Genomic DNA, 72,089 nt, shown 5'->3' on the forward strand with positions numbered 1-72,089 from the left:
GAAAAAATGTTAATGACAACATTCGGGGTTAATTACCCTTGTCAAAACATAAAGGGCTAAAGGGGTGTTTCGGATTCTACTAAAAGGAGACGTCATTTTGAAATTTCGATCATGTCAATGTGACCAAGGTTCAGTGCAGGTCACGAAAATAACATCAATTTTATAAAAAGATAACTTTTACAACGTCTCATTTTCAAGGATTTTTTAAAGGAAGTGTAAAAACACCCTATTACAATACCCAAAACACAAGAGACACTAAGAGAAACTCAAACTAACTAAGAGAAAGGCTTAGAAGTCAAGATTACCTCAAAGAAGCTATGAAAGAAAGGATTGAGGGATTTTTTCTCCACCGAATCCTTGAGGTGGATTCTGAGGATTCCGCTTTGATTAAAATGTTCCTCTTGGTGTGATGGTTCGACAGCAAGCGACAGTGGCTCATGGTGGCCATCGGTGGTCGTGGGTGGTGGAGAAGAGGGTGTTAGGGTTTAGGTGGGCGTTTAGAGAGGAGGAGAGTGAAAAAATCATGTTTTTCACACTGAAGAACGTATTTATAATATGCAGATCTCACTTAGTGAGCTCTTCTCGCTATGAGGGAGTCCACTTTTGGCGCTAAGCGCGACAATTCTCGCTCAGCACAATTCCCTCTCGGGCTGGAATTGTGTTTAGCGCGCTTCTTGCGCTAAGCGAGAGGTCCAAATTTGTTATTTTAAAACTCCCAACGGTTAGACTGTGGGGACATGTGTTATTAACCTACCATTAAAATTTGAAGACGATCTAATGGTTAACGAATCCAGGATCGTAATTTTACTGGAATAGGTTTATGTAAAATTTGAAATCTCATAATTTCAACTTAGGTCAATAAAACTCCACATGACTCAACATCCATATTAAGCAAATCACACATGACTAATTTACATCATACCTCAACTCATTCAAGTCAATCATATAATCAAATAACATGATAAATACCATTAAATATCAATTTATAATTGGTAATATTTCAGGGTGTTACAAAGCCATAGTAGCTAACCCTCCACTTAAATCTGAATATTTATCCACAAAAACACCCCCCAAAAAAGAAAAAAAATGTATTAAAGGCTGAAAAATGGAAACATTATATTAAGCTCTTAAGATTATAACAAAAAAAAAAAAGCAACAACAACAATAGGAACTTACGACTATACTAGGAAGAGGTTTGGATTCTCATATGAGAGTGATTTTTCCTTTGTTTGGAAGCAAATGGAGGAGTAAAGATGGAAAGCAAATTAAAGTATAAAACACATTAAGGAAGCCAAAAAAAATTACCTACAATAACGGTCGATATAGTAGAGGCCATCGGTGGAGAATCCAGAGCACTTATCCAGCTTGAGTGCTTGAAGTATGTGTCCACGCGAACGAGCTACAACTTCAAGATCTGAATCCCTTACAATCATATGTCGAAAGTGAAGTGACTTCAAGCAATTGAAGTATTGAGAGATATCTATGACCAAAGTTGTGACGAAACCTCCCCAATCCTTGAACATCGCCTCCCGTGGCTTTCCCTTCAGCTTTAGTGACTTGAGGTGCAGGAACCGCCGTCTTAACCTGTCCAACATGGTGGTGTAACACGGTGCGATTGTCATATGCTTACATGTGAGCGAGTTGAGCTTGTACAACCAGTGGCACACCTACAACACGACATCGCGGTCCTTGGAGTCGTGTATGTATGGCATCACGCAATCCAGCACCACATATGATAACCTCATCGCCATCCGCTTTGTGTCCTGATCCTCCATAACTGCAAAAAGACATGTGAAAAGCAACGCCGCCAACTCGGTTTCGAAATAACAAAAGAGGAAGATTTGGAGCATGTTGAACGAAGATATAAGGAATTTTCAGTAGAAGGAATTTCGCACTGAAGATAAGCCAATCGGTGGGGAACAAACCGTCAAACTAGCCATCAGTGGCGGAAAGGCCGGAGTCGGCGGAAGCGAAGTTTAGGAGGCCGAGGATTTGGGAAGAGGGAGAGAAATTGGGAAGCCTAGCACAAGAAAGTGAGAGGGAGAGTGAAGAACAAGAGTAACAGAGAAATTTAAAAATTAAAAATGCATTCACTTTTAAGACAGTTTTTACAAAACCAAAAACCATCTTAAAATGTCAGCCTTTTAGGATGGTTTCTGTAAAACCGTTTTCATTAAAAAATCTTATATTTACAAAATTGTCACCGCCTTATATATTAAGATGGTTCTTCAAGAACCATCATCATTTTGTCATCGTAGAAAATCATTTTTCTAGTAGTGTGCACCTTAACACTCGTTGTGTCACATTCTATTTAATTTGGTTGGAGTCACTTCTCCATTTTTTATATGCGCTAAATTCCTGTGTTAATATGAATTTTTTTCAAAATTAGGTTTCTTACATTGTATTTGAATTAGGTTTCTTTTAAATTATATTTTTTTTTTCAGAATTAGGTTTGATCTACGTTTTTGCTTGATTTGAACAACTTGCATATTTGTATTATGCTTTCACGTGCTTAGTGTTAAGATAGAAAATATATTCATTTTTTTATTATTTGAAGGACTGAAAAATATTTCTATGTTTGTTACAAAATAAATAAATAAAAGTTGAACATAAAACATTTTTAAAAAATAACTTTCATATTCCTATGTTTTTGTTCTCAAGGAAGAAACTATATACGTTGATTCCTACGAAATGAGAATAATTATTTAAATATAAAGACATAACTTAATTATCTTTAAAAATATATTAAGAAATAGTTTTTTAGCTTATAATTTATCATAAAAAAAATTGGCTTAAATATGTTTTTCATCCCTCAAATTAAAAGTTATTGTTTTTAGTCCTCCAAATACACAAAATATTTTTATAATCCTTCTCTTTATATGCCATTAACATGCAGCAAACAAGCAATATTAAATTTTTAATTTGTGGCGATTTTGGATCTCTAGAATTTGATTTTTAATTTAAATTTTAAAGCATGATTTATGAGAGTTAAAAAATGTCACAAATCGTAAAAAAATATATAATAAAATGCAAGTATAGATTCATCATTCTTCGTGAATCACCCGCATAAATTAGTAAATTTAAAACTAATTCTCAAAGATGATATGCATTGAAGTCATAACAAATCTAAATAAATTTTATATTATAAAAACATTACATTCTGTATTTTTTGGTCAATTATAGTTTAACTTGACTTCTCATATTATTGTAATTTTTTTTTTGTCTTGCTAACCAGTGTCTTATCCTTAGAGTATTGATTAAGAAACCAAAAGGAAAAAATATTTATGTTAAAGATCATAGAAGAACGCAAAAAAAGTTGCGAAATATTCTAAGGACACTGGTTATCATTTGTCATTTTCTTTTTCTGCACCATACATAACAAGAAACGTTACATCATGTTGAAAGGCAAGAGGCGTGAATCTCCTGCATACCCTTTATTATAGGAATGTATACCCAATCTCATTTAAGCAGCATGCTGGCCACATCCCACCTCCATTTGATTCGCTGTTATTGTTGTCATCGTATGCAATTTCATGATATCCATTTTGTCTATGAAGAGGGCTTCTTTCTATGTTTGCAGACATTACAAGCACCATTGCCACAAAATGGTGTCATTTTGTAGGGCCCACGGGCCACGACGATGCTATTGTAAACGGGATTCTAGCTAGAAGAGCGGCTATAAAACCCTAGACGAATCACACCAAAATGAGAGGGATTCAAAGGCTGTGTAAGTGTGAGACTGTACATTTGAAAAAGACTTAAAGGAATTAATTGATACTATCTATACCAACAAGATGCATCTACTTATTAATAGACTTAAAGGAAAAGGGTGGCGGGGATTGGGCTCGAAGAGTGAGTTTTGAGATTTTTTTTTTTTTTGTGTTCATATTCCTTATTAGGAAAGGCTAGAGCAAGAAAGGAAGGAACTATGAAAAGAAAACCACCCCAATCTCATCTATGTGTTTAGATTTTTTTAACCTTTTTACAAGTCGTGGCAGTTAAAGGACTAAAAAAATACCGATAAAGAAAACCTTTTCGTCACAAATCATGAACTCTTTATTCCCTATTTGGTTGTATTATTATATTAATGACTTGTGCAAAAAAGGACTAAAAAATATATTTATCAAATTCTAGGGACTAAAAGAACAATTTTAAATTTGGAGGACTAAAATAATAAAGACCTAATTTGAGGGACTGAAAACATATTTAAGCTTAAAAAAAAATATTGTGAATAGTATTTTTAAGATATTTTTTATTAGAATTAATCATGTTATTTGTATTTTTTTTTAATAAATTTATCATTAAAAAATAAATATATCAAATATATTGTTTATGATGTAATTTATTGAATACTTCCTTATCAACTATATATCTCACGATTATTAACAATTAAAAAAAGAGAAAAATTACAAAAATAGTCTAGTTCTATAATGATTATGTAGTGATATTTATCCATCGCACTTTGAAGTGAATTGCGGTGAAAATAAGAGAGACATAGAGAGAAAAAAAAATAGAGACGTGAGAATTGATGACAAAAATGATAGGTGAAGTAATGAAGAAATAAAAGACAAATAGAAATAAAAATGAGGTGGAATTAAAATGGAAAAAATATATGTAAGATAACTATTATCGTTAATCATTGAAGACATGAGCCAAGTTTTATAACCCATAATTATAATAATATTGTGAGATATTCAACATTCATATAATCAATATGAAGAAAAAAATGCATGATCAAACATTTCATTTTCATTTTTTGTTTATGATTTTTTAAAATAAAAATAATAAATTAAATTATATATACCCATAATAAATAAATATACTTTTTTGTATAATTACCAATCTTTGCTTGTTCAAAATGAAAGTTATGGCACTTTAATTATATATCATAGTTAAATTCAATTAATTTTACATAAAAATTAGAAAAAGCAATACTAAACAATGAGAAATGTTACGAATACAATTCAGACACACTCTTTTTTTAACACAAACTTTCTCTTAATTTTATAATTTTTAATAAATTTTAACCAATTAGAGAGTGTCATTAAAAAATGTGTTAGTGAATATGTTCTTAGTCTTAGCACTCCTCTTAAACAATTTTATTTTTTTACAATATATTATATCTTTAGACTTATAAATTATTAAAAGTAAAGAAAATATATTATAGAATAATTCTCATAAACATGAGATTTAGTTCTAATAAATAATTGCGCTGAACAATTGAATGGCGAAATAAGTCTCCACCCTAGAGACCCTTTATCATTTTTTTATTATTTCTAATTATATTTTTTTATTAATATTCTTACTCAAAAAAACTACAGTATTATGTTACTATTTAATGTCAAAATTAATATTTAAATATTAAAATTCTATAATAAATAACACGAATATGAACAATTTAATTCTTTATTAAATATTAAGTTTGTTAAAATTTATTAGATTCAATCGAATGATTATTATAAAACTCAAGTTTCAATCAATGACCTATATTTATTCAAGTCTCCTCCACTATCATCTCATGCGTGTTATTCAAGTCGACCTCAGTGAGTTGCATAGTTTGGGTGTTGAAGTTTGCTATGTTTGATTTTTTGTTTGGGGTATTCTAAACTCACTTTAGAAAGTAAATTCAAAAAATACACCGCGTGCTGAATGTATTTTTGGAAATAAACTCGATTTCTTAACATGTTTAATTATCCTCAAAAGTAGATATATAAATTGAAATTTTATCTAAAAACTCAGTTTGCAAACTGAAGTTTGTTAATATAAAAAATAAAAAAATTTAAATTTACTTACTTTAATTCAAACATGCACTAATTATTTTTTAATTAAAAAAAACTATAAATTTACATATTTTAATCCAAACATACACAAAGTAATTTTTACAAATTAAGCTTGCAAACTTGAAATTTACACAAATTTAAGTTATGCAAACTTTTATCTAATACATGCATGCATCAAGGTTGGTGACTTCAACTAACAACAATTAACAAAAATAATAATAGTTTGTGTCTCTTAATTAAATAGTTTAAAATTTAAATATGTATTAATCCTTAAATATAAAATAAATTATATTAAAGAATATCTATTATCTTATGTGCGTTTTCAGTTGGGAGATTTCGTGGATTGGCTGCATGTTGGTAGGACAATGGCACGAGGGCATAATCAAGCACAAGGACCTCTGCTCTGCTCCAACATACTTGCTAGATTTTGATTTTGAGCTTCCTTGCACGCAATTTGGTGTCGTTGTGTGGCTCAAGGACATGACTGGGCCCATATTAATTTATTTATTTTTGTTTCAGGATTCTATTTTTGCAACCTTCTTCTTTCCGTACTCTGTCCATTTTTGTAATTTTATTTTTCTTTTTAAAGATACCATCCAAATTAAATGCATTCCAACTTGCGCCACTGTCACTTGCAATTTCAATGATTTTGTGCTATGAGGGAGAGTTACGTGCAATCTGAAATATACAATGCCAATCACCAATAGGTCCGACATGAAGAGCAAGTAACTGACACCATGTTCAATGTCCAAAAATCTTACACTTACGTGACTTCCCTTTTTTGGTTTCGTGCTTATACATTTCAGACATTTAATTTTTTGAGTGCATTAAATATATTTCAGAAATTAAAATTTCAATTTTTATCTAAAGTTTTACAAGGATGGGGAAGCTGACAAGCAAATAAGTGTGAGAGAAATGAGACAAACAAATACGATTGGCAACAGTTGAAGGACGGAGTGCGAGAAGGAAATAGTAAGGGAGGAAAGAGAGTATCTCAAAAAGATTTTTTTAAAAAATAAAAATAAGGGAATACGAGAGGAAAGGGTATATATAGAATCATATTTTTTTATTTTATTTTGGTTACGTGTGAATTGGTGTATCAGACCACTCACCCTCTTTCACACCAAAAAAAAGAAAAACATATCAGCCCTCATCCATACCATAGGTGACATATCGTAGACCACTCTCACTTACCTAAACGTGGGCAATTATACTCGGGACACCTCCAAATTTTCTAATATCCCCTTTTTTGTCCTTCTTCTAAGCAAAAACCAAACTTTTTCTCTCCCACCACCTCCTCATTGAACCTTCACCGAGCCACCATCACCTTTGTACCCGTGCAACCAAACACAACAACATCATTAACACATTGTGCCATCACCTCCTTACCCCATCATGTATGTGTGACCACCATCACTCACCTTTCTTCCCTAGCTCCCTGTCACGTTGCCACCTCCTTCCCCCAGATCCACACACGCGCCACCCAACCATGACACCATCCTTAATGGACACCACTTTCTGCTTCAACAGTGCCACCACCTTGGAAAATTATCATTGTGACTTGATCGCAGCTTTCACTACCTAAATCAAGAGGATACACACAAGTTCTGCTTGCAGTGAACAGGAAGGTGGAGAGAAGAAAAGAGTGAAAAGGATTGAGACTTTACAAATTTTGGGAATACCCCAAGCAAATATGGGGTGCGTTGAGTAATTGCACCAAATGCATTTTTGTATGGTTATACCTTGTCTTTAGTATAGACATTGGGCTCAAATAACCCATGTAGCCTTTTCTTTTCTGCTTTCTTTAGGTTTTGCTTTGGGCACTAGCCTAACTACTGATACAACCAACAAATAAGGTGAAATGGCAAAAATGTCCTTCATCTATTTTTTAAAAGCATTTTCCTTTTTCTCTTTTCCCCTACTACAGTACTCATGCCTCTCTTCTCCCTCTGTTTGCGTCTGTTCTCCGTTACACCATCGCCTCCATCGTTCGTGTTGTCATCGCACCACAAGTGGCCGCCACCATAGTCGCCTTGTCATTGTCCATCACTGCCATAAATGCCCTTGCTCTTCTTTGTCGGATTTTATGTGCATTCACGGTGGAGGATTGGGGATCCATATAAGGCATACAAATTGGCAATCTGTATACCTTATAAGGATTGACAATCCGTATAAAGCATACAAATGGTAATCATGAATGAAATTGTCTCAAAAGATGTTGCTTAGCGCCCGTGCAGCACCATCAACAATGTTTACAATGGAATCATGAATGCATGGATGAAATTGATCCAACATTGGCATGCTCCTTCTTTGAATTGGTTGCTTAGATGATTATGCACTACGTTTGACTGAAGAATTACTATTATGCACAGAATGTAATGCATCAACATACTCTCAGTAAGACGGATCACGCTTTATTGATCTTTGTTATTTGGTCATCGGTTTCTTCTGAGCACTTTTTGTTTGTACCTTTTTTAGAGTAGCACACATAGAGTTTAGATCAGGGTAAGCAATTTCTCGAAGTTTACTCTTGAAAGTAACTTTGCCACAAACATCAAGCTCTTCAAATCACTTGGATATAGTTTCCATCTCTTAGGTTATGCTCACTTGGGGCTCAGACAACCCTTGGTCTGAAAAACTTAGCATCTGCCAAAAGATATGGATTGTCTCAAGTGGTATGGTACCTAGAACATATTTAGATAGCTCACATGCACACGAAAGATCGCGAGTAGTTCTTATTACACATCCACAACAAGAAGGGCTTTTGCCAGCATAATGTACACGCTCAAACTCAGCAGCAATACGATTTAAAACATACCTTGATATCATGCCAAGTAGTCTCTTGTATAAGGTAACTTCAAAAAACATGTGCAACCACATGTGTACTTGTCTCAAAAGATGCCTTAATTTCAGTGTGTTGTAGCATGATCATGTTGTTCATGACTTCTCAAACACTACATAGGTCTCTAATGCTATTTTATAGTAGTCTCTTTAAGGCTCAATGAGCAGACTCAATCATGCATATGAAATACACAACCAAGTAAAGAAACACAATTTTTTTAATACATTTAACTGTAAACCATGACAACAACAAAAATTTAGAATCTTTGTACCTGTTAGTTGTTGTGTTTCCCAAGTGCATCACCTTATTCGTCCAGGCTTTAACAAATCTTTCTTTGTGAGAAATCAGTCATGTTTGGTTGACATAGTCAACAAATATTGACCATGGTAAGCAAGCAATTTCAAACTTCTTAAGGCACTCATCAAACTATTGCTTAGAAGGACAATTCACCAAACTCCCCTAGGCTTCCATGACATAATCCCATGCATTTTTTTTACCAACCAGGGTTTTACACTTTGCCTTCACGTTCTTATCAATGTGAAACCGACAAAACAAATTGGTAGCCTCAGGGACTATAGTTTTCACTGCATTCATCAATGCTAGATCTTTATCGGTAACAATAACTCCAGGGAGTGCATCACGTGTGAGGAAAAGACCTCAAAACCGTGGTAGAACCCAAACAACATTATTTAGACGTTCTCCCTCCAAATAGGCAAAAGCAGCAGAGAATGTCCTCTATGTTGGGGTCAAATCAACAATATCAAGTAGCGGCAGTTTGTACCTATTTTTTTTGTAGGCATTGTCTATCAAAAATACCAAATTATAGGAATTGCTTAATTTGATTGCATTAGGATGACTCCAAAATATGTCATGTACAACATCTTCATCCTTTAATCTATGCTAATGAATATACTGATCCCATTCAAGAAGCTTCATTAGTTGTTGAATTTTAGTATTACTGCCTCTTATGGAAAAACGGCAAGCATTTCTTGCATTTTATATTTGCTTGATTGTTGTATAACTATTGACATTGTGCTCCTTCTACATTAGAAGAATATTTCTTAGTTTCACCATTGACTTTGTCATATCAGCGACAATGATCTCCTTATCCTTAGTCAGTCGACCAACATATGGATGTCCTACTAAAGTCTTCACCAATTCATGATTGTGACTCCTACAAATTAAATTCACCATCCATCATTCGTCTCCCACAATTGGTTTTGCACACAACTTAAAGGGACACCCACATTTTCTACCACTAGCACATGTTCTTACCAAATCCTTCTTCTTGGACCTATACAAACCACTCTTTTTTACAACCAATTAAAATAAATGAGGTCTTTCCTCTAATACCATTATTTGTGCCTGACCTGAAAATCACCGCCACAAATCTAATTTCATAAGCAATAGATCGAGCCCAATGCAGAACATCATCACGGGTTTAGTCTTCAACGAACATTCATTTAATTACTTTAATAACAATAAATCATATTAATACCTGAAAAGTATTGAACGCATCAGAACAATCAACATGTTCTTCATTCACACCACCTTCGTTTTCATTTTGGTCATTCATATAAACTTCTTTAGACATTACACTATTATACATCCACTAATCTTCGTCTATCTTAACAAAACATTCAAAAATTTCAATGACAAAGAAAAAACCCCTAACCACACCATAATTATACTATCATATATTTTTCACATTTTTTACTATATTTATTAATATAATACATTAAATTGAATTAAAAACAAAAAAAAATTATGTATAAATTTTTTAACCCTAAATATCACTTTCTTACTATACAAACTATAACTATCAAATGAATATTCTAACTATATCTATTTAAAAGTTTTTTAATTATCAATTCTATTTTTTTCTAATTAAACAATTAAATAAATTTTAAAAAATAACATATAAATCAAAAACAAAATTACGGATTGGTAATCCATATGAAGCATTCATATGATTCATACGGATTAGTAATTTATAAGAAGCATACGGATTGACAATCCATAAGCTTCATACGGATTACTAATCCGTATGAATCATATGGATTACTAATATGTATGAATCATACGAATTCTCAATCCGTAAGTTATATTAAATTTAAGGATTATCAATCCGTAAATTTAATTTCACTTACGGATTACCAAATCGTAAGTATTACGGAACAACAAAAAAAACAAATGACCAACTTACCTCCACCGTTAATGACCAAACCAGTCACCGCCACAACCACCACTTACCACCATAAACAATGTAGTTCGATCAAAGAGGACACAAGAACGAACGACAAACTCTCACGGATAACCTCTCATGAAATGAATGACGGTGAAGGAAAAATAAAAACAAGCTCGGACGAAAAAGAAGAAGGAAATCACTACTTATAACACAGGGGTATAATGGACATTTTAAAATTTTGCTGGGTGTACTAGCATATATGCTGGTGCCCGAAGCAAAAGCCGCTTTATTTTTCTTTATTGGGCCAATAAAATGAATATAGTTAATTAATGATATAAAAGTGAAAGTAGGATGACGTTGGATGTTAATATTTGGAGAGTTGTGCAGGCCATTCTAGCTCAATCCGTTTTGAATAGGATTAGTTTTGGTAGAAGATAGGTGTGATTTCTAAAACAAAAAGGGTAAAATTGGGTGTAAATAAATAAATATATTTTCTTTTTTTTACTATAAACCTCTTATGCCTTTTCTTATTCGGTATTGTTAACCTTATTTATACCTTATTTTTATTTGATTTAATTACAATTTTAGACCTATCAACCATAGTTTTAATCATAATTATAATGTTGTTCACTATAATATTAGGGTGGTTTAATGATAGATAAAAAAGAGATATAGGTTGTAAGTCGAGAAAATACAAAAGCTACGAGTAGACTATAGTTTTATTTCATTTAACTATTTTATTTTATTTCTTTTCATTTTCTATTAAATATTCAAACAATGTCCTTTTTTGTCAAATAATAACAAGGAATCCAATTAAGTAAACACTTTACAGCACATAACGAAAGATTTAAAAACATAATTAATCCATTTCTACTATTATTAATAACAAATAAAAATATTAAGTTTCCACCTTATAAACTTTTTTCTATTTTGTCTATAACAGATAAAGGCATATAACACGATCGAAACTTTTGAATATGTAGAACTTATACGGTAGACGCATAGTTTGATAAGGAGATAGAATTACATTGCCAGCACCATTTTCAAAACATGTATTAATGGTAAATCTTAAGGGATTTCGAGATTAATAATTATAGGAAATTATTATGATTTTGAAATATATGATTCTCATAAATAATACATAATAGTGCGTACTTTTCTCCACAGTGAGACTTTTTTTCCGATGCACTTTGATTCATTGGAAGATGAGAGAAACAAGATTTCACTTTCTTAACTATTCTTTTTGTCTCTTTATGTTCGTAATGACTAGGGGTTAGAGAGAATATTTTTTGTTGAGAAGAGGACTTTGTTTCAGGTTAATGGGTATTCACCCCTTTATAACCACTACTCTAGTCAAGTAGCAGTTATCTCTAGAAACTTCTCCTATTTAACCCAATTACAATTTAGTCCTTAATTATTAATTATTTATTTATTAGTCCCCACATAAGTCACATATCTCTCACATGATACATTAATTCTAACATTCTCCCACTTGACTCATGTGGCATTACCAAACATTATGGACTAAATAAATAAATAGATTAAACTAACATAATGCACATTAAAATAACTAAATCGTTCTATACATTGGATACATCATAATTTCGTGATTAATAGTAGGAATCAATTCGAGTCATGGCGGTTGTACATCATTTAATCGACATAGTCTCTTCCATGTACTACAAATTAGTCTTCTCCTTAAAATGACCATTAGTTAGGATTACATAATTGGTCCAACGTAATATCTTTATTCAAGACAAAACCTGTTAACATTACTCTAATACAAATATGCATACAAACCTAGAGAATAGGTAATCAGAAACATATCATAAATGAGCTCAAAGTGTCAGTAAAATGCATAAGGTAAATTACACTTAATGATCATCAATAACAATAAGGTTCATACTTATAACATGTTCCATAAATGTCTTGGGCAGTCATCTCTTGGTCAAAGGGTCAAGTGCTAATATGTTTTATTGACACTCTTTGTTTTTGAACTTCTTCCTTCACGACAAAGTAATTCAATTTCATATGTTTAATACCCTTAGAGTACTTGTCGTTCTTAGAGAAAAACACTACTGTAGAGTTATAATAATACATTTTTAGCGGCCTAGCAATATTGTCGACAATTCCTAGCCCTAAAATAAAGTTCCGCAACCAATTAGCCTAAATTGTAGCCTCAAAACATGCTACAAATTTCTACTTCCATGGTAGATGCAACAACAATTGATGCACACGAAATTGCTTCCATTTGTTCTCGTTTCTGATCATTTTTAGGACATTGTGCGAGACTAAATTTGTCTCTTTTCTAAATTGGAACAGGTGATGCTGAGCACTTTTTCATCCTGAATCTCTCTAGTACTTTATTCATATATGTTTTTTGAGATAAGCCTAACAATCCTTGTGATTTATTTCAGAATATTTCTATCCCTATCACATAGCTTGCCTCAACCATATCTTTCATTTCAAAGTTGTTAGAGAGAAACTTCTTAGTCTCATGAAGAAGACCAAGATCATTAGTTGCAAGCAAAATATCATCAACATACAAAATTAGAAAATAACCTTACTCCCACTGACCTTCAGTTATATACACCAATCAATAGTATTTTTCTTTAATCCAAAGGAAACAATGGTATCATTAAACTTCAAATACCATTGGCGGGAAGCTTGCTTAGGACTGTATATTGATTTCTTTAATTTGCACACTAGTATTCCTTTCCTTTAACTAAGAACACCATTGGTTGGTCCATATAAACATTCTCCTCTAAATCTATGTTAAGAAAGGTAGTTTTCACATCCATATGATGTATCCCCAAGTCATAATGAGCTAGTAATGTCATGATAATCCTGAAAGAATCCTTTCATGAGACCGGTGAAAATGTCTCTTTATAATCAATGTCGTCTTTTCTGAGTAAATCTCTTAACAACAAGTCTAGCCTTGTAATGTTCAAGGTTGCCATGAGAGTTAAGTTTAGTCTTGAAGATCCACTTACAACCAACTCTCTTACAACCCTTTGGCAATTCTATGAGGTCCCAAACACCATTATGTTCCATGGAATTTATCTCTTCTTTCATGACATCTAACCACTTCTCAAAATTATCACAGCTTACAGCTTGTAAAAACGAGACTGGATCATAATCATTAATGCTTAAGTTTGTTCTTGTTTCATGTAGGTATACCACATAGTCATTGTTAACTCCTTGGCAAGTGTACCAAATTGTCATAAGTAGTAAAGTTTACTCGGAAGTCCGAGTGTCAAATCCATAGGGACTTTGTTTGTACTTGAGTTGACGTATACCCAATTTGTAAGCAAGAGATAACAAATTATACTAAAAGATAGAAAATAATGAATTAAAGAGTAAAAGACAAGAAGAGTAGAAAAGTTTGAATGCAAAGATGACTTCAAAATTTAAATATGTTGGGGCCTAGCATGCTTAACTACCCTTGATGCAATGTTAATGTGTTTCTCTATTTAATATTATTCCAATTTCCACCCACATCTACTAAGATACTCAACCCTGATCCCTCATGTTGAAGAGCCTAATTTATCTATTCTCTCTCCCAAATCCCTTTGCAGAGATAAAACAGTAAATTGAATGAAATTTAGAGATGTATGCATAGGCTAAACAAGACCACTCTATCCCTAACAATGATTTGTTTAGATGCCCTTTCCTGGTTCTTTAGAAATTAAACACTTTCCAATGCTTAATCCCTAAAAAGATGCATGAATGATCAAACCATAGAAATGAAAATAAAGCACAAGAAGGAAATAATAAAAATTGACATTGCATTCAATAGATAGTAAGGAAAGATTACATTACAAGGGCTTTGGCTGCTAGGATCCCAACAATGGGGGTTTGGCCTCTCATAGTCATGAGAGGTTTTACACTTTAGGGGCTGATGTAGATGGAAGAAGAAGAAGGATGGATAAAGGAAGAGGGAAGAATGGCTAAAGAGAGAGGGTTTCCCCTATGAGAGATGCTCAAGCTTTGGGTGTATTCAATAGAGAGCTCCGAGTCTTGATGCCTTTCTCATTTGCTTCCTACTCCTTTTATAGGCCTAAGGTAGCTTAAAATTCATGCGACCTCACACTAAGCATGACCTTTTGGGCTTAGCGAGGTGAGCATGCACTGAGCGCGGTAGTGCCTGGGCTTGGCGAGGTGATTACGCGCTTAGCGCAGGATTTCATGCTAAGTGCACCTTTAGGCTTCCTCGCCGGCCTTCGTCGCGTTAAGCTTGAGCTTGACCGCTAAGCGGGGAGGTGCGCTTAGCCTAGCTTGTGTGCTAAGCAAGCAGTCCCCATCTTCAACTTTTTCTTCAAGGTTTTTTCTTCAAGTTTTTGCATCAATTTTTCTCCAAAGCACTTGTAATTTTCTTCTTTTGAATCATGTTGGTAAAAAGTTAACATGATATTAAATTCCTCATTATTTCATTAAAAACAACAATAAAGTAAAGGAATTCTACTCATTCTTAGTCAAAATTAACTATCAATTAAACCTAATTTTCACAGTTATCAGTCATTCAAAATAGCTGGCCTCCTTTCTCTTTGAGACCTCTTTAATGCCACTCCTTATGGTTCTTCCACAATAGGTTCATTATGTATCATGGGTTCATTATTGTGTTGCTCTTCTTCATTGTTGTTTGGAGCAAAAACTAAATGAGAAATTACCTTACTGCTAGAGGCACAAGCTAACGGGACTTGGATTCTAACTTCTTTAATTTCTACATCTCGCGGAACTGTACTCCCACTGATTTCACCATTTTCAATGAACATTGCATTTCTAGTTTCGACAATTCTCATACTATGATTAGGATAATAAAACATATACCCCTTTGATTTTTTTGGATAACCAATGAAACATCCACTGATTAGTCTTGCATCCAATTTTCCTTCTTGTGGATTATAAATCCTTATTTTTGCCTAGCAACCCCAAACATGCAGGTGCCTTATATTGGGTGTCCTATTCATCCATAGTTCAAAAGGTGTCTTTGGAACTGCCTTACTAGGAATTCTATTCAACAAATATATGATAGTTTTCAAGGCGTACATCCACAAAGATACGGGTAAAGTTGAATTGCTTAACATGCTCCTAACCATATCCATTAAAGTTCTATTACGCCTTTCTGATACACCATTTTGTTATGGTGTACTAGACATGATGTATTGTGCACAAATGCCACATTTCTGAAGGAGTTTAGAAAATGAGCTTGGGTTTTGTCCAGTTTCATTGTATCTTCCGTAATACTCACCACCTCTATAAGACTTAACAACTTTCACCTTTCTGTCTAATTGTCTTTCTACCTCATTCAAGTAAATTTCTAAGGCATCCACTGCCTGAGATTTCTCATGCAGTAAGTAGACATAACCATAGCGTGAATAGTCATTAATGAAGGTGATAAAGTATCTTTCCTATCCGAAAGAATTAACATAAAAAACCCACAAATATTTAGATCCGTAAAATCTAGATCAGGAAGAATTTCATTCTTGATTAATCTTTTCATCCTTTCTCTAGAAATGTGACCTAAACGTTTATGCCACAAGAAAACAGATCGTTCATTCACTAAGCTACATTTAGTGCCAACATTATGATGCAGAGTTAAAATGGTTTCGACATACAAATCATCTAATTTAAATTTATATAAACCATCACAAAGAACACCAGTACCAATGAGATGATTATGCTTAAATAAACAAAAACATCCATTACCAAAATTAAAAGAGTATCCAGTAACATCAAGTTTAGATCATGTAACTAAATTCATAGATAAACTAGGTACATAAAGAGTTTCCAGTAAATCTAAATGATGTCCAATGTCAAGTTTTAACGATAAGTCCCGACTGCTTCCATTGGAGCTTTCACTCTATTTTCCATGAAGACAAACTTCTCATTTGGGCTTATGGTTTGGATTGTAAGGAATCTCTACATAGTATTAGAAACATGAGACGTACATCCAGAATCAATCCACCATGTATTATGAGGAAATTCAATTAAGTTTGATTCAAAACATACATGAGCATTAAGCTCACTTTTCTTTCCGAACCAAGACTTGCACTTTGGGCAATCCTTTTGGAAGTGGCCAGATTTCCCACAGAAATGGCAATTATTGCCCTTGGATACCTTCTTCTGGATTTGCAAAGAGCTGTCATTGATCTTTAATGGATTTTTGCTTTTATCATGTTTCTTCACAAATTTCCTTCCAGCTCCTTGATTCCCTTGGTGACTTACATAATGGACTGAGTGACTTCTTTGATTCTTAAGCCTCGTTTTTTCTTGAACTATCATATTGTGCAATTCATGCACATTCCATTTATCTTTCATGGTATTATAGCTCATTTGGAATGGGTCATACTAAGACGATAATGAGTTCAAAATAAACTAAACAAGGAAGTTCTCATTCACAGCCATTATGAAGGTCTTAAGTCTTGTTATAATGTTTGTCATTTCAATGACATGCTTATACATAGTACGTGAACCATCAAACAAACTTCATGGTGGTCAGTATACTCATTAATGTTCCTGCAAGAGACTTATCAGCTGTTTGAGAGCGCTCTCCCACTAACCCCATAAACTCTTTAGCTCTATCGATCTTAGGGAGAGTTGTCTTAGTACCATCTACAACAATCATTCTCATGAACATTAAGTTGAATCTGTTAGATCTTTCGCGAGCTTTATAATGAGTTTTCTCTTTATTGCTACTAGCATCAGTAATAGTAACAGACTTCTTTTCCAATATAACAAGATCAAGATCCAATACACTGAGGTGAAATTGGACTTGCTAATTCAATCAGAGAAGTTAAGCCCATTAAAAATTGACACAGATTGGGAGAGCTTAATTTTATTATGCAATACATGAGAATTCAGTGAATTGGGAACATGTATTGCATAATAAAATTCACATAAGTGTTTTGAGTCATAAAACACATGTCATACGTATAATTCATTCAAATAACAATCAGTTTATATTGATGTTATCCTTTAGGTGATACACCAACACACAACATACAAACATGATGCTAGTAAAATTCTTAACATTATTTGACAATTAAATATGTACCAATTACCTTTGAGTATATAAATAAAATCAATGATACACACAAATCACCTACAATTACATTCATTAATTATAAGAATAATTAATCATCCTTTGGACGATCCATAAATGTCTTATAATAATAATAAATTGTAATGTACCCATAAAGCAATAATCATATAATTTAGCATCCATTATTTTATGGTAATTGAAATAATTATTAATTTAAAATTAAATAACTTTATATGACTACTTTGATGACTAACAAATTCATCATACACTTAATTCTAACTAGAGTGTGTGTGTGTGTGTGTGCGTGTGTGTGTGTGTGCGTGTGTGTGTGTGTGCGTGTGTGTGTGTGTGTGTGTGTGTGTGTGTGTGTGTGTGTGTGTGTGTGTGTGTGTGTGTGTGTGTGTGTGTGTGTGTGTGTGTGTGTGTGTGAAAAGACACAAATTTGAAACCTATACTTTGATTTCACATGTAAATCTTAAGGGTTTTTGAGATTAACAGGAAATCAATAAGATCTTAAAATATATAATTTTTACAAATAATAGATAAACATTGCATACATTTCTTCAAAGTGAGACTTATCTTCTGTGCACTTTAATTCATTGGAAAAGGAGTGAAATAAAATTTCATTTTCTTGATTTTTTTTTTGTCTCTTTATGTTCGTGATGACTATGACATTAGAGATAACACTTTTTGTCAGGAATGTGAATGTATGTATACATGATTTTGATGATGTCAAAGAAGAATCTAACAAGACTGCTTCAAATGATAAGCATTTGCTTTAAGAATAATTCAAGATTGCTTCAACAAACAAAGCCTTGTTTCAAGATTCACTAAAGACCAAGCCTTGCCTTAAAACAAAGTGCTTTCAAGACATGCAAGGCTCTGGTAATCGATTAGCAGGAAGTGTAATCGATTACCAGAAGACAGGGTTAAGAAATAGCTGTTGAAAAAGGTTTTGAATTTAAATTTTCAACATGTAATCGATTACCATATGTTTGTAATCGATTACCAGCAACGGAACTTTGGAAATTCAAATTCAAAAGTCATAACCCTTCAAATTATAACTGTGTAATCGATTACACAAACATTATAATCGATTACCAGTGGAAAGTTTTTAGAAAATTTGTCAACAGTCACATCTTTTCATTAGATTTGTGAATGGCCATCAAAGGCCTATAAATAGGTGACTTAGGCATGAATTTTATGGAGAGAGTTTTGCTTGGCAAAAATGTCTTATCCTCTCAAAAGACAATGAGAGAGATTCCAAAAGAACTTCATTGTCAAATGCTCTCTCAAAAGAAATCATTGGCCAAACACTTGCAAAATCTATAAGGATTTTTACATGATCTTCATTGTAATATTCTTCTCTTGAAGAGAATTAGGCCTTTTAGATGTTAGTAATTTAGAAAAATAAGGATTGATTGATTAATTTACTTTTATGATTGATTGTTTATAGATTATTTTGATTGATCTTGTTTAAATTCTTGTTATTATGATAGAATTTATAATTTCCTTTGTATTTAATAGTTGAATGATTGAATTAAGTGCATTAGTAGTTAGAACTAATCATATTGGATGTGTTTTAGCATAAACATAGATACTCTCTTAAGAAACTAGCCTAGGATAGGCTTTGGTAATCGATTATCATCCAGTGTAATCGATTACACATGAACAGGCAACCTGTAATCGATTACAACATCCTGTAATCGATTACCAGAAGGCTTATTGCTCCTGTAATCGATTACCAATCCCTGTAATCGATTACAACTCGTTCTCGTCTATAAATACTCACGAAATCAGCATTGTTGCGCAGCCACAGCCTCCCCTCACGTCTCCTCCATACCTAAATCTTCCAAGCTTCGTATTTTACTCAAATCTTCACCAAATCGCGTCCCGTAAAGCCCAATCTTCCTCTTTTTCACTCCTCTTTCACTTCCACCAATTGAAATCCACTCAAACTTCATCAAAATGGCAGAACCATCGAAGAAGAGAAAGGGAACATCCTCCACCACCGTTGCTGCTGCCCATCGCCGCCACGGACCATCCGAAGCACCCACAGCACCTATTCATCCCTCTTTGTCATCTCCAAGATCATCCACACTGTTTTCATCCGATGATCAGTGTCTATGGTACCTTTCTCAGTTTTCTTCTAGAATCATCTTAGACCCTAAGTACCTAGACGTAGAATTCTTTAATGATGAAACATTTGATTGCTATCAAGTGTTTCAAAATTATGGCCTTGTTGATTTCATGTCATTAAAATTGCCATATTATCCTGAACTTGTAAAGGTCTTCTACTGCAATGTAAAAATTCAGGATGACATTATTATTTCTGAGGTGCATGGTATTCCTATGGTCATTGATCAATCACTGTTCTTTTCTTTAACTAATTTACCCAGTCAAGGTGCACCTTTTGAGGGCACCATTGTTGATGACTGGAAATTTGATTATTCGAGTCATGATGCTCGTCGTATGGTCTGCAATGATCAAGCTGAAATGACCGGTAGATTGCTGGCCGGGTCATTAACATTTGATAATCACATCATGCACTATATAATTGTTAGAATTTTGCTTCCTCGGTCTTCAAATTTAGCACAAGCCTCTGAGGAGGATTTGATTCTTATGTGGGCTTTTCTTACCGGTCGTCAGATCGACTGGGCCCATTTGGTTCGGTACCGAATGCATAAGGCATTACGGGCCAATGCACCTCTCCCTTATCCACATTTGATTACTCTGTTTCTGCGTCATTTTCAAATTCCGCTTGATGATGAACCATTTGTTCAAGTCAAGCGTTCCTTTGCAATTGGTGCTGGTGCCGTGACTTCCTTTGGGTATCGTAAAGATCGAAATGGTCAATGGCTGAAGAAGGATGCACTCCCTCCTCAAGATGAGCATACTCCTTCACCTCCTCCTCAGCGCGATGATTCAGCACTCATGAATGAAGTCCTCTCCGAATTACGGGGTCTTCGTTTTTATGTTGGTGACCGTTTCGACTCATTAGATACACGCTTTGCCGGCATGGACATTCGCCTCACACAGCTCGAAGAGGATGTAGGATACATTCGTCAGAGTTTCGATCTTCCACCACCACCTCCACCTTCTTAGAATTTAGTTTCTAATTATATGTCTCTTATAAGCCGTGTATTTTGGCTGTTTAGTTTCTTAGAGTTTAAATTATTATGTTAAGTACTCTATTTATCTTGTAGAATTTGAATTTCCAACTTTTATGCTTTGATACTCTGTGGTTTGGTTTTAAATTATTTGGATTATGGTTTGGTTATTTCTCATTTGTGAGTTTAGTTGCTTATGCCTTACACTTTGATGTTCATCTGTTTCTATTCCATTATTATCTCTGGTTTACTTCTTAAGAACTTTGGCTTTTTGATGTTGCCAAAGGGGGAGAAAAATGGGGTGTAGAAAAGCTTAACAAACTTTGAAATCAAGTGATCTCAAGTGATCATAAATTCCAAAACATAGGGGGAGTAAACGTAAATTTTATATATATACAAATGTTTGTTGCTTGCTCTTGAATCTTGATTTCAGGACTTGTATTGTCATCATCAAAAAGGGGGAGATTGTAGATGCAAATGCCTTTGGTGTTTTGATGATGATCATGATGATATGATGCAATTGATGCAAATGGGCTTTTCAATTTTAAATTCAAGACAATACTTCAAGAATACAAGTCACAACATCAAGAAGATCACTAGTATATTAGGAAGGGAATTCCTAATTGAATTAGCAAAAGGTTTGGCCAAGTAATTTAAATTAAAAAGTGTTTTTCAAAGGATTTACTCTCTGGTAATCGATTACCAGAGGATGTAATCGATTACCAGTGGCCAAATATGCTTTACAACAGCTACTAAAAATTTGAATTCAAATTTTAGACTATGTAATCGATTACACAATTTTGGTAATCGATTACCAGCAGTTAATAAACGTTTTAAATTCAAAATTTTAAAAGCTGTAATCGATTACACAAATCCTGTAATCGATTACCAGACAAGACTTTCAGAAAAATAAGTCTAAGAGTCACAACTTCTCAAAAGGTTTTTTCATGACCACCAATGGTCTATATATATGTGATTTACAACACGAATTTTCGAAGAGTTTTTCAGAACAACAAGTGGAGAATACTTCCTTGGGGAGAGGTTTTGTTAAAATATTAGCGAGTTGATTCTTAGTATCAACAAACTCTATTACACAATCTCCCTATAGGACATGATCTCTAAGAAAATGGTGTCTAATCTCTATATGTTTAGTTCTAGAGTGTTGAACTGGGTTTTTGGATAGATTTATGGCACTAGTATTATCACACCTAATAGGTATGCGATCAAGAAGGATGCCATAGTCAGATAATTGTTGCTTCATCCATAAAATCTGTGCACAACAACTTCCAGCAGAGATATACTCCGCTTCAGCAGTGGATAAAGCAACACTGTTTTGTTTCTTACTATGCCATGAGACAAGAGCCGATCCAATGAATTGACGAGTTCCACTTGTGCTCTTTCTATCAGTTTTAGATCCGGCAAAATCAGAATCAGAATATCCTATTAAGTTACATGTTGAATTCTTAGGATACCATAATCCTAAATTGATTGTACCTAATAGATATCTCATGATTCTCTTTACTGCACTCAAATATGATTGTTTGGGGTTGGATTGAAACCTAGCACACATGCATACACTAAACATAATATTAGGTCTACTAGCAGATAAATAGAGAAGAGATCCGATCATACCTCGATATTGTTTTATGTCTATAGACTGACCAGATTCATCTTTATCTAAGTAACAGCTAATGCTCATTGGTGTAGACATGTGTTTTGCACTTTCCATCCCAAATCTTTTGATCAATTCCCTGCAGTACTTGGATTGATTGATGAATATACCTTCTTGAGTTTGCTTGATTTGTAATCCCAGAAAGTACTTTAGTTCTCCCATCATTGACATTTCAAATTCACTTTGCATATCAAGGGAAAACTCCTTGCACAATGAATCATTAGTGGATCCAAAAATTATATCATCAACATATATTTGAACCAACAAAATATCATTGTGCTTTCTCTTTATGAATAATGTGGTATCCACTTTACCTCTAGAGAATTCTTTTTCTAGAAGAAAATTGCTTAAGCGTTCATACCACGCCCTAGGGGCTTGTTTCAAACCATAAAGAGCCTTTTGTAATTTATAAACATGATTTGGTTTATCCGGAATTTCAAAACCAGGGGGTTGTTCAACATATACCTCTTCTTGAATTAAGCCATTTAGAAAAGCACTCTTAACATCCATTTGATAAAGTTTAAAATCCATTATGGATGCATATGCTAAGAGAGAATTCTTCTTCCATTCTTCTTATTCAATGAGATTGGTTAAGAGACTGTGAGTCTCTTGTTGTAAAGCATATGAACACAAGGGATAGGTTGTCCCTGTGTGGTTCAGACTTTGTAAAGGATTTTACAAAGATAATGGAAATCTCAAGTGGGTTGCTTGAGTACTGGACGTAGGCACGGGTTGTGGTCGAACCAGTATAAAACTGTGTTTGCATTCTCTCTTCCCTTATCTTATTTATTTTGTTGCAATCAATTGTGTCTAGCATGTTTAAAGAACCTTGTTAAATTGATTGTTGTTGCTTCTTCTACATTCTAAGCCTATCCCTCTTAAGATTATTGAGGCCACAAGGTTTAACAAGGAAGAGAATCTTGTTTTACATTAGTGGGTATTCACTCCTCTATCTATTCTAATCAAGTAACAAATAACAATTATCTCTAGATATTTTCATTATTTAATCTAATTATAATTTAATTCTTAATTTTTAATTATTTATTAATTTCTACATAATCTCTCATATGAGACATTAGTTGTAACACTGATTTCTTCCAATTTGTACACTGAATGAGTCCCAAAAAGGGAATAATCCAACATAGGAAAGAAGTGCACTGAAGGAGGATGGAAGGTTTGCGGATCAGAACCAAAACCAAGTTCTACTGAATCCTTATTAGTCAAATTTGCCACTTCTACTGAATCCATAGTAGTTGAATGTCATTTTTTTTAATTAAGAGTGAGTTTGTTTAAATTAAGAAAAAATAAATTTAAAATAAATGTTTTTTATACAAGTATTTTAAAAAAAACAGATTAAATTTGTTTCTTAAAATAAGTAAAAAGTTATTATTTTTTAAACAAAAATAATAGTTTAAACAAATAAAAACATATAAAATTACTTATTTTATTAAAGTAAACAATGCAACAAATAAGTTTAATTCGACCCTCAAATTTGCACAGGCTGAATTGCATATTTGCTTATTTATGCAGAAAACAGCCAAGTTCTGCAACACCACCAACTTCTTTTCAACAGATCTCTGAAATATTCATAGAATTCAATAGCTAAACTAAGTATGGGCGATGAGCATCTTCCACTTAATTTGGCTCCTTAATCAGCAAAAAATTGTTCACCTTCCGTTTACACTAGCTACTAATCTTTACCAAATTTAGCACTAACTCAGGCTATAGAAAATTGCAAAATTCAGTTACTAACACAGTTGTTGGATGACTTTTCTTAAAAAATTATAAAATCGCATGTATGACTTATTAGATTAAGATTGAAATCCATATAACTTTCTAACTTTTAGTGAATTTCAGTTAGTAATAAAAAGTTATTTAAAAAGTATACTACAAGCAATTTTTCCATAATATAAGTTAATCTCCATAATTATAAACTCAACTCAATCTTTCCATTATTCGTTGTTATCATCATGTCCTTAGGAATGCCAAGCATACACACACTACTAAAAATAATGAATTCAAGGACGATTCTAAAGATCTTAAAAAGATAATTTTGAACTATTTTTGAAAACTATGTCGTCCAAAGTCAATACTTTCCGTGACGGTTAATTGATCGTCTTTGTATAGGTACATGTCTATGACGGTTTTTTAAATAAATTGTAGTAGAAAAGGTTTTTTTTTTAAAAAAACATTTGTTTCTAAGATGATTTTCAATTCAAAACCATTTTAGAATGATTGATTTTCTAAGATGATTTTACACTAAAATTGATGTCGTTATTAGAATAGTTTTTCATGCCTATGGCCCATTGCAACCCACCACTTTTTTGTAGGGTTAGAACCAGTGTACATAAGCCTTGAAAGAAAATCATGTCTCACCAAGCATTCAATAAAATAAATAAAAAACAGAAAAAAAATTAAGCACTTATTTAATTTGAAAAGACACGATAGCATCAAAAAAATTCAAAGACTATAGAAGAAACTTTTGATGAGTGGGATGACTGAACCTGATTTTGATATACATTTTGATTAAGAATATCGGAGATGGACTAAGAGAACATCAGGTCTAATAATCCTCTACCAGGAACCTCTTCCTTTTTGTCATTTGTTCTCACCATCTTCCTTGGTTGCGACATTCATGCAAGCCTAGTTATTACGATTCTATTGTAAATATAGCTTTAGGTAGTTATAATTAGTTGTCAAACTGTTATGACATATATGCAACGAAGAACTGCTGAAGGTGTTAGTACAATCTAACTACTGGAAAAAATATGGACCAATAGAAATTTTAGCTGCCTTTACTAAATATGTTGTGAAATTTGAAGACGAGGTGACTGCGACATCGCTAAACAACTGAATGCAATGTTTATTTTTTTGCTTTTTCGTTGATGTAACCTTTATCTGTTTACGGCGTGTTTAAATCCCATAATAGTGCCCCTTTTTGTTGGATTTCCTGCCTCTTTTTTTAGGTGTTATATGATGGAACCAGGGAACAACAATAAATTTTTTGGGTTCCTTGACGTCCAAACATGACAAACAGCGCCCCTCCAATGTCTTACGCCACTCGCACACCCACAAAAAAAACCCCAAATATGGATACTTAAACATAAAAAAGAGTTCGATTCCTATTTTTTTGGATTTTCTGCCTTTTTTTTAGGTGTTATTTGATGGAACCAGGGAACATAAATAATTTTTTTAGGTTCCTTGACGTCCAAACATGACATATAGCACCCCTCCAATGTCTTACACCACTCGCACACCCACGAAAAAAATCCCCAAACATGGGTACTTAAACATAAAAAAGGGTTCGATTCCTATTTTTTTGGATTTTCTGCCTCTTTTTTTAGGTGTTATTTGATGGAACCAGGGAACGAAAATAATTTTTTTGGGTTCTTTGGCATCCAAACATGACAAATAGCATCCCTCCAATGTCTTACGCCACTCGCACACCCACGAGAAAACACCCCAAACATGAGTACTTAAACATAAAAAAAAGGGTCCAATTCCTATTTTTTTATTTTCTGCCTCTTTTTTTAGGTGTTATTTGATGGAACCAGGGAATGGAAATAATTTTTTTGGGTTCTTTGACGTCCAAACATGACAAATAGCGCCCCTCCAATGTCTTACGCCACTCGAACACCCACGAAAAAAAACCCCAAACATGGGTACTTAAACATAAAAAAGGGTCTGATTCCTATTTTTTTTGGATTTTCTGCCTCTTTTTTTAAGTGTTATTTGATGGAACCAGGGAACGGAAATAATTTTTTTGGGTTCTTTGACGTCCAAACATGACAAATAGTGCCCCTCCAATGTCTTACGCCACTCGCACACCCACGAAAAAAAACCCCAAACATGAGTACTTAAACATAAAAAAAGGATCCGATTCCTATTTTTTTTATTTTCTGCCTCTTTTCTAAAAAAATTATTTTTAATGTAATTCTTACGAACGAAACTCATGATTTTAGCTTCACTTTTTTTTAAAAAAAAATTTAAAACAGTCCAAAACTTCGCTTAAGGACCAAGATCGGAATCATGATCGATACGTCAGTTAATATCATAAAATAATAAACTGTGCAAAACAAGTCAACAATATTAAACTAAAAAGTGTAACAAATACAAAAAATCATGTCAACTACAAAAAAAAAATAAATACAATAATCAATGTTCTATGCACCGTCTTTGTCGTGCCCTGACACTTCCATCTGCACTGGCACCCCCTCGGGCGATCGTGAGACAATCCTGCATAATATCATATAACTTTGTGCCTGCAGTGACCATCCTAATCATTAAAAACATTTATTATAAAATTTAAAATAAATAACAACTCATCAAACATTAAACGCGCAAATAATCTTACCACTGCATGTGGAGGGGGGTCAAATGTCACTGGAACCTGGGGGCTGGACGGCTGCATGTACTCCTCAGGGTCTGTGGCAGGTGCATCTCTGGGCTGGTCACCTACCTGGATCAGTATCATGAATGGGTGAGATATCCGAAAAAATCACTTCATGTAATCCGCAAATACCTGCCCAGGCACTAGACAAAGCTCACCCACAGCTAGTATGTGGTCCGCGAAATGCATCCACCTGTCATCTATATCATCATGTGACAATGAAGCACTAACAGGCGGCGGAGGGATGCTCTGAATGTAACCAAACTATCGTAGCACCCTCTCCGGTCGAGCTGTGACCACCATAGGACCCCATCTCAGCTGACCCTGGAATGATGAAATCAGCTCAAAGGCCCTAACCCCCCGATGCTCAGTGTAAGGCAACCAGGACACATCTGTGACGGTCAAAGCATCACAACGTGCCCAGTACGGTGCTCCTGTGATTCCCTTCATATGCGCCTTCAACGTCAGCCACCGGGAAGCACGTGGGGACGTCTCCTGGTATGCATCATCTGTGACGCACTGATGCACACTAGGAAAGTACTCATAAATCCAGCACTACAAAAAAAATGAGGTTAACATAACATAAAAACATGTTTAAATCATAATCGAACATAACATATTTAAAAACACAAAATTTACCTGTAACAGAGTCAGGTACCCCACAATCTGTCGTGTAGTGGTCCTAGAAGCCTCATCTAACTGGTCATACATATGAACCAGCGCGACAACTCCCCAAGCATAACCACCACTCTGACCCAGGTCGCGAAAAGCGTCTAGGTGCACCACATGAACATATGTTGCACTCTTATTAGCAAAAAGATGTAACCGACCAGGTGCAGCAGATAAGCACGAGCTGCTACAATCCACTGCCGGGCCTGACATCTCATCTCATAGATGTCTCGAACCCATCCTAGCCGTACGGATGCCCCACGTGATCGTGTTGTCTCGGCTCTAGCCTCCTCAGCAGACACCTCAAGCAACTCGGTCAACAAAAATATCGTCTCATCCACAGAAAAAGCATAAAAGCTATGTAACGCGCCGGTGATAGGCAAATGGAAGAGTGACGACACATCATTCAATGTGATCGTCAACTCTCCTACCGGAAGGTGGAAGATGCTAGTCTCGCTGTGCCACCTCTCCATAAATGCGGATATAAGTCCAGGATCGCTAGTAACAACTGAACACCCGATCAGTGGACTTAATCCTGTGGCACCAACCAGTCCTTCAATCTCAAGCACTGGCCTCCCAATCAATGTCACCTTCCTCCCATGTGACACCAACTTCAACTCAGGACGTTCCTGATTTGAAGTACAAATTATACAATTATAAAAAAAATTAATGACAAACAAATCAACAATGGCAAATAATTAACAAATTAAAATACTTGTCCACTCCAAACGGCGTGTGCAACATGGTTCGCAAATGATGTCAGCACTGATGGGTCACGTGGCCCACTTGGGAATCCCTTAGCATCATCAGAATGTGACTCCTTAGCACCATCATCACCCTATATGTCCCCAATCATCTCAGGTGCATCCTCAGCCATATCAGGGACATCCTCAGTCATGTCAGGAACATCCTGAGTCATCTGATGAACCCGTTGCCTACGGGCTGATGCAGTAGGCCTACGCCTCTCGGGAACATCAACTGCATCATGGTCATCCTGTCTATCTCTGTCTATAACTCTACCTATAGCATGACCTAAACCTTGTGTTCTAGTCATGATCTACAAATCATGTGGAACACGTATTTTTTTCGGTCAAAACATACACAATTTTCTTTATAAAAATAAAACAAGTTTATTTATAAAAAAAAGAAGACTAATTTAAATAAAATTATTTGAAAACACACACAACATAATTTAAAAAAAACAACTTCATTTATAAAAAAAATACAACTAATGTAAAAATAATTAATTAGTAAACATCCACAACTTAATTTAAAAAAAAATAAACAACTTCATTTATAAAAAAAACACAACTAATGTAAAAATAATTAATTAGTAAACATCCACAACTTAATTTTAAAAAAAATAAACAACTTCATTTATAAAAAAAACACAACTAATGTAAAAATAATTAATTAGTAAACATCCACAACTTAATTTTAAAAAAAATAAACAATTTCATTTATAAAAAAATACACAACTAATGTAAATATAATTAATTAGTAAACATCCACAACTTAATTTTTTTAAAAAATAAATAACTTCATTTATAAAAAAAAACACAGCTAATGTAAAAATAATTAATTAGTAAACATCCACAACTTAATTTAAAAAAAAATAAACAACTTCATTTATAAAAAAAACACAACTAATGTAAAAATAATTAATTAGTAAACATCCACAACTTAATTTAAAAAAAAAAAATAAACAACTTCATTTATAAAAAAAAACACAACTAATGTAAAAATAATTAATTAGTAAACATCCACAACTTAATTTACACAAAAATAAACAACGTCATTTATAAAAAAACACAACTAATGTAAAAATAATTAATTAGTAAACATCCACAACTTAATTTTAAAAAAAAAACAACTTCATTTATAAAAAAAACACAACTAATGTAAAAATAATTAATTAGTAAACATCCACAACTTAATTTAAAAAAAATAAACAACTTCATTTATAAAAAAAAAACACAACTAATGTAAAAATAATTAATTAGTAAACAGCCACAAATTAATTTATAAAAAAAACAACTTCATTTATAATAAAATAAACAACTTTATTTATAAACAAAAAAACATAACTAATTTAAAAATATATAATTAGTAAACATGCACAACTAAAATTATATATAAAAATAAAACAAAAATGGGAAATTTTTTTTTAAAACATACACAACTTAATTTATATTATTTATAAAAAAAATAGTATTTAAAATAAAATTTCCAAAACACACACAACTTTATTTATAAAAATAAACAACTTCATTTATAAACAAAAAACATAACTAATTTAAAATTAAATAATTAGTAAAATACTCAACTAAAATCATATAAAAAATAAACAAAACCAATTAACAAAAATTCATAAAAATAAAATAATCAATCATTTAAAAAAATACAAAACAATATTTAAAAAAAAAACTTCCGGAAGAAGTAGTTCTTTCGGAAACTTTCCAGAAGAAGTCGCTCTTCCGGAAAGTTCTTCCGAAATATTCAAAGGGCATCCGGAAGAACCTTTCTTCCGGAAACTTTCCGGAAGAACTACTTCTTCTGGGAAGTTTCTGGAAGAAGGTGTTTCGGAAGATTTCCGGAAGAAGTGTTCTTCCAGTTGACCTTTGGTTACTTTCGGAAGAACCCTTCTTCCAAAAAATTTCCAGAACACCTTCTTTAGGAAGTTCCGAAAGAAGCCTTCGCGGGTCTTCCGGAAGACGCCACTGTAACCACTCATTTCCCCATTTTTTCGGCATCTTCTACCCTAAGGTAAGGTTCCACTATCCTACCCTAAATGCTACAACTATATTGCATAATAAAAGCAATGTCAAGTTAGGGACACCTACCTCGAAGGATTTGCGTATGATCCAACCACAACAAGCAGTTGGGCTCGCGGAGAAGAAGAGAAGACGCGCTCGCGAAGAAGAAGAAAACAAGTAGCGAAGAAAAGAGAGTGAGAGTGGTTTCGAAAGAGGAGGAAAGCTTTTTTAATTTTTTAAATGAAGGGCAAAATGACCCATTCAATAAATTGCTGGGTGCACCTAGCATGTCCCAACATGCCTGTGTATAAACTGACTGTGTTTCGCCATCCGTAAGCGAAATACAGTGTCTTTTGTCATTTCTCTTGGTGAAATACAGTGTATTTCGCTGTTTCTCTTGACGAAATATGTGTAAAATAGACCCCCAACCAAAAATGTTTCAAAACGAACCCTTGTTGAAAATTAGTTTCTAAATAAAACCCATTGAGGTCAATTTGCTTAACAATGATTATCGAAATTCCCATATACATTTTCCTTTGTTGGGACTTCGCATGAAGTTCAGAAAGATGGGAGGGAGGGGGACTTGGGTTCCTGCCTGCCCCCCCCCCCCCCCCCCCCCCCCCGGTTCCGTATCTGAGCGCAATGATAAATCTTTTCTAACCATGTATATCAGGTCGATCTAATATCCAATGATAACTAAGACTTAAAGTAAATTTTAATAAAAATATTATAATGAGATAATTATATAATAGATTTTTTTATTAATATATGCATACTTTTTGTTAATATATGAGATATTTTTGTTTTATAATAACTAATAATAAATAATTTTTTTATGAGTAATTTTGTAGCATAGACAAGTGGTTGGCCTTCATTGTCTCGAAATGTTATTCCCAAGCCCGAGCCAACGTCATCTTTAGTTGCTTCCAGCATTGTTCCCTCGTGTTAGCTTCTGCAATGGCTATGTTATTTTGCAAACAAAGTCTGTTGTTAGCTTGAGCAAGTGCTAGTTGAACTGGAATCACTCTCTGCTGAAATACTAAAGTGTTTCGACACTTTCAGAAAGAATAGTAACAACATTTTACAATAGAAATAATAATAGTAACAATCCTGTAAAAAAAATAGTAACAATATTGAAGACGATAAAAATAATGCTTAATTGAATTTTTTATTTCTAATTTTTATTTTTTTTTGACAAATTTTATCTTTGATATATAAATTTGATGTATTTTTAACTTTTTAAAAAACTTGTAACTTTTATCTTCCCTATTTGAGCGTGACAACATAGAAGTTGGGAATAAAATTTGTCTAAAGATTAAAAAGTTGGGGATAAAATTCTCAAAAAAAATTAAAAAATTATGGGTAAAATTTGTCAAAAAGTAAAAAATTGAAGATAAAAAGTATAATTATTTTAGCATATCATGTCAGCTCTATGATAAGAGTGAAAATTGCTTGTGTTTTAAAAAGTTAAGGATAAAATGCATCAAATTAATTTTTTAAAGATAAAATTCGTTAAAAGGTAAAAATTTGGAGATAAAAAATATAATTAAGTCTAATAATAAAATAAAAAAATATAAATAATGTTAAATATGCTAATAAAATTTTGACTTTAATCCACTTTTGGTACCTGTGGTTTAATGATTGTTCAATTTTGATTACTCAAAAGATTTTATTGCACATTTCGTCTTTCATGTTTTCAAATTTTAGTAATTTTAGTTCATTGTTAGTATGTTGTCATTTTTTTTACAAAAATTGCTATCTTAAAAAGTTAGTGATGACCCGACATTTATATGTTAACAAGATATTTTAATACTTATGCTTTGATGACCCTAACAATGTGTTGATGTTGGACATTAGTGTTTTTCTATGTATCACTACTAAAAAAAAACTCTTTTAAGACCTAGATTTTACGACGATTATATAAAAATTAATTTTATATATGAAAGAGTGACAATTTTATAAATAGATACAATTTTTTAAAGACGATTTTCGTACCACCATCTTTGAAAACGCTCTATGACGTGGATTTCTTAAAAAATCGACTTCAAATACTAGATTTTAAAAATGATTTTGAAAAACACATCTTCATCGAAAGGGTTTTCTTAGCCTTTTAATTTCATTCACATTGTCTCTCTCTCACAGGCGCCCTCCCACTCCTTCCAAAACTTAACCTCCTTCAAATCCTCCATCTCTGCCAACCCCCTCCATGCCCTTCTTTCCCTCAGCCCCTACCTCCCCCGTGACCCCTTCAACGTCGCCACCCTCTGCCGTGCCACAATAGTTTGGTTCCGCGACGACCTATGTCTCCTCGACAACGAGCATCCGTAGAGGTACATAACAGAGAATGTCTCGGAACCCAAAAGGAATATCGTTGTTCTGTTCCTGTTGGTGGAGATTAACTCGAGAACCGCATTCACTTGCAACACCTTTTTCAAATTCAAAGAATGATTTACACGAAAGAGATGAAGGAGAGGTTAAGTGGACAGGACAACCGCTATGCATTTATGAACCTTATTTTGAAGGATTCTGGTCTTTTCCACATCAAAAATCTCTTTATCGAGGAATTGGCCTGGTAAGTTGTGTGTGCTTTGTATTTTCTGTAATATTTTTTGTTTTCTATTCAGAACTTATAATGAGTGGCTTCTGATTTCAATATGATGCAATGAATGTACTGGATGTTTGTGGTCCGATAAAGACCGAAGACTAGGGAGAAATGATGTTGATGCTCCTTCTTGTCCTCCACTGCTTAATAATAGTTACTATCAAGATTTACTTGGTGAATATGGAGCCTTTTTTGCAATTGCAAACAGGATTGAACGTTTACACAAAAATGCTTGGATTGGATTTCAGTCTTGGAGAGCAACAACAAGGAAGGTATATGATTGTCTTTCAACCTCATTTCCTTGGAGATCTGCATCTTTATATTCTTTTTCATCTGCGAGTATATTGGATTTGGTTTTAATAAATATTAATGTTATCCTTGTCAATCATTTTTGGTTTGAAGGATGTGGACTCGTGATGCTAATTTTATATTACCTTTTCCCTGTAACTTATTTATAGAGGTATTAATTGTGGGTATAATAAGGCATTTAAAGTTGGAGATTCTTTGTCTAATTAGAGGTTTTGAAATTGTGGATATCAATACTGCCTTACAACTCATGCTTAGAAAATCATTAGCTTATGGTGGTCTTGCACGTGGCCTTCATGAAGGTGCAAAAGGGATCGAGAAGCATGTTGTGCAACTATGTTCTAGCAGAAGACTGTGACCAACCTGACTATGTTAAATTGGCTAAGGCCCTTTGTGTAGAGCACAATGTTAGCCTACTGACAATTCTGGGTGCAAAGACCCTTGGAAAATGGGCTGGTGTAAGTGTCATTGGCAGTTGATTTCATTCCTTTGTGGAATTTCATTTACTTTTTTTTGGTCAATATTTAATATTGATTATGACTATTTTATATTTATGCATTCCAATGGATTAATTTATGCCATTGTTTTTGTGTTTTAATTTTGCTGGACTTTCTACCTGTAGTTGTGCAAGATTGATTCGGAAGGAAAAGCTAGGAAGGTTACTGGTTGCTTCTGCAGTTGTGCAGCATTGACAGCAAGCTTGCATCAGTTGAGGCTCGGGTTCTTCTTGCTCCATGGGTAATTGTCTTTAGTTAAATTGGTCAATCATTGTTAGCTTTTTAGCATTCTCCTAGTCCTGATGGTATATTTTGGCTCTTCTCTCTTCATAGTTGAAATATCACGAGACTGGAAGGAAGAAAGAATGCTTGCCACAAGTTGGTCAATGGAACATGATGAACAAGGTTACCTTTAGCTCTAAAAGATTATAGTTTCAGTATAATTTTTTTAAGAGAAAAAAAAAATGAAAACTACTTGTTCCCAACCAAATGTAATTCTTGTTATTTCAATGCAGAAAGTTATAAACGGAAGCACTGCAAGATATTGGGCATGTAATTCTAGTGTTGGGTTTTCAATAATAGGCATGAACTTATTTGTTATAGTCTTATAGACCTTCATTATTGGTATATTAGTATTTTCACTATTTTCTACTTTTTATTGTCAAAGTTCACACTATTTTACTAGATATTCCATAATGTGCGCCTACCCTTTGGTGTATACATTTTTTATTAGTTTTCTGAGTATGTTCACTTCTAGGAATATCTCTTATTCCTGACAATATATGGCTGCAATTTAAACGTGAAAGTTGGATAAGAAGGATTCATGTAATTGAAAGTTAAGATGACCCATGTAAATTGTTATGTAAAACTCTATTTTGTGCAATCAGAAAATTTAGTGAGTTTTGACGGTTTAATCTAAATTGCAAGATACAATTAGCCTTAGACCTGCATATGTCCATGGCTTTGATGCTTCACTATGTTAAAGGCCTTTCTTGATCTAATTTGTATACAGTTAGTTAAGAAGGCATTTTACTAAGTAATCTTTCTAGCATCTTGTCGGTTATGTTCTCTGCATGTCTGACTGTCTTGCTATTCATTTTGAGTCTTGAATCTTAAAGAATTTATATTTTTATTTCAGTGGACACAGTCTTGTGAGAACAATTGTTGGACCAGTCAACCAGATGATCCTTTGGGCTTTATAAATTGGTTTAGGCTCTAACAACCAGTGACTGCATCAATTGGGTAGCTTAGGAAATTACGCCAGTGACTTAGGACTGCATCAAATTACTAAAGCTGATTTGTAACATGTACATAGTGTTTGACTTAGGTTTTTTAGTTTCTTTTAAGAAAAGAAAAAAGTTGAGTTAAAACATATATATATATATATATATATATATATATATATATATATATAGAGAGAGAGAGAGAGAGAGAGAGAGAGAGAGAGAGAGAGAGAGAGAAAGAGAGAGAGAGGGATGATTTGAAGCGGTGGGAAATGAGTATTGCTCATGTTACTGGGACTTGCTTTACTCTATTCCTTATGAATTGATGCATTTAGTATCCAGTTGCTTGATTGGAAGCTGACTCTGTTTGTGGCAGCGACTCTGTTGCAATCCCTTTGGAAGAGTTTTGCCTAATCTTTTCCGCATAAACCAATATGTCTCTGGTAGTACAAAGACACGGGAGAGAAAACTACTCTTTTGAATGGTAAGAACTTTGTCTGTCTTGATCTAAGTAATGCATTTTTTTGTTTGATTTATAACTTATATTAGTCATTGATTCAGGCGGTGAATATTTGTACCAATATCATCACAAGAAAAAAAAATTCACAATTTAGTGAAAAAATGTTATTTTCTACAAGTATTGTATGTTTTATTATACAAATTTCTTATATTATTTTAACAACTATTTTGGTTTGAAGTTTGGATCTAATTGTCTTTTGTGGAGTATAATTATTATTTACTAAGAAATAACTAGAGTTGGTAGACTTTTTTAAATAAATAAAGAATTTCTACTTCTTTATTTCAATCATGAATACCCTCTGAATTTATTTGAATTAAAATCATAGCTAATATTTTTAACAACATTAAATAATTTAATTATTAGGAAAAGAAACTATGTAGTTATTATAAGGAAGATTGGTGCAACATGTATGGCCTCATAGGCCAGCCGGATTCACGTAATAACCAAAATAGCAGTCCAATAAGATTAAAATATATTTTCAATTCCACAACATATTTCAATGTTTAGTTTTAATCTCTACATATTGATATTTTTACTAAAAGTGTTATAGTTTTAGTCCTTCGTTAAGACTAAAAACACTGCTTTTTCATAAATATAAGAACTAGAAATCTATTTCTTCAAGAAAAAAATAATCTATTTGATGGACAAATAAATATTTTACCCATTAAAGTCTAATATGCTGCTTCTTTTAGTTTCTTTTATTGGTGTAGTTGTGGCTCGTGAATATGAAATTTTAGAACTAATAACATAAATCCAAATTTAATTGTTAGATTTTGTCACATTTATTTTTTGTAATGTACTTGCCAATTAATACAAAATTATTCTTATGATTATAAAGATAATTATTATAATAACAAATAAACTTATTACGTACAAAAAATTTATGATTATTATACATATCAAAAGGCTTGGTTGTTGCTGTTGCCTTTTTGTTGATGTGAGTTGGAAGTAATTACACGTGACATATTTTAATTAAAGGTAGTGAATGCTTAGGACACAGGTGAAGAAAGTAAAAAAACAAAAAAAGAAGGAATTTTTAACCTCCACACTTACAACTAACTTTTTTTTAAAAGTCATAATATATTTTGCAACAGGCAAATGTATACCCCTGTTGCTTTTAATCACCTAAAGCAATCCTATAAAAAGATTCAAAACAAAAGAAAACCACATTTGTGTATGTTGCACGATGCTATTTGTTCAAAACACAATCTCAAGGGTTAATACACCAATCTGAGAAAGCAACTCCCCCAAAACTCTCCCTTCTATACATCCACCAGTTCCAGGACACTAACTTAATCTGATAATTTGTATGTTCACATCAATTAGTGTTGTGAAGTGTGCAATTCAATTCCTAATTATCATAAAGATAATCTAATTTTCACTTTCAACATATTTTCTTATATGTTTTTGTAATTGCAGGAGTGCACCAATGTAAGATAATTCAGGTAGTTCATTTACAATTTCTTCACCACAGGTAGCACAAATTTATCATTGCCTGAATGAAACACAGTCCAACACTTGATGTGCTTCACATCATTAATATAATCAACAATTTCTCTTTTCAAGGTTTCTCCAAGTCATTCTCGAATCAACTATAAGGAAGGTGCCTTCTTTGATGGGATTGAAACCACATCATTGAATTATGTCAAAGAAGTCTTCTTTGGATACCATGTTTTGTTGAGTCAACATCTTTGATAGGATTGAAACCACCTATACTTTTTGTTCCCTTTCTCTGTCTCTCCATTTAAAAATTGTCACATTACTAAAGAATTTATCTCTTTTGAATAATAACATTCTCTAGGTTGTTAGTTTTCTCTACTAAGTTGTTATTTTTTGTTGGAAGGACTGTGAGGAGGACATAAAAAGGAGACAGGTGATTTGATTCCCTTTGTGTGAGGGGGTTTTCCTTGGTATTTTATATTTTCTTTGGAGGCTCATGTTTGCCATTTGATGATGATTACTTCATTGGCTGCCTAGTTAAATTTTGAGCTTCTGTCAAACTTTTTGAGTCCTTAGGACTTGGATATCTTATTTTCTTGATTCACTCCTTAAATTAAGATTTTTTTTATGCTCGCCACTCCATTGTTTTGAGTCATTTTACACTAATTGCTATATGTCATTGCAGATTTGATATTTTTATTTTGGTCATGGTCATGGAATTTATTAAAAAAGTTATAGGGGTATTTTTAAGTCATGATTCTTGATTTCTAATTTTTCTGAGCATATCCATCCTTAGGGTTTGTTTTCAGTTCATATTCAATTAAATCCCAAGTATATATATTACTTGTTTAATGTCATCTTGTAGATGTGAAGAGTATGGTATCAGTTGGTTTGACTACTATAGCCTCGTGTAGTTTTGTTATCATGAGTGCTTTGCAAGGAAAGAAAAATATGCACATTTTATGCATTGGGCACGGTGGAGGAAGAAGTTTACCACTGTTTTTGGCAAGTCGAATCCAAGGTGAAATTTGTTCTACTTCATGGTTTTTTTTCTTTCTAGTTTTAACTTTTAAGTGGTAGCTTAAAATATACAAATTAAAAGATTTTGCTTTTGAATGGAAAACAGAAAAGAAAACATCCATCATTTTTTATTTCTGACCTCATTAAACATTTAAGGAAATGCCTGCAAAATTTATCTGACCTCATTGTAATTTAATTTTAATTATTCTTGTTGAGTTCAGTTAAGTTAAACACATGGTTCAATTAGTATGATTGTTTCTTTTTCCCTATTTCCAATGATAGAGACCCTAGATATTTCCTTGATCTAGTTCCAAATCAAATGTGTTTGAAAGTTTTAGGGTCGAAGTTCTCTTAGGTTGAGCAATCACTAAGTGAGTCTTTTGCTTTCTTCAACTGGGTTCAGGCAACATCTATGGAAAATGGCCCTGCAAATCATGAGGCAATGGCACACACCTATAGCATTGCTTTATTATTTTCTCATTCTAAGGTGAGTTTGGTGCTTACCAAGTGCTGTCGTTGCTTATAGATTATGATTAGTAAAGACTACCAAAGTTACTTTGCTCATTTTGTTTAATGTTACTCATTTATAATTACAATTGTTTAAAGACAAATGATAACTAGTGTCTTTTAAAAAAAAAAAAAAGTAGAAAATTTTATTAGGAAAGGAATCATTTATTATATCAGAAACACAAAATGTTATTAGAACTTTTTATGTAACTAGAAACATTTAATAGGGTATTTCATGCTACCTAACTAGTTCCGTTAGGACACTTATTAACAAGACCCTTGCTTAAATTGGTAATCAATTTAGTGGCAGCAGTTAAAATTTTGACTGGAGTTTTCATCTTTTCAGAAACGAAGAAAAAACAATGCATATTACATTCCAACAACAACAAAGCCTTACATGTATTTTTAAAATTAATGTCAATCACTTTTAATTCAAGTAATATTGCATGATTGATTTTCCTTAAGTGAGACGTACATACAATTTTTTGTTTTATGAAATTCTCTTTTGTATTTTGTTATCAACGTATGCATGTAGTTCAATTGTAGTTAATTTTTTTTTATAAAAAAAAACACATTCTAAGACGGTTATCTGAAAAATCATCTTAGAATGCTTACTGATGAGAATCCTGAAACTGGCCAAATACAGGCTAAAGGCCCAAGTGGAGAAGGATAAAGCCCCCGAGTGGAGAAGGATGAAGGCCCAGAGGCAGAGACACTATCAAGACTATTAATTGTTGCTGAAGGCCCAAACTATCAAGGTAATCCTTGTGACGTCTACCCTGACTTATCTTCCTTCACCGGAAGTGGCGTCTACCCTGACTTATCTTCCTTCACTGGAAGTGGCGTCATCCAAATCTCTGTAGCCTGTATCAAGCGATCTGCTCCTAGTCAGGATCACATCATCTGGCATCAGAGCTTCAACTCTTGATACAGGTTTTATCCTATCCTATTATTTTTCTTTGTAATTTGTCCAGGTTCGTGTTTTGTCCTTGTTCTGTTATTTGCATTTTTGTTTACATCTTGTTTCCTTCTTGTTTGCATCTTGTGTTCTGTTATTTGCGTTCTTGTTCTTGTCACGCTCTTGTTCTTGTTTCTTGTGTCTTTCACACTTTGTGTCAAAAAAAAAAGTTGCAGAAATTTTGAAAAAAAAATTAGGTGTTTGATCTTTGAACACGAAATTGAGACATTTAGAGGTGTTTTTTTTTTGGAAATAAAATCGTGGATCAAATCCCCTTATCTAGATTCTCCTCTGAATTCTGAGCGTTTTGATATATAGTGAGCCTCAAATAGACAACTGTAACAAAAGTTATGAGCATTTGAAGTTTACTTGTCATATCTGTTATCTTATCTGTTTATTTTATTTGTTATCATATCTGTTATTCAAATTAAATCTAATTTGTTATCCAAATCTGATCTGTTATCCAAATCAAATCAAATCAAATCCAATCTGCTATCCAAATCAAATCCAATCTGTTATCCAAATCAAGTCTAACTGTTAACCAAAATCAAATATGATTTGTTATCCAAATTAAATCTGCTACATAGTCTGTGATAATTAAACTATATGTCCTGTTATATACCTTGTGTGTCTAATTTGATTCATCCAGGAACTTAAGAGGGAGTGAGTGGTAAAAGGCAAGAGTGAAAACATCACACAAAAGTCTATATTGAGAACATCAAACACGAGTGAACTACCATCAAAGAGAGAAACACGTGAGTAGAGTGTGGTGAGGTCCTGAATTTTTTTTTTAATTTACTGCAAAATTCTTTGTTCCTTAATCATGGCAAGAGCTGGTGACAATGGTGGTGTATATCATCAAATGCACAGATCTCAGCGCTTATTTTTGGACGCGATGACTACATAAATGCAACGTTTGTTGAACCGTAACAAAGAAGAGCTCTACAGACGAATAGTCAAATCTTCCTTGTTTAGTCTTAAACCTCTATCCCCTAGAGAAGTGTGTGATGACCAAATCAGAATGAGAGAAAAGAGAGAACAAGAGAAAGAAAATAGTGAGGCACCACAAAGGAATATGAAAAAGAAGAGTGATACACCCGAGGAAAAGAGTGATACACATAAGAAAGAGAGTGATACACATGAGAGAAAATTTAATTATTTTGCAGAGGCGAGTGAAGTGAGAAAAGTGTTACCTGCTCATGAACCACTCAATCTACAGTATTGCAAAGACAGTAAAATTTCTACTGATAATTCTAATGAGTTCACTATTTCTATTTCTCCTAGTGTTCAACCCTTATTGCAGGAATTTAAAAATATCTTTCCTAAGGAGATTCCTCATGGACTGCCACCTTCAAGAGGCATAGAACATCAAGTTGATCTCCTCCCCGGAGCTTCATTACCTAGCAGGCCAACTTACAAAAGCAATCCCCAAGAGACTCAACGTAAGGATGCACATGCCAAAGTTGAGTATGTAAAAAGATTATATGACCAAGTGAATGTTCAAATTGCAAAGAAGAATGAAAACTATACCAAGCAAGCCAACAAGAAAAGGAAGGAAGTGGTACTTGAACTCGGTGATGATCTTGGACATTTGAGGGCAAATGTTTTTCAAGAATGAGGGAATGATGAAAATCCTGAAACTGGTCAAATACAGGCTAAAGGCCCAAGTGGAGAAGGACGAAGGCCCAAGTGAAGAAGGATAAAGCCCCCGAGTGGAGAAGGATGAAGGCCCAGAGGCAGAGACACTATCAAGATTATTAATTGCTGCTGAAGGCCCAAACTAATTTAAAGGCCCAAGTTAAATATGTTTTTAGTTATAATTTTTATTTATTGTAATTTTGGCCCAAACTGTTTAGAAGGCCCATGTCTATTTTTATCTTTTTGTTCAGATACACTATAAGTATTGGTTTTTATTTTCAATAAAGAAAACTTTTGGCATTTTCATAAAATTGGGTGAGAGTTTCTCTCTGGGTTCCATGTTGAACCAATTATCAGACTTATCAAGGTAATCCTTGTGGCGACTACCCTGACTTATCTTCCTTCACTGGAAGTGGCGTCTACCCTGACTTATTTTCCTTCACTGGAAGTGGCGTCATCCAAAAACTCTACAGCCTGTATCAAGCGATCTGCCCCGTAAGGTTCACCACTTACATTCTAACATTCTAAGACGTTTTTTTTTGGAAAAACCGTCTTAAAATCCTTAAAATATATTTTTATTTTTAAGAAATATATTCTAAGACGATTCTCTGAAAAACCGTTTTAGAATGTCTACCCTTCTAAGACGATTTTTAAGTAAGAACCGTCTTAGAAATGTATCATTCTAAGACGATTTTTAGATAATAATCGTCTTAAAAGGATATTTTTTTCTAATATGATTTTTTATGAAACCGTCGTAGAAAGTAAAGACTTTCTATAACGTTGGCTATGATGATAATTAATAATCGACATTAAATGTGTATTTTAATTGACGTAAAAAATGTTTTATCCAATAGTGTATGTACAATGTTAGTGACACATCAACATATATGTTGATCTATCACATCAATTGTTATGATAGCATGTCAATGTCTTGTTAATATTAACATTTTATGTCAACAATTTATATTAAAAAAAGTTGACAATACACCAATGGTACACTAAAATATTTAAAGTTTAAAAATATAAGGAACCAAATATGCAATAAAAATTTTCAAGAGATTAAAATTGGAGAATCACAAAATGATAGGGACCAAAAGTGATTTAAACCTAAAATTTATAAATAAAACAATTGAGATGTAATCTAACCCTATAATGAAAGCAAAAACAAATGTTTAAATAACAAAAATAAAGATTCAACAAACTTTTAGTTTTTTTTATTAATTAACTAAAAAATTTATTTGATTGTTCAATAAATAATTTTTTTAGTACTTATATAATAGTTTCTAGCATTTTTTAAAACACTAGTTGAAATAATATTTTTTAAGACACTAACTTCTAGTTTTTTATATTTTATTCATTTTTTTATCCTTAATATATTTATTAAATTTCTTGATCACCCTTTTTAAATAAATTGTGATTTTATTATTTTTTATAATTTTACACTTTTAGTTACTTCAAGAGTTATTTTCATTAAACACTTATAATTTAATAAGTTAATTTTTTAATTTTTAACTAGCAACTTCCAATTAACTTTTTAGTTAGTTTTATCCGGCATACCTATAACATATATTGATAACTAAGAAATGTAATATGAGTTGAGAAATTTCTAAATAATGGATTCTTAAATTATTGACACTTGAACGAATAATGCCTAGTGAAATAATAATCATAATACTAATAGTAAGATTAATAATATTAAGTTAAGAAAAACAATAATAACAAATAATAATGATAAAAAAAACGTTTCTGATTAATTTAAGCAAACAAAGTAAAGAGATTTGAGTTTCTTCACATTCTCCCCTCCACTATCAAGATCCTTTTAGTGAAATACTTTTTTTATATATACAGATTTGAGGAAAATACCTAATTGATATTGATTCTAATAAAAAAAAGTGTAATATATTTACCCAGCACAAAAATAAACCTTGAATATAATGTATAAATTTAATTAAATTAATATAAAACTAATCATTACATATTCCTCAACTTTTTATTATTATTTCTTTTTTCTCTAAAACCTTTAATCCTAAATCCTAAACTACATATATTATTCCTTTTCTCTCCAACACAACCATATATATCTTAAACAAAATACACTATCTAGACACTCTCCACACGAACACATTTTTGTTTTTTTATTTAGAAAGACTTTATGAAAAAGTCTAAAGTGTGTTTAGATGGAGGAATTTAAAATTCTGAGAAATTTTAAATTCTAAGAATTTCAAATACTTCAATTGAAATTCTTTTATTTTCAAAATTTTGTATTTGGATAAAAAAAGTTAAAATTATGAGGGTGAAAAAAAATGAATGAAAAAAAAAAGAAAAGATATATGATTGGTGTGTTAGTTATACGTGTTCCTTTACGCTCGGACCCGATTGATGTTCCACAATCTCATACGGTGTTTCTTGAAGAAGACTGTAAGAAAAGAATTTCAATTTCTCACCTTTTAGAAGGAAATTGAAATTCCAGATTTTTAGTTGTTTAAAATTCTGTTTTAAAATTCCAAAATTTTAAATTCTTAAAAAAAAAAACATCCAAACAATGAATTCTAAATCACAGAAATTCAAATTCTCTGATAAATTACTTTTCTTTGTTAAAATTCTTTAACCAAACATACTTTAAATGCATATGTATATTTTTATCATATTACACCCTTGAGAAGGGATGAAGAATTTTAAATATAATTAAATCCCAAAGTCAGCATTAATCACATAGTCGACTCAAAAAGCCTACATTTGGAAAATATAGTGAGGTCCCACTGCAAAACTAAAAATCCATGGTTGAAAAAAAAATATTGTCATTTGTGTTAATTGCAAACAAAGGTAAAGATTAAGAGTTTATAGGGCTGAGGAGCAGTTTATTATTAGGAACTCTTAATCATTTAAGGACCAGAATATTTATTTTTAAAAGTTGAATCAAATCAAATTAAAACTACATGTATACTTATTTTTGTTTTACTGCTGGAACTAAATATACTTATAAAAATAACTAAATAATAACATATTTTAGGTTTTAAAAAACGTCATACTGCATTGAGATAAAATCTGAATAAAAACAAGAAAGGAGAATATTCCTTGGAAAAGTGGATGCTGACTCCAATTACTCGCCGGCATCAATGCATCACATTTTGATATTGTTTTATGATATTATTTCCATTTTCTACAAGATAGTGTCCAAAGTCATAGCCCACACCTTTCAGAAAGGAAAGGACGATCGTCACTCATAAGTGTGGCTGCTGATAGCCATCTCTTGTTGATTGATCCTTCGCTACTCACACAAATCAAGAAATTCAAGATGACATTGTGTTGAAATGGTCAACAAGTCCATGGCAAATCACATCATTGTTTATCCACATATGTGTGAAAATGGATCACGACCCACGAATATTTTAATTTGAAAAAATATAGCTATGGTGTATACTTGGATTACTTTATTGCAAAATTAAAGATAGTTGTATTTTAATCATATTTTGAGAGAATTTATTTAAGAGAAGTGATCATGTTTTTAACAATCATCTTGTGCCCACATGTATTAAGTTGATGAAATTAGAGAAAATTAAATTTTGCCTTAATTTCATTCAACTTGACCCGATTAAGTTTATAATTAATTATTGTAGCTATTAATTAAAACTTTCATTTTAAAATCTATAGAATTTTTTTTATTTACATTGAATGTCGATAAATTATAAATTTTCAATATAAATTATTTTAAACTATTCAATATTAACATTTTTAAGACTCTAGGTTAGATGGATAATTTTTCAACTTGAATTGTACTAGGTCCGTTAATACTTAACTATGTTTTATCACATTGATCCAACTTGGAGGTTGTAACAAGCTAATTTAAATGTTGCAGTACCAGTACTTTGCAAAATCTTATGCATTACATATGTATCAATAAATATATACATGAAATGGGAAAAAATACGGTTAAAAATATTTTAAAACATTTTACTACTAAAAAAAACAAATATAAATATTTGAAATTTTAATTATAAAAACATTTAAAATATTTTAATTAATGGAATATTATTTCAATAATAATTATAAATATTTCATTATACTTAGTATTGATGGAAGAAAATTGAAAGTTAATCGAAATCATTAAAGAAACTCAAAATATTTTTATTAAGATAAATAATTAAAAATAAAAAACATTGATTTGATTTGGTACAAAAATTAATTTATTAATGCATTCCAAGGATATTCTAAATTTGGGAAAAATTTAAAAATATTATTATTTTAATATAAACCACAATTATCCTTATAAAAATCTCACCGGGAAAATGAAAATAGTCGTTGCATTAGTTTTTACAGAATGAAAATAGAATGGTTAGATGAAGATCAAACATTCTTATAATTTTATATCATTATATTTTAAAATATGTATTTAGTAGGGGTGGGTAAGGAGGTCAGTCCATCCCGCGTAAATCCGCACTGGTAGTGGATTGGGTCATCCCATCCAGCATTCTTACACGAAATTAAAATATTGGTCCGCCCTTAGCCCACGGACCCCGCGGACCAAATGGATTAGTCTGCGGGCTTATTTATTTTAAAAAATAAATTCAATTTTAAAATAAATATATTTTTTCTCTTAAAAAAATAGTCAATTACACTCAATCTATCTTTAGTAATAAAAGAATGTCCACTAGTTCGACGTGTCACGTTCTAGATTATTTCGGCTTATTTTATTATTCCCGCTTGCACGTGCATCAGCTTCATTTGTGTGCTTCTTTGTTCCAGTTTTTCGCGCGTATTGTTGGAGTTTCATTTTGAAATCAATAGCGCAGGCTATGGCGACGCTAGGTTGCAGACCTGGGAGGTCACGTCGCCGAGCCTCAGTTGCATCTACCTACGTTGAGCTTCCTCATCTACTTCATTCCTTCATTTTTCGGTTTATTTCAAATTTCAATTTCAAAACTCACAGCTTTCTTCTCACTAGCTTACAAACCTACGAGGTGACCTGAGCCAACTATCTTCATTATGCACTTCATAGCAAAAATCCCAACTAAATATCAATTGTTGTGTTTCGGTTTCAAACTTTGTGCCTAACTTCCCATTAGTTTTCTTTCAATCTCATCTCTCGGTTCCAGTTGGATGCTCGACAACCTAAACAGGATCCTGCATTTTGATTATCCATTGTACAAAGATTGTTCAACTGTGTTTATTCAACAAGCTAATGCCAATTGGTAAAGGTCATGTTCTGTTTTGAAGATAGATTAATGTTGTTTTATGTATTATAAAGAGCCTTAGTTGTTAGTTTCTATGTGTTTCTTATATTACCACGATTCTATTTGCATTAACATTTGCTCTATTGTGCATTTTCATTTTATGTTGCAGGAAGCTTTTGCAAGTGTCACATTAACAACCTCATCCTGCTTCATAAGTGTGTTTCACTATGTATATGGACTCATTTAGACTAATGGATATTTAATGACTTTTTGACAATCATGTTTTGGATATTTTAAATTTTTGCAGTTGGTGTTGAAAGTTTAATGACAACTGGTATGGATTTAAGGCAATTCCTTTAATTTGTGGTGCTTCTATTAATAATAGTTGGCACGTGTAGTGGTCCTGTTTGGAATAACTGTAATTTGTGTATTTGTGTAACATTTTTTCGTAGGTTGAACTCCATAGTTGAAATAGATGACCAAAAGGAAACTTGGAAGATTGTTGTTTGAGTGATAAACATGAGGGCTATACAAAGATCGCCTAAGTCTATTGTTGAGCTAATTTTAGTTGACAAGAAGACCAGGTTAACTGATTTTTACTGACTATATTGTATGCATTGGTTGTTCATAGTTGTTTATAGCAAATCCTTTTAAAACTATCACTTCACATGTTGATTGTACAGGGTGATAAAATTCTAGCTCAAATGAAGAATGTTGATGTTCAACTCAACAATGTAATTTTTGATGTTGGTCACACTTATGTTATTTAGAACTTTGAAGTAAAAATAATAGTGGTCATTATAAAACAAGTCATGGCTTTAAAATTAATTTTGTGAATGCAACCAAAGTCACACCTCATGAAATACCTAAAATGATGTATAACTTCACAATGTTTGATGACATTGTAAGTGGCTCAACTAACACTGACTTTTTAATAGGTAAATTTTTTGGATATGTGATTATTGAACAACTTTACATATTAGTGTCGTTATTCTCTTTAATGTTGGAATTTCTTTGAAGATGTTATTGGTGAGGTTGTTGAGATTGAGCAGTAGAATCTGCATGGCAAGCCAAAGAAAGTTGTATTTATAATGAAAGATGGATGGTATTCATTATTATTTACAAAAATAGAAACCTGGGTCAATTTTAAATGTTAGCTGCATGAATAATTCATCTTTAATGTGACACGGTGGAAGTATCACAAGTTGTCCTTTGTGGGAGTCATTGGCTTTGGAGTTTAAGGATTGTTTTGATAGGCATGTTTATGGTCCTATGGTGTTGTTGCTCAGTCTGGCTAAAATCAAAGAAGCAAGAGGTTATTATTTCATTGTAAATGCATTTTTCTAAATATACATTTCATTTTGAACTAATATAAACTTTTTAGTTTTCTATAGGCATTTATCCTATAGCAATCCATAATTCAATGTATGGTTCTCAAATTTTTGTGAAAACTGACATGAAAGAAATTCTAGAATTCAAGGATCGGTTGGCCACTTCATTCATGATACTTCCATCTATGTTGTGACTTAGTTATGAATATTTTAAATTTATTTATCAATACATATGTTTACTTATTTCATAATTGATCCGACACAGCTAACAACGATTATGTGTACCCAAATAGGCAATCAAATTTTGGGATCTTCAGTGTATTCTCTTGTAGATCACTTTCTGCATAATGCCCATGTGAAATGCTTTGATGAACTTAGCCAATTGAAAAAGGTTAGAGATAATATTTGATACATTCGTTGGGTTTGAAATATTGTAATTCATTTTTATAATGAATTCATTTTTGTTATAGGAGTGTATGTATGTCATTGTGGCTACTATAAGCAAGCTATTGGTAGCCAATGGGTGGATTTATGATGGGTGTCCCAAATGTAACAAAAAAGCTTATGGAGAGGGTTCGTCGTTTGTTTGTGTTGGGTGTGGTAATAAGAGTGCAAGTATAGTTGCAAAGTAAGTTGCATGTTGTGACATGTTCAAATAACAACTTTCAGCGAATGAATTTCGTTATTTATGTGTGTAGTTGTTGATTCACCAATTTGTGCCATAGGTTTCATGTGGATGTCAGAGTTGGTCAACCTCATGATTCTGCTATTTTTACACTATGGGATTGTGAATGTTATGCTCTGATAAAGGAGATTGCAACAGAGATTAAGCTGAAAATGTTGATGAGGTAAAGAATATTGATACTGTGTCTATGTATTCATTTTGCATGGATAATATTGTAGTGGTATGTTAAAAATTAATGACTCTATATATCTAATTACATAGGATGGAGTATTTGATGCAAGAGATATACTGAAAGAACTTGATCGTGTTTATCGAAAAAGATTAGCATTTAGATTTAAGGTTGCCCCTGACAATACACGTCATTCCGTGTCTCAATTATTTGAAGATGATGCTTTAATCGAGTTTGTTCTTCCAAAGCTTCTAGCCTTACAACATTAGGTAAGGTTTTTTTAGTTGTTGTCTTGTTTAATTTTCACTCTGTTAATTACTAACTGCCTTGGTTTTTATCTTATTAAGGATGAAGCTTCGCCTTCTATATTGATGATGCATGAGATTAATGATGTTGGCGATAGTGTAAGTTATTTGTTGTTTCCATTCATTGGAGTTTTTTAAAAGTGTCATGCATTTGTAGGCTTTATAGAATAATTTTGCCAATGTTGATCAACTACTTATTTTATTATGTACTATTGAAATGGTCAATGACTAATTGAATATATATATCATATGTTGTAGCAATGTTTATAAGCCAGTGCTGAGTCTGTCCAACGCTACTGGGATCCATCATCGGCTAAGCGCATTTTGCCACAGTCTCATAGTCAACTGCATGGAATACCATTCGAAGATTTATCGTCCATACAACTATCCTCAACTAGGCTAGACAAAAAGCATATCAAGATTGAATGATCACCATGAATCACTATTGAAATTGCAGACCTTCCTTATTTTTTTGTTGATTTGAATTAATGTAATCAATTATATGGTTATTTTGAGCACATTATCACACGTATTATGGTAAAATGTGTAAAACATGGACAAAACATTTGTGGATTGTAATATTAATTTAATGTAGTGGCCAATATTTATGTTATATTTTGTGGTTTTGTAATTTTGTAATTTGAGTTATTATATAATTATTTACTAGAGTGTTTAATACGTTGAAAATATAAATCAAGCTTGAAGCTTTTTTTGTTATTTGGTCCATATAGTTAAAAAGACAATGACAAATAAATTGGTAAGTGTTTGGTGATTTTAGAAACATTAATATAATTTAACCAGACTTAATATATATCAATTTGTAATTGATAAGTTAAAATGAGATCACTTGATTAGCCAATATTTAGGATAAACATTTTTCCTTACTTCAACTACACAGTCATATTAATAGTGATAGACGTGATGGATTAAAGCATATTTGCAGTCAAAGCTATTGACTTGTGCACTACATAGTTGTAGACAAAGATCTTTTAACTCTGAGATAAGTAGATTGCAACAATCACTATTAGTAGAGGCTACTAACTTTTGTGCTTATGAAATGATAGGTTAAAACTCTCGGGATTACAAACATTGTGAAGTAACAAATTGCATTGCAAAAAGCAGACAACAAAGGTGCGTTGGTGTGATTGTCAACAATCTGATTTTACATGTTGATTCCAATGAAGGCTATTACTCCTTCTATTACTTGTTGGGCTATGAAGGCTCAAGTCAGTAAGCTATGGAAAACAATTGACCACGTTAATGGAAATGCAATTAGGAGGTTCAAAATGATTTTGTTTGATAGCTGGGTATGAATTTTTTGTGTGTATAGGTTATTTGTGTCTTAATTAATATAAGACAAAATTGTCTTTCTACCTTACACCAAGTTTTATTTTTATATGGAATAAAGGTGAACAAATTGAAACATCTATAAGAGAAGATATTTGGAATCTGCTGAGTTTAAATATGGAAGAAGGAAAGCTCTATATTTTGCAAAATGTTACTGTACTAAAAAATGGTGTTGAATTTCGCTTAGCAAATCATGAATATAAGCTTGAAATAACAAGATTCTCTGTTGTTACATCAATGGTATCTGAATCATTGAATGAATTCTGTTGCCTGAGACCAATTCCATTAGGAGCCTTTACTGAAGCTTTTCAAATTCTTGCATATTGCATAGATATAGTAGTTGTCTTATTGTAATAGGATTTAGACATAATGTTATGAGCAAGTTGGTGATTTGATTTGTTTAATATTGTATGTGATGAAGACATAGCTGGGTGGATTTCAGCAATATCGTTGGTGGAAAACTTTGTGAAAAATGACACTACTATTCAAAGGATATTTGCCCAAGTTACTGATGGAGAGTTTGATTCACTTTTTTTGAAGTTACATTTTGTATAATACCCAGTGTCTGATAGTCAATTGTATGTATTATTGTGTAGGAATACTATTGAGTGTGTTTTCTGTGATGAATATGTCAAAGTTATAATAGAGTTAGTAAGAGATAGTAATGTTCCTGCTCCTTTTTTGGCAATTCAACATGGTAGACTGCAAGGATGTGGTGCATTGACTCATGATAGGCATTAATATTAATTTTGAGAGTCGTTGTAGGTTGATGATGCAACTACATTTGTAAGTTTCGATTAACTAAATGCATGTCAATGAAACAGGTGAAATGTATGTTGAAACTGTGGCCTACGTCAGCAACACATTATTGAATCCAAGCTTACCAACCATGCCTAATCCTGGAATAAGGTTTCCATTGATTTATTGTGTGGATACTGCAGTTGTGATTTTGGCCTAATGCGTATTTTGTTTGTCAACTCTTTTATGCTTTCAGTGAACATTAATGTTACACGTGTTATAGCATAGTCAGGCCTGACAAAGTATATGTGATTAATCTTGGACCAATTGCAAAAGACGTGTATTTAACATTCCTGATTCTTAAGCCCACAAAAGGATTGCAAATTTGCATTTATTTGGATCAGTTGGTATTTTTACTCCTTGATATACAACCATTTAGTTGGATTATGAAATACATGTAATATGGTCTTCACTAATATCTACATATGGTGCTATTCAATCTGAAGGATAATTTGTGTGTACTTTGGGCCAAAATTGTTGGATTCATGGATAATAAACCTTGGTGGGAGTTAGAAAATGACCAACGATTGGTCGAATATGATGACACCATACATTACCAGACTGAACTCAATGTTCCACTTATTCCCAGGTAAACATATTTAATTGATACATTCTATTTTGCATCCATGTTGAACCTGTGAACACTGACACATTAATAAGTTACAGGTACTCATTAATAGCTCAAGTTTATGATGAATATGAAACTACGTGGTTAAAATTACCAAATTCTGATGTAACAAAGTTGCTCAATGAGGAATGCCATAATCTTATTTTGACAATTAAGGTAGTTACAAATTTCTCATGGGCTTGTGATGGTTTTAATAGTATAACCAATGTTGCCTAAAGTTGCTTTGCTGACTTATTCATGCAGGATCCTAATTCTAGAGTGTATCTAGCACAGGTAATGTCGCTTATCGGCAAACATCTTCTATTTTTAATAGAAAGAGAAAGTGCTGAAGGTAGATGTCTTGGAGGTGTTGTTAACTATCCTAATGCATATATGGTACATCAAATATGTCATGACAAGCAAGTGCTAAGGATGTTTCATTCCAAGGAGTTCTTAACTGTGGCACAGGAGGTATGTGAAATATTGAATGTTATTATATTGTAATGGTTAGTAAAGTGTTTTTTTACTGATAATTAAATCATTTCATATTGTCAGTTAGGTGCAAAGACAATTGCACAGAGATCATCAATTGAAAATACTAAGATGATCATTACGCAACCTACTCCACCTGTAGTGTTAATTGAATGGATTAAAAAGCAAAAGGAGGACCTCAGGTGTCAAGGTTTTGGCGGAAGCAGGAATGACGTATCCCAGGCTACATAAATTTGGAATGATGAATCAACATCTTTTTAAGTATTGCAAATTGGTTCATGATTGTAACATATAACCGTTGTCATCAAATTTGATGTTTAGAGCATTGCATTTTGGGATATTATTTTGTTTTTTGTTCTCCTTTAATGCAAGCCAATGTTCATAAACAATATAAGAAGGAAATTTGAAATACATGGCAATTTCTTATGTCCAAAATATGATCATTGTCAATTGTATGGCCATTTTTAACTAAATTTTTTCTAAAATAGAAACAAAAATCACATTTTAGTTTTTGTATGAAGTTTAGTGTTAGTAGCAGTAAACTGTTATATTATCGTTTACAAATCAACAAAAATATAATGGAAGAGGTGTTAGGCTTCCTAGGATCCTATTATCAAAAGCAATTTTTAACTAAAGCTGTTATAAAATATAAAAAAATGACATTTTAACCACGCAGCAGGTTTATTGTTAGTAGCAATTAAATTTTATAATATGGTTTACCAATGACAAAGGATTAGAAAGCCAATTCATTCTAAACTTAATGCACTTAAAGCAATGACAGCAAAGCAGTTCAGTGCCCAAGAAATATCACCGAAGAGGTGTTAGTTGTCATGGGAACTTATTATCAAAAGCAAATAGAGGTTTACTTTGCATGTGTGGTGCTAGCCTATTACCAATTGGATGGGATAGCTCTATAAATTTATAGCATGTTAGCCTATTTTATCAGCAATAAGAAAGTAGAGTCAGTATGTGGTAAGTGTTGGTTAAAAGATGGCTATAAGTCTACTAAGTCTACCATTTACTATAAAACTGGTGTGACCAACGAAAGTTGTCAAACAAGTGTACTAAGTTCCAATAAGTCATTTTTTGTCTTCTAATCATGATACCATGTAAAACCGTGATTAAAAGCACTAGATTATCGATGTGGTAGACTTGGTATATGATTTTTCAAGGCTAAAACCTTATGCAAGAACTGTTTCATAGGTGGTAGGTGAATTATGGTTGATGTAATAGTATGGTTCCCATCCACACAACCATATATGTTCAAACAAATAACATGAATCTTCAAAGGCTCGTTAAGAAATTTGGTTAGTGATATTCTGCTAAGATATCTTCAGTTCTTAATTATACCAAGTAACAGTTTCTGGTAATGAACCATGGAAGAAGTGGGATCTAACAAAACAATTTCTGCAAAATCTGCAAGATTAAAAAGAAAAGTGATATTGCAAGGAAGGTGTTTAAGAAGAAGTCAACCTGACAATGCAAAGAAGACACACATATTCAATGAAAATATCAGTTTTGCATCTATATACTAACATTTTCAAGTTGTATTGCTGTTAAAAGGTGTATTGCTACATATGTTGTGACGATTGAGATTCTATTTGAATGTCACAGGAATTGTTAATGCACCTAGAACAAGTGGCAGCCAAAGAAGCTTTCAAATGGCATTAGCAGATGTCACTAATACTAAGCCAAATAGCCATCACCTTCAAACCAGCAGAGGAAAACTATGAATAACATGTGTAGGCTTTGTAATAATTTGTATAATGACTTTAAAGCTGCATCTTCAACTTCTATTGGACTACTAGATAGTGAAATGCACGATCATTCCTTTGTACATGAACACACAAATGATCCACTTCAGCAAACATATGAAGGCTCTTTAGATGACAGTACTAAAATGCAGGTGACAATAATTTGAAATAGTATATCAAACGAATTTGATGTCAAGTAATAATTATAGTTGTGTTACTGTTGGTTGTAATGCGGAAAATGCTGACAATTTTGTAGATGATGAGAATGACCTATCTAATGGTGTTCATGAATCTGCTCATGACATTAGCACATGTTTTAGTCTCACAATGCAGAGGTTTTAGCTTCAACAATATGTTGTTAATGTCAAACTAAATAATATTTATTTTGTAGGATATGTTGATCTAGGAGATCCTTCTGAAACATGTGCATATTGCCAAGCTGCTATGTGGTATGAAGAAAGAACAAGAAAAAATAGAAATCACGCTAATGCCAAATATAGTATTTGTTGCATCATGGGAAGGGTACAACTTCCTTTTCTCAAGAATCCTCCAATGCTTTTGCAACAACTATTATGTGATTAGGAATCACGCGAAAGCATAAATTACCAACATAGTATCATGGCTTATAATATGATGTTTGCATTTAGCTCTCTTAGAGCCAAGATAGATACAAGTGTGCCCAAAGGAAAAGGTCCAACAATTTATAAAATTCCTGGACAATCATGTCATTTGATTGGAAGCTTATTACCAATTCTTGGGAAACCTCCAAAATTTGCCCAACTATATATATATGACATAGAAAATGAAATTCAAAATAGAATTGATGCAGTAAAGTAAATTGTGTTTTTTTGAGTTTGTTTGCATGAAATGGCTTGTGTATGTTTTTATTCAGTTGTGATCACATTAAATGGATGGCGATATGCATGACATTTTTTGAACTTGTGCATGGCAAAATATACTAGATTCACAGCTGGTGTCCAAGTTAAAAGAAATATTTGATGAACACAATGTATTTGCTAAGTCTTTTAGGATGGCCAAAGATAGATATGATAACTTTTAGACAAAGAATCTTAACCTACAATTGATAGCTGACAGAAAAAAGGATGGAAGAATTGATAATTTGCCCACAATTTCAGAGGTGGTTGCAGTTATTGTTGGTGATGCAAGTCAACCTATCAATTGAGACATTATAGTTGAAAAACAAAGTGGACATTTAGAAAGAATCAATGAGCTTCATCCAAGTTATCTTGGATTGCAATATCCTCTGTTGTTTCCTTATGGTGAAGATGGATACCACAGTAATACCAAACATAGAGATATGAGTGATTATCATCAGAGAAAGAGAAACAAACTAACTATCAGAGAGTTTTTGTGTTTTAGGCTATAGTCCAGAAAAGAGGAAGCACAAACTTTATTGAGGTCTAGAAGGTTATTTCAGCAATTTATTATTGATGGTTACACAATGATGGAAGCATAACGATTATTGTTTATCAAAACTCATCAAAAGCAACTATGTTGTGTTAAATATAACACTTTAAAAAACTCACAACAGCCAATTGAAATTCAGAATGCCAATTGTGGAAAGCGTATTATTTTGCCTTCGTCTATTGTTGGTAGTCAGAGGTATATGGATCAATTGTACTTTGATGGAATGACCATATGTAGCACTGTTGGATTTCCAGATTTGTTTTTGACTTTTACTTGCAATCCATATTGGCCAAAGATTCAACAGTCTGTTTAAGGTCTTAATTTAACTTCACAGGATCGGCCAGATATTGTCACAAGAGTTTTTAAACTCAAGCTACAACAACTAATGTCTGACTTGAAAGAAAAAAAAATTAGGCAACGTGCTTGCATGTAAGTTATGCATTCATAATGCAGTTAGTACTCAATTGACTATTGTATGTATATTTGTCGTTAAACTAACCATATTACAATTACAGATATCTACACAATAGAATTCCAGAAAAGAGGTTTGCCACATGCTCATATCTTGCTATTTTTGGATGCTGCCAGCAAGTATCCATCTCTTGTAGATATTGATCGCATCATATCGGCTAAGATACCAGATTCTATTAAACAACCACAACTATATGATTGTGTCAAAAAATATATGATGCATGGTCCATGTGGTCATGCAAACAGAAAGTCTCTATGCATGAAAGATGGAAAATGTTCTAGATATTTTCCTAAAAAATGGCAACATGAAATTGTTGTTGACCAAGAGGGCTATCCTGTTTACAAAAGGCATAATGATGGTAAATATATAGACAAAAATGAGATAGCACTATATAATAGATATGTTGTACCATACAATCCAAATTTGTTGTTGAAATATCAGGCATACCTCAACATAGAATGGTGCAATCAGTCAGCGTCCATCAAATATTTATTCAAGTACATTAATAAAGGTTATGATTGCATAACTGCAACTCTTGTACCTGCCCAAAATGACGATGGAACTACTGGACAGACTATTGGTGAGATTAAGCACTATCTTGATGGTAGATATATTTCTCCTTATGAAGCTTGCTAGAAAATATTTTCATTCCAAATTCACAAGAGATCAACTGCTGTTGAAAGGTTGTACTTTTATTTGCCTGATGAAAATTCAGTAATATTTAAGGATGATGTTGACATTGATGCTTTACTATTCAAGCCAACTATTAAAGAATCTATGTTTACTTCTTGGCTACAAGCTAACAACATTTTCCAGGAAGAAAAAGATTAGACACACTTGGTGTAACATCCCAATTTTCGTAAACTAGATTAAAAATGATTGTTATTTATAAATAGATAGAGTTTAAAAAATGATGAGATTTTATAAATAAATAAATAAGGAGATATAATTATTAATTAAAATAATGATTTGAGAGAAAATAAAAAGGGTATTTTATTTATTTGTTTGATAGAGAATAAAATAAAGTTTGTTTTTATAAAATAATAAATAAATAAATAGAGTAAACAATAGGTCGTAAATGCCCCTAGCTATAAATAACAACATGCTAGGTTATTTTTCAAACTGACTCCTTAGCCTCCTCTGCCTCACAATGTTGTTTCTTCTCTCTTCTTCCAAAACCCTCTCTTTTTCCCGCAGGCCACCTAACCTGTCTCAGAAAAACGACGATCTCGGACTTGTTCACCGTTGGATCGTCATGAAATTTGAGCACCACGTTCGCAACCCAAATATGAGAATTCTCACTGTTGGGAATTTTGATATTATGTCTAAGCTAAGAGAAATATTCCTCGCATTGTAGCATTTTCCTTTCCCGCAGAAACCTAGAGCTGTCTCGGTAAAACTACGATCTCGGTTTCGTTAACCGTTGGATTTTTATGAAATTTGGATATGTTGTTCGAAATTCAATTTCGCACGTTTTCTCCGTTGGGATTTGCGAGATAATATTTATGGAGGGAGAAAATAAATCGCATGGTGACAGTATAAGTGGAGGCTTCAATCCTTTCTCTGTCTCTTTGACGTTTAGGAATTCTATCGAAGCAGCTAGAGGAAAAAAATTGGAGGAATCTCAGAGAACCGCTAGAGATGCTGCTATCGCTGGCTGAAGACACGTGAGTCCGCTTAGAGGTAAGGGATGAGTTATTCATAATTGGGAATTAGTGAGAACATGTGTAGGGATCCTTAGAGATATCAATTGGAATGAGTTTTGGGGTGTTTTTGCATTTTCATTTTATCCTTATAATTATTACAGTGAATTATATATGTTTGATAGACCAATTGTTGTGGAATTGATATGCTATTGTGTTGAGCGTGAACCCTATAAATCGAGTACTTTCTAATTAATATGAATTGATGAAATAAAAGAGAAATTTAGAGAGAGATATTGATTTTGTATTTTCTCTTTTTCTTGCTGTTTAGGTTTTTATATATAATTTAAAAAGTTAATATCATAATTGAAATTGACCAAAGTGTTCATATAATTATTTAGAATTTGTGCATTGAAAGCTTACTTTATGTGATTCAATATGATGTATGCTAGCTTATATATATAGAGAGGTTGTTATTTATATTAATAATTTATGTAAATAATATTGTAGAGTGTTATAGTATGATTCCAAAAATTATTAAGTGTTGGAGTTTGAGAATATTATGGTTAAATTTGATGAACATGTGTATGTTGTACCTTATGAATATCATTAGGAATGTTATGAGATGGTTGATGTGATGTTATGAGATGTTAAAGTGTGGACATGATATTCGATTGTAGATAAGTGAATGTGTTTAACACTTGATGTTACATTAATTATATCGTGAGCTATGAATTATATAATAACCTGACCAGTGTTTATGCGCAGTGTTAAAGAGAAAGTGTAGGTTCCTAGTTAGGAACCAGTGTTAAATTGTAGCGCAATTGTGTTAAATATGTTTGAAACATGAGTGTGAGGTCGTGGTATTGTATAATTCATGAGCAGTGCTTATACATGAAATATGTGATGAATTATGGAATAATATGTTGCCTTGAGATTATAATATTGTTATTGAGATTGAGTAAAAGTGTAAAGTAAAACAGGTGTTGAATTGTGGGATATGTGAAAACATGTGATGGTGGATTGTGACATTATGAGATGGGAAATTGTGAATGAGTTTTGGTTGTGAATAAATGTGTGATTAATTCTTGATGTGACATTATTTGTGTTGTAAGCTGTGAATTGTACAATAACCCGACCAGTGTTATCTTGAGAAAAGTGTAAATGCGCAATGTTAAAGAGAAAGTGTAGGTTTCCTATTTAGAAACCAGTGTTAAAGAGAAAGTGTAGGTTCCTATTTAGGAACCAGTGTTAAATTGTAGCGCAATATGTTGTACATGTTTAAGACACGAGTGTGAGGTCGTGGGTATTGTATAATTCATCAGCAGTGTCTGTGTGCTAAAATGATTTTAGGGGTTGGACCTGAATCAGGAGGGAGAGGCCCTGACGGACTCTTCGGAGTGTAGGCCTTGGGGGTCATCGGGTTTGAGTGCTCCTTTAAGCCTATGCTGATCCCATATGGTTGGAGCATTCTCGCAAAACATCGTGACCCTGACTGGTCTCCCTATGATTTTACTTAGTGAGAGTGACCTGGCAAACCCATTGTGTGGTGTGTCTTGTTATGTACTCCTAAGCGCCCCAGGGTGGTTTTTCACTGACATGGTACCACATTGCATGTAGGCTTGAGTCTTAGCATAATTGTCTCATGCGCTTGCTAATTGTTTATTATGAAATTGAGGTGTTATTATGTCTTGATCAGAGCGTGTGATTCTTGTGTAATGTGATTGATGATTGAAAAGTGTGATTGATGGATGAAAAGTGAACTTTGAATGACAAAGTGGTGGAATTACGTGAATTACATGTAAGTAAGTTTTATTTGGTTTATATGATATGTATATCTAGTTGTCTTGTTTCTCTATTAGTTAGGAATGTGATAACTCACTCCCAGTTTGCTGTTTGTGTTTGGATCCTGTGATGATCTTGAACTTTGTGTTCGGGGGAGCAGATGATTAGGTGAACTGCTTTAAGGAATATTGTGCTGAAGGACGTCGGGACACAACGCTATGATAAGATGTGACATTGGGATATAAGTTTTTATGTTAATTTTATGATGTTAGTCTATTTTATTTCACCTCACTGATTTAACAAAATATTTTTGTAAATTTGACGGCCTTATTTTGAGCCGAATATATTTTTAATGAGTTTATTTGGTAATTGAAATGAATGTGAACCTTTTACCCATTTGATTTTTGTTTACCAATATATTTTATTTATTTATATATATGTCGGGGTAGAGGGTGTCACACTTGCAATTCATTTCAAAGTTTACATACATTGCCAAGTATTGATGTTGGAGGCCACACAAAGGTGACAATACAATGGTAGGCTTAACTGGGTGCCTCCAAGTACTGGAGAATTGTATTACCTTGGGATGATGTTGGTTGTGGTTAAAGGACCGACCACTTATGAACAAATTCGTACAATTGATGGGCAATTGTATTCTTCATTTAGAGAAGCTTGCTTTGCTATGGGCTTCTTGTTTGACTACAAGGAATATATTAAGGCTTTAAGAGAAGCATACTAGCGGGGTTCTAACCAATTCCTAAAAAGATTGTTTGTAACAATGCTCATATCTAATAGCATTGAGAGACCAAATCATGTATGGGCTGAAACATGGGAGTGTCTAATTGACGATATTGTTCATCAACAGAGAAGGATAAGAAACATGCCAGGTAATGTATAGTAAACCTTGTATTCTTTTTTGGAATGCAATTAATGTTTAAAACTTACAAATTCAATTGTTTATTTCTGTCCAAAGATTTAGAGATTGAAATATAAGAGTTATAGAATTTGGCATTGATTGAAATAGAAGAGATATTACAATCGAACAAAAAATTGTTAAAGGATTATCCAAGCATGCCTTTTCCAAGAAATGTGTTCCAGCCACATTTTGGTAATATATATATATGTGTGTGTGTGTGTGTGTGTGTGTGTGTGTGTGTGTGTGTGTGTGTGTGTGTGTGTGTGTGTGTGTGTGTGTGTGTGTGTGTGTGCGCGTGTGTGTGTGTGTGCTGAACATAATTATGACAAGGCTCAATTACATCATGATTTGCAAACATACTTTGCCTCTCTAACAGGTCAGGAAAAGTTGGTGCTCTTTTTATTCTAATATCACTACAATAGCAACAATGATGGCTCAATCATGTCAATCTAATTACATTTTTTTTTTTGTAATTACAAAAACAGATGAATTGAGACATATCTTTAATTTAATCATCAATGTTGTCAATCAACAGGCTGGTGGAATGCTTTTCCTATATGGATATGGAGGTACTGGGAAAACCTTTATGCGGAAGACATTAACTTCTCCATTATGTTCAAAAGGTGATATTGTTTTGACAGTTGCCTCAAGTGGTATAGCCTCATTGTTATTACCCAATGGCAGAACTACACATTCAAAATTTGCTATTCATGTGCCTATATTGGACAACTCCACATGTAATATCCACCAAGGTACAGAACAAGTTGAATTGTTAAAGGCAATCAAATTGATTATATAGGATGAGGCTCCTATGGCTCATAAGTTTGTTTTGAAGCATTAGATAAAACATTGAATGACATCATGTGCATGTCTAATTCTGACAGTGGTTCATTTGGTGGAAAAGTTGTTGTGTTTGGAGGTGATTTCGGGAAAATTATTCTCGTCATCCCAAAAGGAAGTAGATCCGACATAGTACATGCTACTATAAATGCTTCATATCTGTGGGACTACTGCATAACTTTAAAGCTGAAAAAAAAACATGTGTTTGCACTCAAACCTAACAATCACAAATGCACAAGAAATTAAAAGCTTTTCTTAGTGGCTAATAGATGTTGGTGATGGGAGACTAGGCAAAGGTGATGATGGGCTATATAACATAGAAATTCCATCAGAATTGTTGATTACAAACTTCATAAATCCTATTGAAGCAATTGTCATCTATACATACCCAGACATCCAACACAAGTATAAGGATGCAGAATTTCTCAAATCCATAACTATTCTAGCTTCAACAAATGAGATTGTAGACCAAAAAAATGACTACATATTAAACATCATCGCAGGTGAAGAAAAAGAGTATTTCAGTTGTGATTTAATTGACATGAGAGATGTTGCAGCAAGTGAATTTTATGAATCTGTTACACCAGAATTTCTACATTCGTTGAAGACATCAGGTATACCTAATCACAAGATAAGGCTAAAAACAAACACACCTATTATGTTGATTCGAAATTTAGACCAAGCAGAAGGCCTTTGCAATGGAACAAGACTAATTGTCTCTAGAATGACCAATCATGTTATTGAAGCATGGATAATTTCGGGAAAAACATAGAAAGTTTGGTGTATATTCCACGAATGTCTATATCCCCATCTTAATCTCCATGGCCTTTCAAGATGACTAGAAGATAATTTCCATTTATAGTTTCATATGCCATGACAATCAATAAATCGCAAGGACAATCTCTTCAAAGTGTAGGGCTATATCTTCCTAAACTAGTTTTCAATCATTGCCAGCTTTATGTGGCATTCTCAAGAGTTCAGAGCAAAAGTGGATTGAAAATTATTATTCATGATAAAGAAGGAAAACCACTAAACATAACAACCAATGTGATTTTCAAGGAAATTCTTCAAAATCTATAGTATGTTCTTAAACTAGCTAAATAATTATTGATGACATTGAAACCTATTGATATTGATCATGAACCTTTTCCATGCAGGGTTGTTTACTGCAGTGTATGTTGTAACTCCTTCATCACATGAAGTTTTTGTAGAATTTGTTTGATCACATCAACATCTTGCTGAATTTGATACAAGCCAAATTGTTGTAACACTCTTTGAAATTGTTTAACACAACTAACAATATATGCAAGCAAGGCACTTGAAATACATTTCTTTGTGTTTCTTAGTTCTTTGAATATGAGCCATTAATTACCTCTGTTCCTCTTAAGATTGTAACATGTGTTTGTAATTTTGGGGTAAGGTATTATGTTGTATTTACAGTGTAATGGTTTGGTCTTACTCATTGAATAAAAACACCACTCTTGTATTGACCATCAGGTTTCAGTTCAAGGCTGAATGCATGTATACTTAATGTTTAACATTGTTGTTTGCATCGGATGTCATGTAAGCCAAGACTTTGCATTTTCTACATATGGTACTCTGTTGTGGATAAATTGTATCACGGTGTAATAGTGCAACTTTTATTTTTGAATCATAAGCATCACTTTCTAAGAGTTTAAGCTATAAGGTATCATGATTGGAAAAATAGTTATCATAAGCAATTCCTCCTTGTTTCTCAATACACCAGAGCTAAAATTGACCTCACTTATCATATGTCTTTTGATGTAATATAGTGAATGAGCATTTAGCCATACCTGTATTGCGTATATGATGACAATTCCTGCTGTTATCAATTGATTTCATAGGAAATAAGAATTGTAGAATTGAATTATTTATAAAGAAAGAACTAAGACAAGAACTATAATTTTCATCCTCTCATGCTACCTTGAGACATATTTTTTCGATAGCCACTTCAAATAAATTGTAATTTATCTTTTTAAATATCAAAAGTTTTATATTAACCAATTATTGAAATAGTCAAAAATAGATTAATTATATAATCCCAAAAATGAATTTGACTGTTATAATAATGTCGACAAACCTACATTTTCTTCATGCACATGTCAATACTATTAGGCCTTAATTATCTGTTTGCCCATATTATACAATACCATGAAAATGCTTTCTAATTAATTCGAAACTTAATTTTAAATTGTCATATTAATGTTATCCATTGACCGAAAACTTAATTTTAAGTAAATTTGCACAAAAAAAATATTTTTATACACACTCAAAATAGTAGCAATAAACAAATAATCGCTATTGACCGATACAAATTACAAATCCATAACGACTTTATGGATTCGTGATGCGTATCAGATTCACCAAAGGACAAATTTTGAGTTATCCAAAATGGTGTGGGTGTGCAAGTATATTGGTGGGTGCAGGAAGTAAAGGTGGCGCTGTTGAAATGTTGTTTATTTTTAAATCCGTAAACACTATTTCATTTCATGCTTTTCATTTCTAAAGCTTGTTTTGCCTTCTTAACTAACTAGTGGAAACAACTTTGAGTTTCTCCCAAAAATGAAGATGAAGGTTGGCTTGGAAGATGAAGTTGGTCCATTTGACCCGCAACAATAATGCCTTCCTACACCAATGCCGCTGCCTACCACTGTCAACCAGACACCTAACACGCCTCGAAGCACCACGTCTGGTAAGATTTTTCGTACCAATACACTTTGTTTAGGGTTTTTTATTGTCTCTCACGCAGCCAACATCATATTAGCCTTTCTGAAATTGAGGTAATCCATAAATGAATTGTTTTATACACCACAAAACAGAAAAAGATAGACTTGGGCATTTAGTTTTTATTTATCAAACTGCATTACGAGTGGCCAACAATAGATTATGTTAAGCATGTTAATTGAATAAGCTTAACTGTTCTTACATCATACGTTAAGATGTTCAAGAATCAACAAATTTCATGAACTTTTTAATAACTGATCATTTTGGGAAAAACTGTCAAAAATTTATTTCTATTACCAATTTCATTTATATGAACATTCTATTCATAGCTCTAGCAATTGTCAGCACAAAATTATACATTGAAAAAAAATCATATGCATCATGTAGTGTTACGACATTGGTTTGTTTTTGTACTTCTTTGAGTATCATTGATATACCATGTAGTCTATGATGAAATAGTACTTTTGAATTTGTTTGTTCTGTTGCATTTTGAAATTGGCTTTCTAGCAATTTATGAGTGTTGCACATATAAATTGAGTGCTACAGCTAAAACATAACTTCTAGATGATGTATTGGATAAATACAACTAGTAGGACTCTCATGTTGAAAACCATTAGTACTTTGGCAATCCGTAAATCATTAGTGTTTTTCAGTTTATATTCAATTTTTATGAGTGCTACAGTTTTATCAATTCATAATAGGTGTGTGATGTACATCTTCATGTGAGGCATAGTACGATCTGACTTTCATTGTGACACAAGATTGTTAGACCTTGTGGCCTTAATAATCTTAAGAGGAATAGGCTTAGAATGCAGAAGAAGCAACAACAATCAATTTAACAATGTTCTTTAAACATGCAAGACACAATTGATTGCAACAAAATAAATAAGATAAGGGAAGAGAAAATGCAAACATAATTTTATACTGGTTCGGCCACTTCCCGTGCCTACGTCCAACACTCAAACAACCCACTTGAGATTTCCACTATCTTTGTAAACTCCTTTACAAAGTCTGAACCACACAGGGACAACCCATCCCTTGTGTTCAGGAATCCTTTAAACTCAATAGACCCTCGGTTCCTTAATTAATTTCATTGAGTAAGAAGAATGGAAGAAGAATTCTCCCTTAAGAGAAGAATATTACAATGAAGATCCATGGATGAACTCTTAATGGATTTGCAAGTGTTTGCCCAAGATTTCTTGAGAAGGCATTTGGCAATGAAGTTCTCTTGAAATCTCTCTCATTTTCTTTTGAGAGGATAAGACATTTTTGCCAAGCAAAACTCTCTTAATCTTTTGAGAGGATAAAACATTTTTAATCAATCAAAACTCTCTCTGTAAAATTTGTGCCCAAGTCACCTATTTATAGGCCTTTGATGGCCATTCACAAATCTAATGAAAAGATGTGACTGTAGGCAGATTTTCTGAAAACTTTCCACTGGTAATTGATTACAATGTTTGTGTAATCGATTACACAATTATAATTTGAAGGGTTATGACTTTTGAATTTGAATTTCCAAAGTTCCATTGCTGGTAATCGATTACAGACATATGGTAATCGATTACATGTTGAAAATTCAAATTCAAAACCTTTTTCAACAGCTATTTCTCAACCCTGTCTTCTAGTAATCGATTACACTTCCTGGTAATCGATTACCAGAGCCTTGCATGTCTTGAAAGCACTTTGTTTTAAGGCAAGGCTTGGTCTCTAGTGAATCTTGAAACAAGGCTTTGTTTGTTGAAGCAATCTTGAATTATTCTTGAAGCAAATGCTTATCATTTGAAGCAGCCTTGTTTGATTCTTCTTTGGCATCATCAAAATCATGTATACATACATTCACATTCTCCCATTTTTTGATGATGACAAACATGTGATTTCTTTTCGACATCATCAAAATCTTCATGATTTACAAAGATTAATGTTAATTTTGTTATAGGATTGTATAATAATCTGCTTAAATGGCTATTTATGTGTCAACATTTAATCATGTCAACCTTTTAACTATATATGGACTTCAGAATTGATGAATGAAGACCACAGAAAGTGTTATGAAATGGCCAACATCATGTTGCAGGTCACAAGAACATCAGAGGAGATTTTAAACACCGTTCATGCCAAGGAACAGGTCAACCATTTATTATGATGTTGTCATTTTCATTTTTATTTAACATATCATTTTTTCAATTAATCTGTGCAACTGACCAATCAATTATTCTTATTCTAATGTTACACCCATTTCAAATGTAAACTTACGGTAAAGTTAGTAGGTCGTTTTCCATGAGATGAAAGGATGTGCTCGAACGTTACTGACATTTGGTTGACAAAAAATGGAAATATGCATATTGTTGTGTACAATCAAGATTTGCAAAGCCCAACCATTGTCTTAGGCTGGATAGCACTAAGGGATTTCTATCAGCTGACCAAAGATCATCAAGTGACATTAATCCATTATGGTCAGAGTGTATACTTGTTGACCATATTCAAAACCAACAACCATCCAAAATCATTCCCAAAGTGACACTCATTATACCATCAAGTGCTGAATTTGGTGACTTTCACCGTGCTTCTCAATCAATACAAAATTACTTGCAGTAGCTTGGTAAGTTACTTAACACGAAACTTAATCATTCAATTAATCTTTATCTGCCATATTTTTAATTTCTTCCATTTCTCACATAAAGTTGTTGTTAACATCAGGATGTATCGAGTAATATTATTATTTCATGAAAGACAAAGGATTCAATGATTTGAATTTGGAAGACATTGCGGAATGTCACATTGTTTACAATCACTAAAGGAAGACAATTAAAATTGGAGCCAGATGGAAAGCTTTTTGTCAAAACACAGTCTTTTGAACCTGACATGCAAATTGTCTTTGAATTCCCCGATCTAACAGTTAACTATGTTTTATTTTGGCCATGTTTACAAATTATGTATAGTGTTATTATGAGTTATGTAAATTTTTGTAAATTGACTATGTCCTTCTCTTAACATTAAGACTTTGTTATTTCCATTTCTGTATATAATATCTATTTTCTTTTTGCTTCATATTTAAATTAGTTTATACGTCGTCTTGATTCATTTTTAACTTATATTAATTTTTTCCTCATTAACTTGCTTTCAAATTTAATAAATTACAATATTGCACAACATTATAAATGTATAATCGACACATGTATTATAATTTTTATTTTTCTGCTTACACGTGCGGACGCATAATAAGAACTACACAATTGAATGATTTATAAAGAAAATAAGAAAGTCAATTACCATAATTTCCATTCTTTCATGCTACAATGAGCCATATTGTTTTCTATAACCACTTTAAATAATTTGTAATTTATATTTTAAAATACTAGAGTCTTCTATTAACCAGTTATTGAAATAGTCAAAAATTGATTAATTACATTTTCAAAAAATGAATTTGACTTTTTTTTATTTGACAAATCTATGTCTAATACCATGACAATGCTTTTTAATTAATTTGAAACATAATTTTCAAGTGTCATATTAATGTCGTGCATTGGCTGAAAATTAATTTCATATACTACAGTAGCACAAATTATTTTTATACACACTTAAATTAGTAGCAATAAACAAAAAAATATTATTGACCCATACAAATGACAAATCCATAACGATTTTATGGATTCGTAATACGTAATAGATTCACCTAGGGAAAATTTTTGAATTATCCGAGATGGTCTGGGTGTGCAAGTATATTGGTGGATACATGAAGCAAAAGTGGCATTCCTGAAACGTTGTTCATTTTTAAAACTGCAAACACGGTTTCATTTCATGCTTTGCATTTCCAAACCTTGTTGTGCCTTCTTTACTAACCAGTAGAAAAAGCATCGATATTCTGCCAAAAATGAAGAAGGAGTCATGCTTGGAAGATGAAGATGGTCCATCTCACGCACAACAACAGTGCCCTCCTCCACCAATGCCGCTACTTATCATTGTCAATCGGACACCTAACACGTGTCGAAGCACCGCACCTACTAAGATTGTTGGTACCAATACACTGTATTTAGAATTTTCTATTGTCTTTTACGGACCTAACATCATGTTACCCTTACAATTCTTTGCATTTCCTTTCTTTTGTTAACAAAATATATTCATTTTTGGATAATCATAACACTATGGAACACAAAACACAAATGTGGACATTTAATTTTAATTAATCAATGTGTATAACGAGTGGAAAAAAAGAAAATGATAGTGTTATGCATGTCATAGAACACGAAGTATTGTGTGTCAAACCTCATTTTCTCTACTGCATTTTAGTTCTTCAAAAATACATGAGTGTTAAGCATTTTATAATTCGGTATTAGAATTTATATTACAACTGTCAGAAAATTATTTCTATTTTACCAATTTCATTTATATCAACAGCGTAAATATAGCTCTGACTTTTGTCAACACCAAATGATATATTAAAAGAAAACCATATCAATCATGTGTTGTTACAACATTGGTTTGTTCATGTACTTCATTGAGTCTCATTTATATAAATGTACTTTATTATGAAAGAGTACCTGTCAATTTAATATATCAACTTTGTTTTGTTACGTCTTGAAATTGGCTTTCCTGCAAATTATGTGTGCTGCAGTTTTATTAATGTGATTAAACATGTGTATTCATTAGTTCTTCTATTTAAATTCTTAATATACATAATGGTGGACACATTGCACATGGAAAATAGATGTGTCATGATTGCAATCTAGGTTTTAAAATTCAAGAAACAAAATAGTGGCTCAATGCATGAGGCAACTACTACAAGTTTTTTTAAGCACAACCTATGATTTGCTAATTGTGACTTGTGATGTTGTATAAGTGACAAGAACCTAGGACCAGTAGTGATGCAATCCTACCCTACAAGAACATTGGATAGAATGGAACTACATCAAGTAGGTTGCAAGGTAGTAGCCTATTATGATTCAATGTTATTTATATTCATGTAGTCTATTATGAAAGACTACTTCTCAATTTAATATGTTAGTTTTGTTATGTTACCTCTTGAAATTAGCTTTTCTACAAATTATGTGTGCTGCAGTTTTATTAAGGTGATTGCACTTGTGTATTGATTAGTTCTTCTGTTTCAATTGTTAATATACATAATGGTGGACACATTGCACATGAAAAATAGTTGTCATCTAGATTTTTATGTGAGGCTAAGAAGGAACTGTTGATTTATGTATAGCATTGTATAATAGTATTAGATACATATTAATCTGCTTAAAAGGTTTATTTGTATCAAGATTTAATGATGCCAACTTTTTAACTCCATATGGAGTTCAAAATTGATGAATGATATGAAGACAAAGTGTCGTGAATTGGCAAAAAATAATGATGCAGATCACAAGAACTGAAGAGGAGATGTTCAACACCGTTCTTACAAAGGATCAGGTCAACCATTTATTATGATATGACTATCATTTCTAGTTATCATATCATTTTTTGAATGACTTTGCTATACCTAACCAGCTAATTAGTCTCATTCTAATGTTAAACCTATTTCAAATATAGACTTACGGTGAAGTCAGTAGGCCATTTGCTATTAGATGGAAGGACCAGCTAGATCGTCACTGGCATCTGGTAAAAAAACATGACAATATGCATGATGTTGTCTACAACAAAGATTTGGTCAACCCAATCATTGTGCATGGATGGACAACACTAAGGACTTTCTATGGACTTGAGGGAGATCACCATGTGACATTAACCTATTAGGGTCAATGTCTCTTCTTGCTAACCATATTCAAAACCAGTAGTAATGTAAAAATTTTTCCAAAATGGCATGCATTATACCATCAAGTGCCGAGTTCAATCACTTTCAAGGTGCTTCTGAATGAATACAAGGTCATGTGCAACAACTTGGTAAGTTACTTAGCTATATACTTAATTAATTCAAAAGCACCTTTATCTGTCAATTTTTTTTATTATATCATTTCTCAAACTAAGTTATTGTTTATGTCAAGATGTTCCAAGTAGTATGTATTACTTTATGAAAGACAAAAGGTTCACCCATTTGATTATAGAAGATTGTGCCGAATGTCACAGTGTTTACAATGATTAGCGAAAGACCAAAAATTGGATTCGGCTGCAGAGCTTTTTCCAAAGCCCAAAGCTTTAAGCCTGACATGGAAATAGTCTTCGAATTTCCTGATCCAAATGTGAACTATGCTTTAGTTTGACCATGTTTATAAATTTACTGCAATGTCAAAGTCACAATTGTAAATTTTTGTAAATTGCACACTTATTTGGTTATCAAGCTTTTGCTACAAACTATGTCTTCAACATTATCACTTTGTTATTTCCGTTTTGGTATATAATATATGTTTTCCTTTTGCATCATCCTCAAATTTAAATTATACGTATTGATGATTCATTTTTTTTAGCTTATATTACTTTTTACCTCATATCTTTGCTTTTAAATTTAATAAATTAATAACAATATTGTATAATATTATAACTGTATAATTCACGTTTGTATTGTAATTTTTATTTTTCAACTTACCCGTGCGAATGCGCAGGTACTAAACTAGTTATATATTTTTAAAAAGTCTTAATAAATATCTAACAAATACTCAATTATAAAAGTTTTAACACAACCAAATAAATTTTCAACATAAATGCAAAAAAATTTTAGGCTGGGCTTTTAAGATTAATTGGGTTTGGATTGGGTTTAACCCGCAGACCCCATAGCCAACTCACGGACCCCCGGGTCAAACCCGCATAATCCACGGATTATGTAGAACGGACCTAAAATCCTATATAATCATGAATTTTAAAAAAAAAATTGGTCCATAGCTCGTTCGAACCGTGAGCCGGCCCATGAATCTAAGCCGGTTTACCCACCCCTAATATTTAGTGATATCATTATGTTAAAAATTAACTTCACCACATATTTAGTGGTATCATTATGTTAAAAATTAACTTCACCAAATAATGATTGATATAATTAATATAAACTTATAGTCAAATAATTCAAAATTTAAATCTTAAATAATAGTTGAATATAATAATAACTCATGTTACCTCCTAAAAATTCACTTCACTAATTTCGATTCACATTAATGTGCGGTTGCTGAGAGTGCCAACGAGATTTGAATTTTTGTTCTACGGTGGTTAACGTTAACCCGTACGTAGCAGACACATGTTCCCAGTCCGCAGCATATTTTGCAATGGATTGAGGAGCTGCGTCATTGCTGAACACATCTATCATTAATAAGTAGATAAAACTAGTTATATTATATTGGGACCAATATTTTTTAATGTCTAATTAAAGTTTATTTTACTCTTTTAAACTTTTTAATTGTCATAAGTTTTTAAATTTTGAAGAACAATTACCATTTTTCTCTTTTATTAACGTCTTGACATGTATCTGGATACTTCACATGCATGTGATGCTACCTTATCATAGTCACAAACAAGAGGTATGGTTAGATGCATACCATATCACAATTAAGTAGTGATATAAATTATTGTTTTTAATTATATGAAACTAAATCCAAAAAATAGAAGATTAAAATTGAATTTGGATAAATATGTTTTAGATTCTTTAATTTTCTATTTAAATTAATCTTAGTTCATATACTTTAAATTTTATTTTTTGCATATTTTATGATGAATGAATCTTGTCCTTCTTTATAGAACCTAGAATACCAAACTGAGGGGCAAAACTTACTAATCATAAAAAAAAAAAATATGAAGATCAAATTGACACAACTAGAAAAATGGCTTTTTACGACGGTTAATAAGTGCTTTTAACGACGGTTGTAAACCGTCGTTGTATATAACGTCGTTGAAACGCAATTGCTTTTTATGACGGTTATTATAATAACCGTCTTTGAAAGTGAAAAATTTTCAAAGACGGTTATTATGTAATAACCGTCTTTGAATGCAGTGTCTGGTTCAACATTCAAAGACAGTTATAACATAATAACCGTCTTTGAATGTTACGTCTGGTCGACATTCAAAGACGGTTATTATGTAATAACCGCGTTTGAATGTTACATCTCCTCGAGATTCAAAAACAGTTATTACATAATGACCGCCTTTGAATGTTCAACATTCAAAGACGGTTATTACATAATAACCGTATTTGAATGTTACATCTCCTCGAGATTCAAAGACGGTTATTATTATTACATAATAACCGTCTTTGAATGTTACATCTCGTAACATTCAAAGACGGTTATTATGTAATAACCGCCTTTGAATGCAGTGTCTGATTTGACATTTGAATTCAAGGTATTTATTCCCTGGCAGAGGCTATGACTGAGAGTCTGAGACAACAAATTATAGAATTCCAGGAAACAGTTACTAGTAAGTAATAGCATGGAGTCTATCTTAATTTTAGCATTTGTAAAAACACACCATCACCAGACAAAATTAGGAAGCTCTGAAATAATGGAATATCCTGTCAAACCAAA

General features: G+C 32.6%; 2 protein-coding genes across 12 annotated transcripts; one reads left to right on the forward strand and one right to left on the reverse strand.

Annotated features, from left to right (window-relative positions):
* Positions 1-17,288: 17,288 nt before the first annotated feature.
* On the reverse strand, positions 17,289-28,169 carry LOC102669380 (protein MAIN-LIKE 2-like). Its single transcript, XM_006606597.1, has 5 exons — positions 27,878-28,169; positions 27,667-27,800; positions 27,304-27,582; positions 27,028-27,096; positions 17,289-17,588 (listed from the first exon to the last, which is right to left on the reverse strand). Exons 1-5 carry the CDS (start codon positions 28,167-28,169, stop codon positions 17,289-17,291), a joined length of 1,074 nt encoding a protein of 357 aa, XP_006606660.1.
* Positions 28,170-32,541: 4,372 nt separating this feature from the next.
* On the forward strand, positions 32,542-39,263 carry LOC100800815 (uncharacterized). Of its 11 annotated transcripts, none has more exons than XR_420138.4 (9): positions 32,542-33,024; positions 33,148-33,326; positions 33,619-33,818; positions 33,983-34,098; positions 34,191-34,262; positions 34,996-35,564; positions 37,020-38,061; positions 38,464-38,547; positions 39,214-39,263. XR_420138.4 is itself a non-coding variant. In XM_041013147.1 (5 exons), the coding sequence occupies exons 1-5, from the start codon at positions 32,897-32,899 to the stop codon at positions 34,192-34,194; spliced, it is 501 nt and encodes a 166-aa protein (XP_040869081.1). In that variant the 5' UTR covers positions 32,542-32,896; the 3' UTR covers positions 34,195-34,501. The 11 variants fall into 11 exon arrangements, 1 of the variants encoding a protein (XP_040869081.1); XR_001387096.3 differs by having other exon boundaries at positions 33,630-33,818; XR_420137.4 differs by having other exon boundaries at positions 33,663-33,818.
* The last annotated feature ends 32,826 nt before the right edge of the window (positions 39,264-72,089 follow it).

Source organism: Glycine max, chromosome 20 (assembly GCF_000004515.6).
Source record: "Glycine max cultivar Williams 82 chromosome 20, Glycine_max_v4.0, whole genome shotgun sequence".
NCBI classification, from domain to species: Eukaryota; Viridiplantae; Streptophyta; class Magnoliopsida; order Fabales; family Fabaceae; genus Glycine; species Glycine max.

Excerpts from the sequence above, each read along its gene's own strand:
- LOC102669380 (XM_006606597.1), bottom strand. The coding sequence starts at position 28,169 with ATGGAGAGGTGGCACAGCGAGACTAGCATCTTCCACCTTCCGGTAGGA. Across the intron at positions 27,801-27,877 it reads GCAGTGGATTGTAGCAGCTC|ACGCTTTTCGCGACCTGGGT; the intron begins GTGCTTATCTGC and ends TGGTGCACCTAG. Across the intron at positions 27,097-27,303 it reads TCACAGCTCGACCGGAGAGG|GTAGGTGACCAGCCCAGAGA; the intron begins GTGCTACGATAG and ends ATACTGATCCAG.
- LOC100800815 (XM_041013147.1), top strand. The coding sequence starts at position 32,897 with ATGATTTACACGAAAGAGATGAAGGAGAGGTTAAGTGGACAGGACAAC. Across the intron at positions 33,025-33,262 it reads TTTATCGAGGAATTGGCCTG|GATTGAACGTTTACACAAAA; the intron begins GTAAGTTGTGTG and ends AATTGCAAACAG. Across the intron at positions 33,327-33,629 it reads GGAGAGCAACAACAAGGAAG|CTTATGGTGGTCTTGCACGT; the intron begins GTATATGATTGT and ends GAAAATCATTAG.